This window comes from Myzus persicae, unplaced genomic scaffold (assembly GCF_001856785.1).
Source record: "Myzus persicae strain clone G006 unplaced genomic scaffold, MPER_G0061.0, whole genome shotgun sequence".
Lineage (NCBI taxonomy): Eukaryota > Metazoa > Arthropoda > Insecta > Hemiptera > Aphididae > Myzus > Myzus persicae.
In genome coordinates, this window is record NW_019102834.1 from 1 (window position 1) to 72,089 (window position 72,089).

Sequence of the window (72,089 nt, forward strand, 5' to 3'; positions counted from 1 at the left end):
GACAGCTGCGAGTCAGGTAAGACACAATACATATTAAAATATAAAATATAGTATTGTTGCCTGCCTTATATTAAATTATATGTGCATGCATCTACATCTACATCATAGAAGTGTATTTGATCAAATTCTCGAAAACACGAACTCGAGAACCCTCCGACGATCAGGAGGAAGGTAGTAACGTACATTTAGATCATCTTGAATATTAGTGTCCGCAGGCGTCGTACTAACATTTACGGTGATTTTCTATAATTTATTTTATTCTTTTAATTTATTTTATTCTTTTTATTTTTGCGTTATTACAGCCCTCTCTATATAATAGTCTTTCGTTATCAGTGATTAAGAATAAGGGATTTAATATAGGCAATTCTAATGACATTTTTAAACAATATAGTTATTTGTTCAATCCTGTGTTCTCTACAAAAACAAACTTATACTAAACCAATTATATCAACTACCAACTATTATATTAATCTAGTCATGTAAATGATACTTTTTAAAAGTATTCAAATACAGATACAGAAACTTATTTTGAAAATAATTTAAAATACGCAAGTATTTTAAAACTCTGAAAAGAATATTCGAGTAAAAATACAAATGCTTTGAAAAAGTACTTATTGATACTTTCAAATACCGACCTTCATTAATTTGTTAAATATAAATATTTTTACCTTTTAAATTAACAGATCCGATTTTCATGTTTTACCTTAATTGTATTCATCATTTTACGCAGAATCATTTGGTGGAACCATAAAAATATATTTATTTGATGTTTTTTTCTTGCAGTATTAAAATTTTTGATTAAATATAATCCACCGTAAATAAATTTGTTATTCTTTGTTAAACAAATTAAATTTCGTAAAAAATGATATTTTAGTTTTTTTTGGTGACTGGATGAACTTCAAAGCTTGTTAAAAAAAAATCATTTTTACGTTTCACTATTTTTTTAAAATTTCTTTCATAAATGGGCCTAAATGAGTTGTAGCCGGAAGTTTACTCGCATATCAAAACATAGCAAAATGTTTAGTAGATAAACGGAAACAGTGTATGTTCTATCTTCTTGGTTTATTTAATAAGCATATTTAGTTATATTATGTTATTATTAGTAAATTATTGTTTTTTCAGTATCTTTACAATCAGTGGAGTAACAAGACGGGAAAGGGCCCCGGGACAGTAAATAAATTAGGCCCCTCAATTATATCTATAGGAAAAACCACAATATACATTACATTATTGTTGTTTAAAATATAAATACCTCTATAAAAACATTAATGAAAATAATAAACAGATAATTAATTGATACTCAAAATAAAAAGGAAATCCATTTAATTACTAAAACAAATTTTAAATATTAACATTTTATCATTATTAATTTATTAATTCTATCTAATAAAATAAAATAAAATAAAGTCTATCGAATCATATTTATAATATTTTACGAGCTTTAACATTAGCAAAGTGATCTATTACTTCACTTAAATCCGATTTTGAAGATCCCTTGTTTTCAACTGCAATCAATGATAAATATTTGAGTCGATCTTGTCTAATAATATTTCACTTGACAATAAATATGTGATATGTCTAAGATATTTATATTTTTTTATTGTGTATACCAACACAGTTCTCTTAATTACTTCTTTTGCAAGCTACAAGTGGAAAAGTATGACATACTTGTGGTTGTGGAACTCAGTGAAGAAGTTGTATTGTTTTTAAAAGAAAAAACTGATTTGGTAAAATCGTTGCAAACATATTTGGACTATATATTTTCGAAAAATAACGAACTAAGTGTATATTCACTAATTGCAAGAAACACAAGAAGCCTATGAAGAAGTTCACGACAAAATATTAAAGGTTTTATGAAAAACTTATTTTTTGATAAAAAACAATTGAAATCGAAATTAAAATTGTCTCGAAACATTTAAAACTTGCATAGCTGAAATATGAAACTGATATGAAACTGTTGACGTAATTAGCCAAATTAGTTTCATTTAATTGTGAAGTGTAACGTACCTGATTATGATTTTGTTTATTTATTTCTACTACTTGAAGTTTTCAAAGATGTAGATGAATGAAAGGTAGAGCGCAACCAATAGAAATTGGTTTAAGTTTTTATAAAAAAATGTTGGTAGATAAACATCAACTTCCTGCCAGCTGAGTCTATGTAGAGCACTTTTTTAAATTCTACGTCGCATGTGTCCGCATGTGTTGTTTCTGTCTTTCTAACACATAAATATTGTAATAATTTATCAACATTTACGCCCAAAAGTTCCAATTTTTTGTTGTTTGCTTTAATATTAGAGTGAATTGACTTATTAGCAAATTTAAATATAAGAACATTATCTGTGTTGTTTCCTTGATTTTTACGATATTTTAATTTTTATGTGAGGTAGGAGTGTGTATAAATAATACAATGTGTTACATTGCCAAAAAAATTTGTATAGAATTTCGTAAAATAAAATCAATACATTTGGTTCTCATAAATATTTAGTCAAACATTTTGTTAGTTGAAAGTTTGTCATACGGAAGTTTCACTATAATTATACTAGAAATATGTAATTACTGTGGACATTTATTGTAGACTCTCTATCATATATAACTTACTACACACCTCTTTCTATGCTTAGATATATTGATGTGTCCTATAATAAATCTTGGCTTTTATAGTGGCACGTGTTCAAGATTTTTCATTATTAAAGATAATCGCGAGATTCGTGGTGCTAGCATTAAAATTCAGTGTTGATGCACGAGGATCTCAAATAATACAGTCGTATTCAAGAGTCCATCTTAGCGTCGTACAATTTATTATTAATACGTCTTTACGATATAGGTACCATTATCTACAGTCTACAGCAGTGGTTCTTAACCTTTTTTGAATGACGGAACACTTAACATTTTATAAGATTTTCGCGGAACACAGCCGTAAAATAAAATAGTAATGTACTACATATTTTAGTTTTTTAATATATTAACCTAAAATGATTCTATACACAATACAGTATATTTGTATACACGTCTTATACTTTTGTGTGTTGGAAGTCCATAAAAATCAAAATGAAATTAAACATTTTTTTTTGGCGGAACATTTATACCAAGTCTATGGAACACCTGTGTTCCGCAGAACACTGGTTAAGAACTCCTGGTCTACATCTACAGTAGCCAACCTGCAGCTCGTCTTGGACCACGAGAAAATGCGATGTTTAAAAAAATGTTCGTTTATATTGATCAGGCCTTTTTTTTTTTCGTGTTTGAACCGACGGTGCCGCGGGGACTGCTTTCGCATTACTTCCGCGAAAATATTGATCAGGCCTAGGCGAGCGTAGAATATTCCAGAATGTCTAAATATAGATTATCTACTGACAACTTTCTATAGTGTCATGTGTGAGTTATGAGATACACACTTTGTGTTTGTGAATTTTAGGACAATATCCAACCATAAATATAATATAAACAGTAATACCATAGATACAAACAACAACATTGAATTTTGATTAACACATTTAAAAACTGAAAATATTTAATATTTTTTATTATTTTCAAAATTTACAACAAATTAACACAAATTATTTACCAACACAGCCCGAAAGGAAAAAAAACAAATCATGAATTCTAACAAAAATACCAGCAAAAGAAAGACGTTGATGCCTCGGAATGATAATAAACAATTAGTAAACCAACAAGATAAAACTAAAACCTATTCACTAAAAACGCTTAATAAAGTCGATTCTGTTGAAATTATTGAAAACATTTATAATTATATTTCGAATACTGACTTAATTAATGAAGTAAAACAAAGTTCAACCACAAACAATACAAAAACAATTGTTAAACAAGACTGCCCTAAACGAATTCTGGGATTAAAAGAACAATACCAAAACCCAGAATTGTCAAAAATGAGCAGCATAAACTCAAGATACCAACTAAATTTTAAAAACTATATTCAAGAACTCCATAAAGCATTAATGAAAGAATGCAATAATAATTTATTAGATTATGTCAATACATTAAACACAACATTAGACAGCGAATCTATGACGAGTTTCACTAATCAAACGTTGCAAGCTGTAAAGGTATGGAAGTATAGATTAAAGAATTAACCATTTTAATAACAATAGACAGTAAGAATAATAATTTTTTTTTAAAGTAAGCAAGTGGGTACTCCTTTGTTGTAAATAATGTGTTAAGTGGGTCACTGCGTAATGGATGCATTAAATTTGAATACAATGATATTATACAAAACCATAACTATCGTATACGAAAAACGATTTTTGGCGTAAACCTCTCAAACCTAACCTGTCAGCCTATATTGCTATAATAACTATATTTTATGATATTATTGCTATTAAAGTAATTTATTTTGCTGTTAGTAATACAGTAGGTTGAATAATTTTTTTCCCAAGCATTTGATAATGTCATTATGTGTATAAAATATAATTATGTACTTTAATAGCTACAATTACCCACGAATAATATTTTTTTAATAACAACGAAATAACAGAAATTGTTATTCTTTGTTTAAATAGGTAATTAATTTTATTTAAATTTTAGCTTCAAATATCTATAAAAATAACTGTGTTTATATATTTTTAAATGCTTTGGTTACAATAACAGTATTTACTAGTTATGAGAAACCTTGTCGTAAATTTAGTGTTCAATCCTCAGCTAAAACAATTAAATATTTTACAATTTTTTAACTACAGAATAATTTGAAAATGTTCGTGATTTTTACAAATGTAGTCTAAATTTGAACTTAAAATGCTTATAATAAAAAATTGTGCCTATGTACCTTTAATATTTTTAAACAAGTTAGTAATTACAATTATAATATCTACTAGGTTTTTGACCATGCAAAAAATTATTTATCGACAATAATTGAAAAAAAAAACTAAAAAAATTAATATTTCTTATGCCTAAAATAAATAGCTTAAAAAGAGTTAAAATATTATTACATTTTAATCATGTATAAAAAATGGTCATATAAACGTTTGGAAATTTTTTTAAATACCCACGGTTATTCGTATTTGAGTTCCACCAATGTTCAAAAATAATTTTGAATTTTCAAAACCCATAAGTGTCATCGGTGGGTGGCTTCTTAGCTCATAATTTCATGTTTTTTTATTGTGTCTCAGCTCATACTCTTATTGTGCCGATTGTGTACAGATTGTGTACTACTAATAAAGAAAAAAAAAAAGAAAAAAAAAAAAAAAAATTTTCAAAAACTGGTTTTAAGTAAATACTCCCGTTTTTTCTTAATTTTTCTTTTTTTTTCTCTACGTTTCTGAAAATAACTGATGGAATTTTTTACTTTTGATGCTCTCCAATTAGATTCACTTTTCTACCAGATAAGATTCTAAAGTAAGAAATGTATGCATTTGTACGGCCCCTAAAGATAATGAACAATGACAGACACAAAAAAATAATAAAAATAAAATAGAACACATCTTTTTAAAATCGCTCTGCTAAGAATCTAAAATATATTTTATTAATATGGTACCTATTTGTATAACTTATAAAGTAATATGTCCACTAAATAAAACAGAGGTTCCCAAACTGTGGGTCGCGACCCAAAAGTGGGTCGCGATTATACTTTTGGTGGGTCGCACTATTTTTTTAAATAGTACAAAAATATAATCATCTATTACTTTTCGTTGATGTTCAAAGTTCAAATTCAGTTTTATCGTCAATCCTTATCTGTGAGTATGACAATTACGAGTTTACCAGCGGCCGTGTCAAATACTATATATTATACTTATTATACATTTTTTTCGTAATTACATAAAATGTAATAAAATAGTTTAATTTTCTGTTGTATGGTAAAAAAAAAAAAAGGTCATTCATTGATATTGTGGGTCGCTATATTTTAAAAAAAATTCAAAATGGGTCGCACAATAAGAAGTTTGGGAACCTCTGAAATAAAATATTATTGAAATGCCCATTAGTCATTATAATAATATAATATGCATCATTAAATTATATTATTAACGTACCTACCTATATAGATAATATTATACAATTTAATAGTTGAGATTGTTATTAATTGTTTGCAGGATCAAAAAATATTTTCTGTATTAGGTTATTTCCCAAAAATTACTCTGGAGCTGAAGAACCGTGGTTGGGTGGAAAAACGAGACCCGTGTAAACCGCCGATAAATTATTCGTATTTTGTAAAATCATCACGTAAACATTTTTTTAGAATAGAAATAGAATCCTTCTAATTTTTGTATCGTATATGTACAATTTATGTTTCAAGCATACATGGTTAATTGGATGGAATCTCCTCCGATACTATCGTCAATTGATCAAAATGAAGCTGTCATGGAACGCCGGAAAAATGTGCAATCGTGGAGTATTCTTAAAGATAAAAGATCGGATTTTATTTTCGTCACTAAAAAAAGATTGATTCATTGGTCCACTTTAAGTGAATTGACTTCTGTCAGTCAGATGACGAGACACGTGTTTTGCACCAAAGTAGGTACTTACCTACTTACCTATATACATACCTACTTATTTACCTACCTAAAAGTTATTAAATATCTAGATTAATTGTTGATAAATTATTTTTAGTCACCTCGGTGGCATGGCCTATATGAATATTAAATATTTATACATTTTCAACTTTTAAAACTACCTATACTTGTACTCATTAGATAACACATCATGTAGGGTATGTATCAATGTATATATTTACCTAGATTGTAATTTGTAGGTACATTTTCGATCACTAGTATAACGCAGAATCTAAATATGAGGTAGGTTAGTAACTATTAAAACGTTTCTTTTACTGGCACACACAATGTATTAGGACATATAGATAAATACCAAATGGTGGAAAGTGTAGGAAATAAATAAGTTGAAACTAAAATACTAAATGCAACCGCTTAGAACTCATGATACAGGTGATATAGATATGAATGGAAATTATCTAAATAAATCTTATAAAATAGTATTTCGAAAAATGAAAGTAAGCTTAAACTCAAACTAAAATTTGTAACTCCTGTGTAATGGATTAACCTGGCAAACCTGCAATCCTTTTTTTTATAGCGTGTTTCTTGGGAGCAACGCAAACAATTTAATATTTAATAAATTATATACATTTATTTTTTATTTTTTTTATTGAACTTAAAACCGGCGACTAAGGCCATTAGCAGTTGTAGGGGTAAGGTTGGAATGGTAGGTTTGTTTTTACGATTGTTGCGGTTGTTATGGTAGGTAGCAAACACGTATATGTGTGGCAACGTTTTTAACTGCTATGAACCCGGGTGGTCACCCATCCGGGAGCTAGTAGCTGTGGCTGTTACTTACTCATAGTCGCATTCCGCGACCGGTAGCAGCCAACGCTCCGCGCCAAGCCACATACATTTATTTTATAGGTAATGTTACATGCGATTATTTTATAATTATTAAGATAAGTGAAGTTGTAACTTTAAATAACTTAAAATTACACTACCTACCATTGCCCACAATTAAATATATTGTGTTCCTACTCAAATCAAACTTTTGCCGGTTTTTAAGTACTGTGTAGTTACCTACTTGCGTATTATTATTTTCGTATAAATTAATTCTTTCTCACTATTCATCAACATTATTGTTTGATACAAAGTAGGTACATACGTTGAAGATCTAGGGTTAGTATGATGATGAATATTGATGAGTGTTGTATGTATCACAGACAATTAGATACCTAGTAATATTGATACTTATGTACATTAATCTCATGATATTAGTTGTTTGATGTGGACAATCGGTTGATTTTTTTAGAGTGGACAAATAATTTTATTTCTATTAGTTGTTACAAGCTATTAAAAATTATTTTTTAATAAAATTCATACCAGTAGGTACTATTTTTGTTAAAAAACATAATGAAGATTTTTAGAAAAAATACAAAACTAAAATTTAGTTACGAAAGTTTTTATTGTAACGAATTTTATGAAATAGATGTATATGTAATCTATAAAAATAAAATTTTAAAAATTGAATCAGATAATAATGCAGTTGATTTAAAGTGTTCACATTTTTAAAAAAAAATACATACTATAACAAATATAGTTTGGCGAATGCCTTAACTTTTCTGCAATAGTATGCTAAATAATTAACTATATGGTTAAAATACCTATATCAATGTTTTTTGAAATACAGAATGGTTTGGCAAAATCTTTGGAATCTTACAAAAATTCTGAGACAAATTTGATGTTTCCAAGATGTCATTTTATTCGATCCGAAGAAGACAAGGATGCATTTGTGGAAGATTACATCACAACAGCATTAATAAGCACACTCAGGATTATTGTAAAAGCGATTGAGAATAATAAAAGAATTTTTACTTTAAATGGAAATGTAAGTTTCAATTTATTTATATGTATTATGTTGTAGTGTACAAGCATAGTAACCTGTTTTATTCCTCAGATACCATACAAAATGATTGATTTTGTGAAACGATGTATATCAATATTTTTGAATAAACAAATAACTGGTAGTACAAAAATGGATTTGTGGAATTTTAAAAATAAAAAACAAGAAGTGTGGAACGAATTTATGATACATTACACAAAACTGATCTTAGATAACAATGCTAAATTTGATCACGAGTATACATATGAATTAGAAGTAGGTAAATTGGAAAAGGATTTGTGCAATTGTATGAACATTATTCAATATATTTATGATAAAATAATTGTTAATATAGTGGAGGGGGTGAAAGTTCAATAGACAGGCAAGTGAGTAACACTTTACTGTACATTAGATTTCGAGTGGGTCTGCACTGGCCACTGCAACGTATATAGTGTTAAAAAATGTCATTGTACAAAAAAAAACCAGTGTGTGTGTTACCAGTACGCGCGCGGGAAGTTAAGCTTCTTTTGAACGGTACACGTGAGTGAGTGAAAAAGAAAGAAAGGCATGGATAGACTGGAATAATGAGGATAATAAAGAAAGAAAAGAAACAATGTAAATTATATTTTTTATATTTTTTTTAAAAATTGTTTTCACCGACCAACATTATAATTTATAATACGTAATATTATGTACATGAGGTACTGATACGCTTCGCACCGCCGCCCCGACGACCGTATGAAATTATCCCGGACGATCATTTCGTTTTTATCTAAATAGGTATTTATCTCATTAATATTATTGTTGAGTATTCTTTGTTTAATAACCCAACCAACCTAACTCATAGCCGTTTACAAAAACAGCTTCGACAATCCGCGGCTGCCCACAACCACATGTCCATGTTCGTACGGCCGCCCGTTCGCTTTTTTTCCTCACTACCCTACGTAAAGAAATTTAACTTCAAAATTAAAATTTAATAATTATTTAACAATTATTACAATTTCAAGTACCTAAGTAGCTAGGGATAATACTTTTAAACTAGGTATGATAAAATAACTAAAAAATGTATTCCTAATAACTAATTTTGTTTAAATCTGAGCATAAAATTACCGATGAATATCCAATGACGCCATCGTAAAAAATAGAATTTCAAACATTCGTAAGAAATGTGACTTTTCAGTAAACCTCTTTTTATTTGTCAAACATAGAAAAACTTCCGAGAAATCATGTATTATATTCAAATCTTAGATATAAAAATACAATTTTTATGAATTTCTAACTCAAATTAATACTTAGATTGTATCAAATAAAAGAAATTGATAAACGAACAACTTATGAGAAGTATTTAACGTATTAAATAGGTATTTAAGTTTTTCACCAAACAAAATTTAATTGAAAATATTTTTAAAAATGTATACCAGAAAATATGCCGCTGTAGAAAATTGAAATATTGTTACCTACTTAAAATCTGCCAATAACTGCCCCAATAGGCGATAATAGACACACAAAAAAAATATTTATAAAAAATACACATGATTGTAAAATGAATAAATTAAAAAGGTCCAGTACTTTTTTCATGAGGAAATTAGGGGGAACAAAAATATAATTAGTGAAAACTGGAATTTTCACTTAAAATCGATTTTGTTATTTTGTTGTACCTAATTCAAAAACAAATTATTATAATGTCAGTATTTTCAATTTTCAATTTTTTTTTTAATATCAATTTTCTAACAAACTTTGATTGACACATTTAAGCTCCTTCAAAAAGCTTGAAAATTTCGTATAGATTCTTCATAAGTTTTACTCTCGGAATTTAATAAAAAGATGAGTGTAAATCTAGTATCTACAATATATCATACCCTGTGTAATTAGGTCGTGTAAGAGCAGTTTTTTTGTTGAGTGAAATGGTATTGACAAACAATATATTGGCAGTTTAGTAACGAAGGACTTTATTTGGTTCATGTGTCTTATTTTAAAAGGTGATGGTTGGGTGTCCTGGAGACTATTGGCATTTTACAGTTAATTTAATACTTACGATTACTGTACGCAAATACGTAATTACGAATATAAGTATTTATGATTATTGATGACTAATATAAATTATTGTGTCATTGACTTTAATGAAGTTCGCTACGCCACTATCTATTGGTAGGTATATACACATTTTTGCATCAAAAATCTGAAACCTATTTACTTATATTTGCGATAAGTCGGTATAGACTTATGTGTTAATAACAGTTAATTATGTATTCATAATTAGGTTCTATAGGCTATAAGTAATGTACGTGATAATTTTATATTAAAATTACCCAATCTACTATAAATCATAATACTATATAAACTATTAATAGCGATATAAATTTATTACAATATATCCTTAGAAGACAGACGACAGTCTTCACTCAGTATCATTTTTGGTATGCAATTATGGTGACCGGTCAAAATATCTCCTTAAAAATATCTTTATTTAAAATATATCAGATACTAAATATCTCTAGACGAAAATGTCTTCGATTTAAAATGTCTCCATAACAAAATATTTCCAGTAAAAATATCTCCTGAAAATATTTTAATATGTAGGTATTATATTTTATGTTAATATTAATGTTTTTATAACAATAATAACTAAAAGTTGGTCAAAAATAATATTTGAAAATATGTTATTGTTATCTTAACAATGTATAATAATATGTCACAATAATAAAATAGTAATGTTTGCCTTAAATATATAGAAAAATAATAAAAAAATGTATTTAAAATCTAAGATTGTGGCAATCCCCCTTAAATATTTCAGAGATGTCATTTCGTTGTATTGACCTACCACTTTAAACAATCGTTCATCGTAATCGTTGTACTTTTTTTTTACTCAGTACAACACCAAATTAATTTATTCACACCTTTTTTCTAAAATGTATAAAGGTCCATTATGTAATAATAAATTGTTTCCTTTTTGACTTACAATAAATTGTAGAGGCATTTTAAAACAAAATTCGTTGTGTACATTTTAATAAGAGATATTTTTGTCTCGAGGTATTTAGTATCCGAGATATTTTGTAGGAGATATTTCGACCAGAGATATTTTTGTTGAGATATTTTGACCTAGAACCATGCATCACAACTCATAGGTGCCTATTATCATTGAATTCAAATTGTACAAACCCGTTACAGTGACCTACTAAATATAATAACAATAAGAGTAGTTAAAATTGAATAGGTGATATTCCGAGTATATTTCGAAATTGGATTAACTGTTTATGAATTCCAACATATCTTCATTTTTAAAATAAAACAGCCTACCAGTAAAGTACCTAGATTTATATAAGGAGCGAAGGTATTATACATTCATAAATTGGTTTAGAGTATTATAATCTACTGTTGAAATATTACTTGTTCGTGGATAGGAGGGGGCGGTGCTCCCACACAATATGATTATCATTTACTATTATTAGGTTATTAGTTATTAGTTATTACCTACACACTCACAGACCAGTCTCACAAAAAGTATATTGTAATATTCAATCAGAGTTATTTTATAGCTAGATGTTTATGCGAAATGTAAATATTTACTGGAACACGTGAAAATATATTGTCCCCAACACTATATCGACGGAATAACTAACACATGGATCATAAAACCCACTTCAAGCTGTTCTGGTCACGGCATTATGTTATCTAGAGACTTGTTTACGATAAAACAAAAAATCACTGAAGCAGGTGTCTTGAAAAATAATTATATTCTACAGAAATATATAGGTAAAAATAATCCTTTAAATTTCGAAATTGAAGAATAACACTTCTTATATAATTTATGTTTCTAGAAAGACCCCTTTTGATTAATACATGTAAAATTGATTTACGACAATGGTTTTTAGTGACTAATATGAATCCTATAGTTGTGTGGATGTACAAGTTAGTATGCATAGTTTGAGTACGTAGCTATGCTATGATATGGTGTTTTGACAGTATATATTTATATTATATAGTTGCATAATATATCATATAGAAGGGTTCTATTATAAATAGTCAGAGCATCAATTATCATAAAGAATGTTTAAAAAATAACAACATTTTTTTTACAGAGAAGGTTACGTCCGTTTTTGTGCAAACAGTTTCTCCATGAAAAATATGCATGAATCGATTCATCTCAGCAACGTTAGATTGCAAATGAAATATAGAAAATATAGAAATCCACGAGTGCCCGAAGAGTGCATGTGGGATTACAGAGAACTTCAGAATCATTTGAGGTATAACTGGTATACCGTATACGTCAGTAAGACACCGCACCATATAGGCTTAAGGTATCTCAAGACCATAGTAATTTGAAATTTGAGTTAAAACCTATTCATTCTAATTCAAACAGTACCTACTCTGCAACGCTTAACACAATTGTTATTATGAAAATATATTAAAACTCGCCATAGAACACAATATAGTGAGAATGACGATACCAATATTTTTACTATGAATTGTAATACCTAAATGAGATTTAAAATTATCAAAATTAGTCATCCAAAATAATGTAATCAACTGAAAATAATTTTAAAATTGTGCTGTGATCAAATATTATTTCAGTATGGACATTGAAATAAGCATTGTGACGTAGGTAGGTACAATTAAAATAAGCAAAATTGCCTGATTAAGTGAAAAAAAATTGTATTACATTTTGTGTGGTCACTATTGTTAATAATATATGCATATTCGTGTGCGTAAAATAACGTGTGCAACGTTTCTGCCGCTTGACTAAAGTTCCATTTTCGTCAAAATGAAAAAACTAAAAAGGTTATGTTTTGTTTCCACCAAATAAATTTTTTCCTAAATTATCGTTTGAAAATTACTACTCATAATTCTGATAAAAATCTATCGGATGATGGATAATGTATATTTGTTATTATAACGAAATATAAAAATAACAATACCTATGTTATTATAATAACGAACAGTTTTGTATTGACTTGACGAATACGAATTGCTTCCTTGCCGTTGATCCACTCATTAGTTCACATATTTTCAATAATCATTCAAAACCTATAACTTGGTGCTACCTATCCATAGAAATTAGTTTCATATAGTAGGTAGACTAATCTACTGGACATTTTTTTCTTAAATTTTACATATTTAACAAATTGTATTTATAAGGTATTTAGGGTTGTATAATGTATTGGAGCAAAATCACTTTAGCTACCCAGCATGCATTTTGATTTTATTTTGAAACATATATCTATTTCAACAAGTTAAGAACAATTAGGCAAAAAAAAAAAATATTTATTTTGGAAGTTATAGCCATCCAAAGTTTGAGATTTTACGTTTAAGCGCATGCACGCTGTACGTGCTATATTGTCTCGCGCAAGTCTAAAATGAATTTTTCAATTTTCTTTTCTTTTGAGACTAGGTAAATTAACGTTTTAATACTTACCATAATAATATTAATATGAAAAAACCATTAGTTTTCAAATTATGAGTCGCCAGACCCGATGGCCAGTTAAAGTAATATAAGTATGCATATTGGCTCCCTTCGCCTACCGGCTCTGGTTGCCAAGCTCGAGGTAATCCGGACCTCTCGTTGGATAGGGGCTCGGCTCCAAAATCCCTCGGGGCTAAAATAGCCAACCTGTAGGGGAAGGGAGAGGTGACCTAGTTACTCATAAGTAATCTATACTGGAACCGAAAAATTAATATTAAAATAATAACATATTATACAATAATGTAAGCAAAAATTAAACCAACCCAACATATAAATATATAAATATAATAATATAAAATATTCTGTAGACTGACTAATATGATAAATTATACCTACTTAGGTTGTAACTTGTAATTTTATGACGGGCTGTCTCCGCTCAAATGTTTTTTCGAATCCAATATTCGGTTGATATACTATGGTGTATGACCTGGCATAGGTACAGCACAGCGTAAAATTTTATAATACCTTTACATATTTACTCCTATACTAATAAATAATTTTAAATGTTTATTTACATTCTTATTAATATATAATGATTATTTTCAACACATACATTTTAATGTTTCAGTTTTTTTATATTTGTATACTTACCTTATGGTAATTACCTTAGCATTTACATGCTTGATCTCTGTTTAAAACTAGGTTTTACTAGTTTGGTTAGGATTTACTGGTTGTACCTATACTGAGTAAAAGCTGAAAATCATAATTTAATTCGGGCCCTTGCTAAACTCCTTGTTTGTTACCAGCATGGCTGCATAATTGGATGTAAAAATGAAGGAAGTAAAATCTGATAAATACCCGATAAGTAAAAATGACAACTATAGATTATTGAAGAAAATTATTGATAGTTATCAGTTATTTAAACAACGAGGTCTTGATTAGCTCAACCAATCAATACTGTACATCGCTATGTATTAAATATTAATCAACTTTTATTTAGTTAGTTTGTTTTAGTTAAACAATTCTGTTTTTAAAATACATTATTTTTTATTGAAAAAAAATTATAAAAAAATATTAGTTTGATTCATAGTTGTATTAATAATGTATAACTATTTTTTTTTTATGTGTCATGTATTATTCAGATTTTAATAACTCGATTTGTACATCCAAGACTTAGTAAAAGCCCGAATAGGTAATATTACGATTTTACTGAGTTCAAACAGTAAATCCGAACATTAACTAGAAAACCCTAACTTTACCTAGTGATCAGGCATTAGTGGTAACATATTACACCTATTTGAGAATTTTTCAGTGCAAAAATGATAGTTGTATATTTTAACATTTTTTTTAGCCTATCTAGTCTCTAACGGGTAGAGTCCATAGCCCAATTATTATTTTTATCAATAAATTGTATTGTTTTATAACGATTTTCCTGTGCTCAAAATTAAATAACTTGGGTAAATAAAATAGTATATTATGATTTTGTTTGTATTTTCGTGTAATTGAAGTCTTATGATTTTATGTTATAGAAAAATTGGACAAGAATATGTATGGGATGAATTGATATTTCCCGGAATGAGCGAGAGTGTTTACGCTGTGTTGCAGTCCTCTAAGGACTCTTCGTTGTACCGCAACAAAACTTTTCAGTTGTTCGGAGCTGATTTCTTGATCACGGACAACTTTATCCCGTATTTGATCGAAATCAATTCTATTCCAGGACTGAACCCGTCGACGAGCGTTATCGCCAACTTAGCGCCTATGCTCCTTGGTGATATCGTAAAAGGTATATTATAATTGTTGAACTTTGCATCTAGTGGTGTATTTATGGCTTGGGAGAGGGGGTAGGGCTAATGGTACTAGAATATGTGGCGGGTGTGGCTTCCTCTTAAGCATTAGTACTACAGTTCAATTCATTTTCGCCAAAAATTTCATTCTGTATAAAATATACTCTAAAAGTTTCAATTAGATAAGTACCCATAAATACTATTTTTAAATAACAACAAAATAACTTTTTTATTTTTAGATTTTTTAGTTACAAAATTAAGTACATTACATCAAATTTGTTTTAATTTTACGACACTTAGCTATACAAGTTAAATATTTTACAAATTAAATTAAATATTTTATAAATATTTAACAACAAAATAATGTAAAAAATAAAATAAAATTGTATTAACATTTATAGAAAAAAAACCTACAAAATTGAAAATTGAAAATGTCCGTAAAAAGCTCAAAACGAGACAAAATATTTTGAAAATGTTATCAAGTATATGAACTGATAAAATAAACATGCGGCGTAAATTTCAAATATCTAAAGTTATTCGTTTTTTAATTACAATAAAATAAGAAGATCGCTACATGAGTAATCGAATATTCAATTTGTAAAAATGTCATCCTCAAACGCTCATAACAATTTTATTTGATTAACCTGTGGAATTTTTTTTTGGTAAAGGTAGACAAATTTCTAAGGAATCTTGTATTTAATTTTAAAATCTTAAATATAAAAATAAAAAATTTCCGGGGAGATAATTCCCAATCCTAAGGCTGATGAAAAAACGTATGTCCTTATTCGTCCAGACGTCGGGCACATCGTATAGTGCAGATCGATAAAAGAAAAACGTACGTTACATTAGATTTTATTTATTTTGAATATTTTGAATATGTTTAGTAAACACTAAATATCAATGGTTATTGTAGTCACGTCGTTGTAAAGCCTTCGTTTCAATTACCTTTACTTTATTAGATAAAGTAAATAGTCGATTCTCAATCTTATCATTCATTATTTTAATTTTTATATTACGTTCGTACGTTTTGTATCCAAAAATGGTAAAATCCAGTGGAGACCTTAAGGCATTTTCAATGCGTTTTAGGGGTGTTATCGTTGAGTAACATTTGCAACAATTGTGCGCTACATGGTTTTAGTATAAGTGGCATGGGACAATAATTTCCACATGAACAAGATGTCTGTATTAAATATTAACATAATGGCTAAACGATAGAGCTCGGCACCACTGGATCGTACAGTGAATTTAGGTCCCGTTGGACCAGGGTCGTATGCATGGATGTACCTTGGTTTGTCAGTTTCTATGTCGTCGGCGGCGGCAATTGTCGACGGCGACAGATCACTGGATATCACGATCACCGTATAAGTTCCTGTTACAAATATTCTGATACTAAACCTGATTTTATTTTATACAGTTTTTCCATTCCTTCCATTCCACTTTACCTTTCCACTTTAAAATGTATAAAAGAATGCATTGCAAATTGTCATTTGTAAATCATTGTATACCGAATAAAGATTCTGAGCGAAGACGACCTGTCTATAATATTAAATAGTAATACACTATGTTGTTGAATGATATAATTGTGATTATAGTAATTTATTTTACCATTAGGGCATTAAAAATTGGTACTTAGGTAGGTTTAATTTATTTTTTTCAAAAAAATATATTTGAAAAATCATAATGTGTGTAAAATATAATAATATACTCTAAAAGTTTCAAGTAGATACCCCCGAATAACATTTCTAAATTACAACAAATTAACTCAATAGTATCAGTATTTTTCAAACACACATTGTAAAATTAATACGTTTATCGCTTAACTCAGAATCTAAAAGGATAACTAAAGATATTGAAATCATAATTTGATATTATATAATAATACAGAGTATAGATAATGTTTATACAAAGACGTTAAGTAAAACAAATTTGACGATAAATAAATAACAATTTTCTAATACCAATAAAATGATGGAATTAAAAAAAATTGTTGGACCCTCCCCCCTCTTTGAGTTAGTACCTAACACCTTTATTGAAGCATAGGAACTTATTTTTTTGTAAGCATGGTATACTTTATTTAATACGTTCATATTTACATTTAATATTTTAAATACCATTTAATGGTATTAACAGGGGCGCAATTTCAATAAAAAAGTGGGGGTGCTGAAGCCCCTTTTTTCATATTATCTTATGGTTGTGGATGCCTGCATAATGACTATTAAAATAAAAATAAATATGAAAAATATTGAGGGTGCTAATTTCAAAATTGGGGGCGCTAAGCACCTTCAAGCATCCCCCTCCCCAATTGCGCCTATGGGCCATCAATTTCAAAAAGTTATATTTATAATGAATAATATTTAGTAAAGATATTTATTGTTGATTAGAGAGACCTAAAATTGTGTTGTGTTTAATTTTTTACTAAACCTATTTACCACTTATGTACAAATAAATATAAAATATTGAATTTTATTTTATGCAATACCAAAAAATGTTTATGTAACGCTCCCTTATAGAGGCTCTTCAAGTTTGACCTATCTATAAATATTGAAAAATTATATCATCTATACCTGCGGTTTCGTTTTTCTGAGGTACCTAGTATTAGGATTACTATATCAGGTTTTTTATTTAATTGCTATAATAATTGCATAGCTGTTATGTGTAACATAATTATTGTATAATGAAAAATTGGTAGATATCTTACCAGTTACCATGTTATCAACCTCATCCTATAAACAAATGTCAAAAGTTCAAATCTTTTAGGTATATATATCGGAGTCTAAATGATTTAAAGTTAGGAACACTAAAAAAATACTGTAATATTAACATCGTACCTACTTTTGTCGCCTAAACAACGTTCGTAACAGTGACGGTGGACTTTGAGGAAAACCCGAACGCCGACACTGGGCTGTTTGTCAAGGTTGTTCCGGAAGAGTGTAAACCAACGGCGGTAGTCGTAATGGATAAGCCACTGAACTCGTTGGCGGAGGTGACTGAGGCCGCAGATCCAACAACGTTTGACTCCGGCACGTTCACTACCGGTTACCATCGCCAGTGGATGAAAAACATCAATAAAAAATTGGCCGCACTTCGGATTCGGGTGAACACCCAACAGACACGCAGTTATTTGAATAGTAAACATCAGAATACTTGATAATATGAAATTATCATAAGATATTAGATAGGTATATCTAACGTATAATAATTGTTTTACATGTAAAATAAATACAACTTTATTTTTTAATACCTTCATTATGTTACAGTAATTGACTTGTTTTGAGAAAAAAATAATATATAAGTAATACCTACCTAATTTACTAAAATTTCAACTATACTCAACCAATAATTATGGGTAGTTAAGTCCTACGTACCTAAGTAATTTAAGATGCCTTTACGCAGGCTCGGATCCAGTCGAGGGAGGTATTGGCGACAGACCCCCCCCCCCCCGTTGGCCTTTTTATTTAAATTTAATATTTTGTATTACCCTATGTAAATGCAATGTAACATTATTCAGTCACAAATCGTCGTATTTTATTTTATTAAAACCCATTTATAAATTGTTGATGACAATATTATGACCGATTGAGGGTAAATAATTCAATAAAAGCATTCAATTCAGCTTAAGAAAAAAAATATTCATTATATTTAATAAGCAATTATTGCATATTTATAATGTATATGCATATAAATATATACTCGTATTTACCAGTAGGTAAATAGTAAATATATTTAGATATTTATAATCCGCCCCTCCCGTTAATGTAGGCTGGATCCGCGCCTGCCTTTAAGTGATATATTATGCTCAATGCGGCCTTTTTTTTTAGCCTTCATAAAAAATGTTAGCTCAACAATTAAGTACACAATATGGCTTTATATCATGTATAAATATATTCTATCACGAATAAACACCATAATATAAGAATATAAGTTTACAATCAAACTTCTTCGAATCCAGTAGAATCCTTGTAACTGTTTTTTTTAAATTTCAATATAATTAACACCTTGTAGCTTTAGTTATAGAAATTGTACGTATTATTATTAAAAAATAAAAACACATAATATACGTCATTCACTATTTAAATTAAATTAATATTTTGTAGCTTTGAAAACATTGAGCACAATTGTGGATTGGGATCCATTTTGCCTACTATTATAAAAAAATTAGGCCCTATCCTTTTACAACCTTAATGTTCTTATGTTAGACAGATTATTCCACTTTAAATTTTAATTTATAGATTCGCTCCACCCTCTTGATAATTGTCTAAGCCTCTAAGGACTCCAACAACCCCCTCACAAATGTTAGGGCTAGTTGCGTCATCACATATATGATAAATGGTCGAACAAAATTTTTCGATTTACCTCTTACGCTTAACTTCAAAAAATGCGGGTAAGTTCTGCTGTATATTAGGTGTCTAGAGCGTCGCTATAATTAATGGTATTAAATTTGCATTCAATGATATATATATATATATATATATCATTGTATACGAAAAACGATTATGAGCGGAGACGGTATGTCAGTCTAGGATATTTTACATTGTCAATACTTATTATTAAAACGGACGTAGTCTAGCCGGTAAGTAAAATTAATATTATTCTTAAATTATCAGTGATGCTGTAAAAATGTTGTATATACTTATGTAAAATTGTGTTGTTTTATAACCAAATTACAACAAAATGATTAAAATTGTTATTGTTTTGTGTTAATACCCATGTAATTTCGTATAGATTTGAACTTGAAATAACTATATAATATGTGTTTCTGTTTATTTTTAGATTTTTTGGTTGCAAAATTAACTACTTACATAGAACCTTGTTTTAAATTTTCAATACTTAGCTTTAAAAGTTGAACATTTAATAAATTTGTAACCACAAAATCATTTTTAAATTTACTATTTGAGAAAATGATTATAAAACAAAAAAGTGAATATGTATTTTAATATTTTTCAACCGATATTATAAAATATAACAGGAGCCTTGCGTTAAATTTTCACGCTTTTTGGTCCATCAAATACAATTTTATTGACATGTACACACAAAAGTAAAGAAAATTGAAAATGTCCTAAAACAGCTCGAAACGAATCAAAATATTTTGAAATTTGTATAAAAGTATGTGAATTAATAAAATAAACATTTGGTGTAAATTTCAAGTATCTACAAGTCTTCGTTTTTGAATTACAAAAAAATCAAAAAATCGCGACATGAGAAATCTAATGAATATCCGAAGTTCTAAAAATTTCAACTTAGCGCTCATAAAAATGTAATTTGAGTTTCCGGTAGACATCTTTTGATACAGGTAGACAAACTTATGAGGATTCTTGTATTACATTTTAATACTTTGATATTAAAAGGAACATTTTTATGAATTTATAACTCAAAATAATTTGCTAATTCTGGTGATTTTAAACTTAAATTTGAAATTCAGTCGGTTATAAAAAAAATATGGTCCACTCTTTTTTTAATTTCCACGAACAATAACTTATAAGGAACTTTTTATTATATTTTCAAGTGTATTGACAGGGTTAACATTTTTTTTATAGACATTAGTTGAAAAAAAACTAATGATAAACGAAATTTTCATATGCCTATTAGTATTTCGACAAGAGTCAAAATATTATGAAAATTGTATGGTGTAGAAAATACTAACACTAACTTTCAGTGAACATTTCATGTATCTATGGTCATATTTTTAGAGTTGTACAAAAACCAAAATCGATTTTTTCAAAAACTGGTTTTACTCGAAAATTTACGTTTTTCCTTAATTGTTCCTTGCTTCTCCAGTTGCTTTTGAAAACCTTTTTGAATTTTAAATTTTGACTTTCCGAATGCACAAACTAGATTTACTTTCCTTCCAGAAAAGTTGCTGATGAAGAAAACGAATCACTTTTACTGCCACAAACCGTGATGATAGACACAGAAATAAAAAAACACACATCATTGTAAAATCAATACATTCATCGCTCCGCTCAAAATCTATTACATATAGGTAATGTATAAAAATTAGTAAATGTTAAGAAAATCAGATGGTAAATAAACATTACATAAAAATATAATAATATATCCCGAAAATGATAAATTCGCAGATGCTCCCGTAATAGTATTTATGTGTGTACATATAAAAAATAATTCAATATTCTTCCCCTTTGGGGAAATAATTTACGTATATTTATGTAATTTAGTATGTACGTTCTGTAGAGAAATTACGTATATTTACGTCATTGTTGAGTTATGGTCTTATGGACTTCTGGTGTCATAGTACGGTCAGCGAAAAGTGGGCCGCGATACCAATGCTCCGGGTGGCCGAATTCATCAGGTCTTCCCGATTACCTATATGCGATTACGCTTAAATACACTACTATAGGAGCGTAACGCTCGCGGCTCACTTTTCGACGGAAGTACTATAATCGAATTTTAGTGATTGTAATTATGTTTGTATAGATTTTGAACATATAATGAAATATGTGCGGCCATCACCCATCTGTCAATGATTTTTTGCAACGTATGTGAATTACGTATTGTAATGATATGCTCACACATCATTGTAACAATTATTTAAAATATAAAAAATAAATAAATAACGGCCAGACTGTCACACGTAGAAATCGGAAATCTCCAGACCCCAATAAATCATCGTCTCAGACAAAATAGTCTAATTATATTATTCGATCAGGGATTAAGAAAATCGACAAGTACCTATGTTTGCAACTGTAGAGCGTAGGGCATGTGGCTTTCTTACACGCCGCCGGAGAAAAGGTATGGTAAAAAAGGTCCTTGTCACAGAAGAGAAATCGGATGTACAAAACAACCTTTTGATGAAGCCGCCCATCACTCTCTGGTCGGCACAACCGCATCGTCCCTTCGGCAGTGCGTGAGCACCTCTCCAATTCAACAACTTCTCACGAGTGCAGGCGCACCACCAAACAGATTAACAACCTCTCTATACCGAATTCTACAAGCGACAACTGGACTCCTTTTGACGAGCAATATTCAGTGTGTCTCTTTATTTTTATTCGAGTATTTTAAATAATTAATTTGTGTCACCTAAAACTCCTACTGCATAACCCAGAGACAGATGCGAGTCAGGTAAGACATAATATAATATAAAATATGGTATTATTGACTGCATTATATTAAGTTATATGCGTATACCATTTACATTTATATCGTACAGTGTATTTGATCAAATTCTCGAATACACGACCTCGAGAGACGAGAGCCCTCCGACGATCAGGAGGAAGGTATAATAGCGTAAATTTAGATCATTTTAAATATTAGTGTCAGCAGGCGTCGTACTAATATTTACGATGATTCTCCATATTATTTTATTCTTTAATAATTTTACTTTTATTCTATTTTTTGCGTTATTACAGTATTACGTAAATATACGTCATTATTACTTTTCAAAAATTGTAAATTAATTATTATATTATATTATTCATTCTGTGGGTGATAATGGTATAATAATAATTCACACTTCAAAGGGTTAAAATAATATAATGTAATCATATGAGCACAGATTAATGATTATTAATTAATGATTACAATATTAATGTGTACTAATTAAAAATTAATATGTACATACATAACACATGTCACATAGGATGGTAATTAATAATTATATAAATAAAATGAATGATAAAAATAATATGGTAACCGGTAAGTACCTTTATGCCTTTATGAGCAAATGTGACCGTAATAACTGCAACATGACATACGATCTTGCAGGGTGTATAAATGCATATTTTCGGTAACTTATGATTTTATATAGAGAACACTACACGAACATTTATTGTCTTCGTATTTGTGTATAATAAAAACTCACACTCAGACTATCACGTTCAGCTTTATTAGTTTAAAAATTAGAGTGAATCGACTTATTCTGAAACTTGTTGGTAAGAACATTATCTGTGTTTGTATGTGGGTTTTTACGATAAATCATTTTTTATGTTACTACCTTTTGTAAAAAGACTCTCAAACAAACACAGAAAATGTTCTTACCATCAATTTTAATAACCAGTTAGGTTAGTCTAATTTTTAAACGAACGAAGTTAAACGTGATCTGCTGAGCGTAAATTTGCTACCCATGTTATATTGTTATGCACTTGTAAGACGGAGACAACGAATGCCCGTGTAGCGTCCTCTGAGGACGTCATACTCACACATGTTGTCTCCGTCCAAAATGTACGTCAAGCAGTTCCAAATTTGTGTTTATAAGTTAATATTTTATATACTCATAAATTATTCGTAATTCTACTTAAAAATTCAAACATCGTAAGAAACCAACTAGGTATATAACACAGATAATGTTAATTAAATTTCAATGATATATCAATTATTCACTCTAAGCTAACGACACAAAATTAGAATTGCTCGATTTACATTTTGATATACCTATTGTTAAGCGTTAGTCAGATGGAGACAACGCATACCTACCTATATGTGGGATTATAGTACACTACAGCTTAATCCTTCATTAGTATAAGAATTTATTACAGTTAATACAAATGGACATGGCGTAAAACAACGGTCTATAAATTACACAATACATATAATCAATGGATACATGAACACATCAGTTATGGTTATAGCTTTAAAGTAATGTAAATCTTAATCACGGACAAACAAATATTGTAAAAGAACTATGATTTTAGACATACCTATATCAACTAGGTAGGTACTTATTTATATTTCTAAATTTGAAGGGAGTTTTTTTTCTGGTTCATAGTAGTATTGTATAAGTGAGCACATTATCTATATTCTGTAGCCTACACAGTTGATTGTAGATAATTAATATATGTTTCAATGTTTCATGATGTTAAGTTTAAAATTAAGAATAATTTAGACCATACCTTTTGGTTTTAACGGCATAGACAGTGTACTCTCGAATATCCGCCGTCTTCCGCGGAATCATCTACATACCTAATATGTATACAAAAATATATACCTACATGGCTACATACATTCATGATACATAGATTTATGCACATTATAAATCATTATCTGTTTAATTGGGTGATAATTTGTGATAGCCGATTACTCGTTAAAGACGTAAAATACAATACGCTCGTTTAATTTTATACCTTTTTTATGTACATTGTATTATGTTCCTTTAATACTATAGAGTATAGACCCTCGAATGTACATAATATATGTATCATATTTATCGGTTTAATTGGGTTGCGATAGTCGATTACGCGATAACGTATATTACATTGCATTACTTTGAGGATTGTCCGCGGAATTCGGTTATCCGTGGATGTCCTGAGCCTGACACCATATTCCGCGGATAATCGAGAGTACAATGTACCAGCAGGTACAATATCAGTACATTTATGTAACTATATGCACATGCAGTATGCACAAATTTTTTTAGTACACAACCGATTTCTTAATGTTTTCAGTTACCAATAGTATAATTAAAATGTATTTATTTATTAAAAGACAACATGGTTGATGATAATATGGTTACAATGTAAGTAATTATTTTTACAATAATCATAAATCATCGTTTGTACGTAATTATTATTATTTTATTTAAAAAAGAGCGGGATTTTTGAAAAAGTAACGCACCAACGTCTGTAGTACACCGCATTTTCACTGTAAGCGCTAGTAATTTTCATGTTTTGATTAGTACGCAACAAGCCGCTAGTTTTCGAGGGTGCACACACTGCACACCTACCTGATGCACACAAACATCGTGACAACGTATTATTGGCGCCATTGTCGACCATCCTAAAATTCTAACCTGTAGCTGTGTTTCTTTGCTCTTGCTTCGTTAATGTTTTTTTCTCTCAACGCTCGTGTAGTGAAACCGATGCCGGCTTTTTAACGTCGTTCGCATTGTGCTCTTAACGTACCTGTGTTATGAAATAAAATTTCTGCTGTGATTTTCTCGTATGTCGATAATTGTTTGATTCTAGATAGGTATCTACGAATTTTTTTTCGGGAATTTAGTTATTTACGCCCGTTGTGAAACGCCGCTCCGCTGTGCTTAGCGACATAACCAACAACCACCATGTCCGACAATCTCCCGTCCACCAAACTTGTGGAGCAAGACACTATGAATTTGGTAAATGTCCACTTTTGTTTGTAGCGACAAACGCCTTATTAATAATTTACTTCATTTCTTTCTAGAATATTTCTGATCCAACATGTTCATTTGAAGTAATTGGTCCTCAGACTACAATAAACGATGGTAAGGCATAACAACTTCTCATATTTATGTGTCATCATTTCGAGTAATTAATATATATTTTTATTATTATTAATAATATACGGCCTTGATAGACATTGTGTATCAATAAGAGTCCCCACACACTGCAGCAGTAAAATGAGTCCAGACACAATTTACCGCCACCACTGCGGCATCGTTAAGACAACAATTTTACGTTCGCCGCTCCAGTGTGTGTGAACCTTAACACAATTGTATCAATTATCCATGTTTCTATTCAGGGGCTTCTACTTAATATCTTACTCAAAAGCTTATTATTTAAATTAGTACATTATCGACAAGGGCTGATTGGTAATTTATGTTGGGTCAGAATATATGATTCAAACCATTTCATTGGCTACAAATGTAGCTTTTTCTTACCCTCCAAACAAAGTATTATTTTCCTTTTAATCTTATACAATGAATAGAATATTTAATTAATGTTCTCAGCATTGCTACACAAAAAAATTTATAAAAAAATTAGAATGAATCATTATTTGGTTTATTTGATTTAATAATAATATAATTAATCATTTTACTTGCCTGCGCGGGTATTTCATTTTATTTTTATACATGTAATTTTGTCATGGGCTTGTAGTTTCTAAGAAAATAAAATCTAGTAGTAAAAAAACTTTTAAAGTAAATAAGTATATTATATTATCTAATAGACACAATGACATTTTCAAATGCAATGTTTTTGACAACAATTAATTCAATTCACTGTCTTACTAATAGTAAAATAAATTACTTTAATAGCAATAATATAAATCCCCCAATATAGGTTGACAAATTGTCTGTGCTCAAAATGGTTTTTTTTACCCAATGATTTTATATCAGTGCCCAAATAGATACCATCTGTATAGTAGAGTGGTACTAACTTGCCTACCTTTTTCTGATTACTTATAGCATTGACTTTATATTATATAGTTAAGTTATCCTACCTATATATTAATGCTTATGTGTTTATTTTTTGTAATTTTTGTATTTTTGCGTACTGCTATTTAAATAAGTTTAAAAAAATATATAAACTATAAGGTTTAAAAGGAACTATACTTTGTGGTTTTTAAAAACCTTACCACTAGGCCCACTAGAATTTTGTTACAACTTACTTTTTCATAAGGGTGCAATCTATAAAATTATGATGAAATGTTGAAAAATTCTTTCATAACATAAGGTACTATCAAAAATAATCATGATGGCAGCTGATCACTTTCCCCGGTACGCATTTAACTGGAAAAACTACACAACAGATTTTTCTGAATTTATGTTCAGTTATTCCTGATTATCTTTTGAAGGTTTCTGTACTGATTTTAGCTTTCTATTTCCCCTTTAGCACTCTTCCTAAACATTCTAAACAAGTATTTAGGCAAAAAAAAAAAAATTTTAATAGTTGACATTGGTTACAGATAACCATATATATTATTTCTGGTATAAACATCCCTTTTTCTCAACATATACTGCACAATGTTTAATAATCTGCACACAAATCAATGCATTATTATTTCCGTTCAGATATTACTCAACCACTTAGCTTTAAAATATCCTAGTTCATTAAATATTACATTTAAATGAAACAAAAATTCACCATTGGTCAATATCTCTTATGGATACACATATAACAAACACATTTCTACGAATAGAACAACTGAAAACAACTACAGGACCTAGAAAATAATCCCTAATTCAAACAAATTTTCTTTATTGTTCACAGTACTACGCACGGCCAAATGGTAAAAATGTGATTAAACAAATTATGATTGCATACAATTGTCTGCATTGTATTTATACCTATTTTGTCATTTAGGCTAATAAAGCTATTCTATATAAATGTAAAATTGAGTAACAGCTACTAACCAATAAATATTAGAGGCAAAGTGTATGATTGAGGTTTATATCAAGATTTCAATAAAAGAACTTAATAATTGATCGATTTTGACAAAAAAAAATTGAAAATATTTCAACTGAAGCAAAACACAAAAGGTTAATGGATAGATTATGATGGTAGTTGGCTATAGAACAGATTTTTTTTTGGTGGCCTATATAGAAATAAACAAATGTTGACCAATTGGCATCAAAATGTGCACTCATATTATTTGTAATTCCGGATGTGATATTAGAGTATTAGAATAGAAGCCACAGTAACAACTTTTATATTTTGATTATCCAGACATACTTAACCTCTTTTTCTTAAAGTCCACTTTTTCAAATTTTTGAGATTTGTTGTACTACTTTTAGAATATTCTGTAGCAATACAAACTTTTGTGTTTTGAATAAGAGCACCCCTTTTTAATGTAAATTATTTATTGGATAATTTTTCTGAACATTATTTTGACTTATCCAGATTAATATTAATGTGTTTAGTTTTATTGCTAAAATTTGTTTATTAAGGATTATTGGTCTATGATGACTGGTTTGCAAAATATTATAGAGGTTATGGTGATTTAAAAATGTTTCAGTGATTAAAATTAATATATCAACATTAATCATTTGTAAAAATGGCCCAAGTATTATAAATACAGGAATAAATACTATATCTAATATTACATATTTTAGTTTATATTTTTGTAGAACCATTGTTCAGGACTTTTATTTTTAGTATGAACATTTTTTTAATAACTGAGTAACTATAAGATCAAATTTTGAATTATGTAAATCAACATTTTCAAAAAGTGGTCCACTAAGTAATTTTTCAGCAACAAAGGGAAGGTTCTCATTTGAAAAACAAAAGTTTGTTTTGCCACAGAACTCTTTAAGTAGGCAGTTCAAAATTTAAAAAAAAAAGTCTGATGCTATTTAAAAATTCCAAAAATCACAATTCAATAAATTCCATTAATTTTATTATTTCAAAATAAATAAACAATAACAAATACCTAAAACAACAATTTATTGAAAAATAAGAATTAATGCAAATTTTAATCACAATTTATGATAAAAAAAATAAACATTTACGGCATGGCTATGTGGAGAATATTGACCACTAGTACTTTATGGACTACTTTGTGATATATCAACGACACTACAACTATGCATTGTATAATTATTATTTTATTATGTTTCTTGTCTTGTATAGTTATTTATAAATTATCTTTACAGAATAAAAACACAATTTGATCCATGATCATTACCAGGGCTCGTAAGTTCATGCCCTAAATAAACGCCTAAATAAGCATGCCTTTATGCACTCAAAATTTGCAAAATATGCATTGAAATATCCCTTAAAAAGTCGCATTTGTATGCACTAAATATCTAAAACTATGCACATAAAAAATGCTGACTTATAAAAATTTTAAAGTATTTTAATTATAAAATGTAATTATAAAGTAATCATGAAGTTTTTACTACTGTATAGCTATTTAATTTAATAATTTTATGTTGCGACCGAATTCCCAAAAGATATATATAATATTATAATGAGAAATTATAAACTATGGTTTTTTTTTTCTGTTTAATGTTGATTCTTCAATAGTATTTCCATAAAAAAATGCAAATCGATATAAATATATAATAATATGAATAGACTTTTCAAAATCATGTATAAAATGCCTGATAAAATAGAAATATGCATAATTATGCCAAATAGGCCAAGAACCTCCAAATATGCAAAATAAGACTTCACATATTTAACTGTGGTATCTTGAAATTAATTTATATGACCTCTAGCATTGCAAATGTATATGCAAATGCATGAACTTCAGAGCCCTGATCATTGTCCTTATTATATAAGCTAAAAATTCCCAAATTGCGAGTCGCAACCCAAAAGTGGCTCACAATTATATTTTTGATGGGTCACATAAAGTTTTGAAATACTTATGTATTATATATATTTTATAATATAAAATATTAGATAAATTATTATAAAATATATTATACAATATACATAAACAGAAAAGATATATTTTGTGTATAAAAATGATAAAATTATTCTTAAGTATTTTCTGTGTAGCTATATTGTACATATTTTATTACTTTTTGTTAACATTAGAATTTGAATGGTCCTTTAAATGTAATTTGTTGAGTTTTTCTAGCATTTTACATAATTATTTAAATTGTATCTAAAATATAATATTAATAAATAACAAGAAATAGATTGGCAATTATGACATATTCTGTGTGAAAACTAAAGTTTAAAGTGTAATATTAAACATCTAAAGCACCTAAGTCGCGATTCCTTTTTTTATATACCAACTTGACATATTTCAAATGGTTACGGCTAACCTTCACTTGTGCGATAATGTAAATTTATTCTTGAATCTAATTTTTCATATTTTGAAGATTCAAAGAATAAATTAAATTATTCTTGCTACCTAATATTTTCATTGTTTTTTTAGTGAATTTTGTACCACTGTATCACAGTTCACAGCCAGTAATAGAAATTGGATTTTCTTAAAAATTAAAAATTTAGCATAACTTATAAATTATATACATAATTATAACAAGGATTTTTATACTGTAGTTTGTTGCTTGCATGATGTTAATTATCATTCTGGATTGTTTTTAAAATTTAAAGTGACAGTTTTTTTTATATTTACTTTGTTACAGACTCCAACTATGATAATATCCAGAATAGTGCATGTAGTAAAACGATGGCAGTGAAGACAGGTAACCAAAAATCAGAATGTGATATCATTTCATCCAAAAATAAAAATATCAGATGTAGTGAAGAAAATCTAAACCATAATGATAGCACAATGAGAGAAGTCTTATTTAGTGATGGCAACAGTTTGGAAATGAATGACATATTAAGTGATGACAATGACAGCGATTGGGAAGATATTGATGACAATGATGGTGACAATAATGACAATGTTTTATTATGTGATGACAAGGGTTTAGAAAATATGCATTACAACAATGATCCTAACTTTTTAATTGACGACAGCGATTGGGAAGATATTGATGACGATCATGATTCTGTCTTTTTAAGTGATGTCAACAGTTTGAAAAATAATGATGACCATAATGATGCTGCCATATTAAGTGATGACAATGACAGCGATTGGGAAGATATAGATGACAGCGATTGGGAAGATATAGATGACAGCGATTGTGCTGATGATAACATTGTTTCAATAAGTAATGGCAGCCGTTCGGAAAATATTGAAGCATCATCAAATAATACACAAAATGATTCGCCAATAGACCCTATACTGTCAACATTGAATTTTGAACAAGCAAAAGTATATAATTATATGAATTCAAACCCCAAAATACAAAGTTTGATATATGAACGTTCTTGTGATGATACTATTGTGATGTATAATAGCGATGAAATTCTTGAAATTCTTGAAGCTAGACGAGTTTTAGGTGGTAAATCGTTTTTTTTAGTCAAGTGGAAAAATTGGTCAGTAGGATTTAATACATGGGAATGTTATGCAGCTCTACATAAATCGCAACAACACATTATTGATTGTTTTGATAAAAAACGAGTTTTTAAAACACCCATAAATATAATGCATCTAATGTTAAATAGACACATTATTACAGAATTGTTTGAAGCATTCAGAACTCCGACTGGATTATCTTTCCCATCATATTCTCTTGATTGTGTTTCTCATTTATTGAATACTCTTGAATACCCTGAACATGATGAAACATTGCGAAAAAAGTTCATAAGATCATATTTGTCAACAATATCTTTAGACTTTTTTAGACAACTGCAATTTCAAAGTCTCAGACAGTGGGAAATAGATATAAATGTAATTTCAATAAATTTCAATGGTCAAAATATTAAAGTAGAAAATAACATGGACCTTGAAGAACCACCGAATTCATTTGTGTACATACCTAATTGTACTACTGAAGCCAAAATTATCGTCCCAGGAAATCCTCCATCAGGTTGTCTTTGTAAAAAAGCCTGTCAATCTTCTACTGATTATTGCAACAAGATCTCTCATGCTTATGATATGTACAAGAAATTAATAGTATTCTCTGATTGTCCAATATTTGAATGTAATAAGGAATGTAAATGTATGTCATCTTGTATTAATAGAGTAGTTCAACATGGTAGCAATGTGAAAGTTTGTATTTATAAATCTAGGTTCCCTGGCTGGGCATTAAAGTCTTATGAAACCATTGAAAAGGGTCAGTTTGTAGGCATATATGCTGGTGAAATTATTACAGTTAAAGAATATAATCAACGTTTACAAAATTCTTCATCTTCTATCGATTACACATGGGAAATTGACTTCAACGATACAAATAATTTTAAATGTGTTGTTGATAGTACACATTATGGCAATTTCACAAGATTCATTAATCATTCATGTGAGGCAAACTTGAGTATGCACACTGTGTGGATTGATTGCTTGGGTTCATATTTTCCACAATTGGCCTTATTTGCTAAAAGAAATATTTTTGCTGGGGAACAACTTACTATTGATTACTTTATCAGGAGAAGTAAAGATTCTTTGAAAGAGAGTGGTATTAAATGTCAATGTGAGATGAAAAACTGTAAAGGCTATTATTTTTAATGAATAATTTTAGTTTTAAGAATTAAATATACGTGTAGTTATGAATAATGATATTTTATTTTCATAGAAAACAGTGCCTTTTTTATACTAATTTATATTATTATTTCATTAATTGATCAGACTTAATAAATAAAATTTTTTTCTTATAAATTTAAATTTAAAAAAAAAGATTGATATTTTATTTTGTTAGAAAATGATTATACTAATATGTTATACTTGAACATTTTAATGTTTGAAAAAGTATTGTTAAAAGTAGTAATTAAATGTGAAACGAATATTTTTTTATCAATCTTATTAGTTTAAGAAGTAAGATTAAGTAACTATTTTTTTTTTGTACTTAAGTATAATAGATCGTGGTTTATAACTAAAATATTTTTTGATATTATACTAAACTTAAAAAGAAGTAGAATTGATATTGTATTTCGTTAGAATAGTGGTATACTCTTAATATGTAACCTTTTTTCTGATACAATATTGAAATATATTAGAATGTAAATTGAAATTAAAATTAAACAATTGATATTTTATTTTATTTTATCATTCTTAATTTATAAACAGTTGAGTAGAAACATAAAAAAAGTATTTTTGAATGAAATATTATAAAATTAATTATTTAGACATAATATTGTGGTATTGCCTGTTCAAGAGTGACACATAATAAAGGCTACCTCTGTGCCTTACCTCCAAATTAGAATGACTACTAGGGCCTCAGATACCGCAGCGCTATTCGATTTAAGTAAATCACCTTTGGTATTTTATATATTAACAATCATTATCATATCTCACCCCGTGTTTTGTAATATTATATTACAATTATAAAGGACGTGTAATTCCGCCCGCAGGTTATGTGCTATTACTATATTCCATTTTTGAATCTCGGAAAATCTCATTCATGTTACACATGTATACACTTGATTAAGTTTTGTTTTAAGTATGTAGTATTATTGTTATGCTTACAAAAATTAATGAGCTAATACATATCAGCTATATACATACGACGCAGTCCATCCTGCTTGATGCCCTCAAAAGTATGTAGGATGAACGCAACATTATATTAATGAATAATACATAAATTAAATACTAAGTATAATACAGTTAATAGGTAGGTATTAAAATTTGTTTTATTTTCAGATAATGAATCTAAATTATAAAATAATGAATCTTATGTTTTGTAACAAAAGGCAGTTTTTAATACAGTTCATAAATATAAATTTATTTATACATTAGTTTTAATTATTTGTAATAAACTTCTTACATTCAATTAAGCTCTTAAAGAATTATTATGAATATTAATAATAAATGTGATGCTATGATAAAAATGGTATAAAATAAATTTAATAGAACTATAATTAGAATGATATTGTATAATATGATGTTACTTATTATATTACTTTGAAGATACAAAGATAAACAATTTTAATGGTTTATGGAAAATACAAATTACAACATAATATTTGGTTAATACTATTAAAGCAAATTAAATTCTTCATTAACACAATACCAGATGTCATAGTATAGATTTAAAACAATTATCATAAAGCAACCTTTAATATTGTAATAACAATTAAATCAATCATTATCTAAAATTAAAGTTTAAATAGTTAAAAGAAATTTCTCTAGAAAATTGTAGTTATTACTTAATTAGTATTAGCTCAATTATGAGCTGTTATATTGCTTGAAAATAGCTGTATTATTCAAAATAAGCACTCTTAAAAAAACAAATATACAAATTTAGCGTTTTAGAAAATTAAAACTATTTCATTATTTCTGATAAGCAATGATGTTAAAAGAACCCTTAATTTAGAATCAATGAGCAGTAATTTGGTATTAAATGACATTTTTTAAATATTTTTAATTGTTCAGGAGCAAAAAATGAAATCATTAAAAATTTGGTAGCTTAGTTTATATGCATACAAATTAACTATTACAAATTATTAATGTCGCTTATGACAAACAGCTGTTAAAATTTGGAGAAACATCAGTGTTAGTTGAACAGATACAGAATGCTGGTCTATATTACAAAGAATAACAAAATATGTCATTTATGACCTTTTGCCTATCCACCATCGAAAAGTCAATGTATCTAGTTTCTACGATAAATTAAAATAAACTATAAAAATATCAACCAAATATAAATCTTAAATAATTAGATACAAGATGAATAAAAGAATGGTGTTCATCTCTTACAGCGATAAATCTTATAACTGTAGCACAGGGTGTCATTAAAACTACATATTTTAACAATGCAAGAATAAAGTTACATTAAATTAAGGCTTGCTTAAAAGTAAAAATTAAATGTATACAAAATAATATCTTAAAATGATAATACTTTTTTATTTTTCAGTTACTTAATACAGATGTGAATCATTCAAATATTAAAACTAAATAAAGTGTAAATTCTTCAAAATGATTATTATTTCAATAATACTAGTTTTAAATGGACGGAGTCAGTTACTTAATACAGTCAAAATTGTATTTACTCACATTTTACCATACTAAGATTTAAATGATTTAAAATAGATAAAAGAGTTCATTAAAACAAAATGAGATTATTAGTTTCATAAAAAATAACTGCTGCTAGGTACTAGATTTTGGAAATGGTAGAATTTAATATTTGTCTGACTGAAAGTTACAATCAACAACATATCCTAATGGTCAAAATTGAAAATATTTTTTATTAAAAATGAAAAATAAATTTTAGGTTATCCTTTGAACTCTATATCAAATTTAGTTTGTGATTCTTTCAAATATTTTCTTTTTTTCACTTGTATGTTTGTTTCTACCAAATAAAATGCTCCAGCTCCAAGTAAAGTAAAAAAACTTGCAATAGCCACACCAAATGCCCAACCAAAGAAGTTGTTGTCGTGGCCAGGCATCCAACCTGGACGGTTGGCAAACAAAGCAAATATTAACACTGATATTGCGGCACATACACCTAAAATAAAATAAAATATGTATATAGAGTAACAAATTATGAATATTTATAACAATATATAATAAACATTGAATTTACCAGATATAATCAATGTTACTCCCAATGCAAAAGTTATTTGTACAAAATGTTTTTCTTCGGGTGTACAACATAAAAGAAACATTGATGAACCAACAGCTGATACTAATGTTCCTAGGAATGTAATTGTGTAAAAGAACTGAGTTGCCACAATGTAAACTACAAAAACAAATTAAAGAATTTAAAATGTTGAGAAACTGAACAATATTAATTTACTTACATGGCAACAAAAATCCTTTGATTTCATCATATCCTTTGGTGAAAGGGTCAAATATCCAGTGGCATCCAACAAAATATCTTCGCTCTGCTGGGTCATTAGGATCAGCTAATGAGCGAAAACAATGAGTCCACAAACCAAATCTTTCTAATTTTGCACCTAAAAAAAGTTAAAAAAATATGACAAAATTAAAAATTAAAAAAATAGGTTGAAAAAAAATATATTTACCTGTGATTCTCTCATCGCTGACTAACCAACTGGCCGAAAAAAATGAAACGAGCACAAACACTAAAGCCAAAACGTATAAGCCAAGTGCTATGTTACCAGCCATGCTACGCTTTTTCATTCTATAAAAACAAATATATATTTTTCTAAGTCAAGACAGTATAAAAAAAAATTAACAATTTCCTAAAGGTATTTTATGACAATATTATGAATTAAAACATATTGAATTAGGTACAACATTTATGCTTATGTTTATAATTATAAAGGTAAGTAATAATATTATTATTATCAAACATATATTTATAATAGCCACATATTTAAAAAGCTATGTTGATTAGATTAAAAATTCTATTCAACATTTAAATTTGTTTTTAATTCTATATTTCATTTGAAGTTTTATCGGTATTAATAAAAACATCATGCTAAATTAAATTAATCATTTTAATTTTTAAGTAACCTATAATTCATTTTTAAGTTATTAGTTATTGGTTATTGCTAAGGAACAGATCTTATTGTAAATACGTATTTTTATTGGAATGAGATATTTTTAATCTGATAACAAATGTATACCATTTAGATTAGAATAATTGAAATAAATGCAATTTTTTTACATATTTGGTAAAGATTTTAGTAATTTTTGATTTCTTCGTGGATTTTTAATAACAACAAACATTATCTGCTTTATTTGATTGGCATCCGTGTATTGATATGCTGCTATTAAATACAACATCAATCAGTTAAATAGGAAAGAAAGCTTAACATTTCTTAAAATTACAAGATGAGTAATTTTTAATGATAATTTCAAAACTAATAACTACCACCGCTATCAATAAAGTAAACAATTTGATGAAAAATGTTATTTAAAAATAATTTAACATATATTGCAGCCAATTTTGGTTTTTTGATATGTACATTAAAACAGGAAACCCAGACTATGCTTTTGTGAAAGTTTACACATTGTCGAAGAGGTGCAAAATAAATTAGAAAGAGCATAAGGACATAGGAAATTTAGTTACAGAAACTTTGCATATGTATCCAGGATAATTAGACATACATACAGGACCAAACCATACAGAATCATAAAACGTTTAATTCACATCATTTTATGTAGCTAATATGAAGTCTGTTCTCATTACACCAGTCGATATTAAATATTTGTTCAGAGAGTATGAAATAGTCTCCAAATTTTGTAACATATTTAACATTTCTTTTTTCATATTTTGATAAAAATAAGCATATATTTAGGTATGTACATAATTTGATTTTTTTTTTAATAAAGTCAGTTCTCTGGTTATGAATCATTAAAACTGCCTATATTTTACCTGTATTTTTATTGTTAGAAATTATTTTTATATGGTATTGTATTATTGTACACAATTACAATGTTATGTTTTTTTTTAACAAATACATGCAATAAGCTATTACTATAAGTGACTGTTCGCTTTTCATGTTTGAAAAAACCAAGTTCTTTCTATAGACAGCAAGATTTGGCAAGTTTCTTATAAAAAGAATTTGTTCCATTCCTTGTCCCTTAAAAAAATTTTTTTCCTTTGTCGTTCTTTGGAAAATGAACGAGCTCTTTTTTTTAGTTCCAAATAAAATAAAAATTCTTATTTAATCATAAATGTTATTTTTTCATATCTTTTATTTATATTTATTATTTTTTAAACAGTAAAAATTAATATTATATTATACTATATTAACTTTGATACTCAATAACGATCACTAATTAGCAATATACACACTAAGAAAAATAAAATTTAAATTTAAATTATTTACATATCTGTGTAAATTGGAACTCGAAAGGAACAAAAATATTTGTTATTTTTCCTTGAAAAAAAATAACTTTAATTTTCTCATTCTTTTTTATAAAAAAGAATTTGTTAGATGTGTCCTTTTTAAAAAAGGAATTTGTCCCAGAAGTCACTTCCTTTTAGAACTCGTTCCTTCCAAACACTGATAGACAGTATACATAGGTACCCAATAATACTATGGATTTTTGTTGAAAAATAATATAAATTAAAATTACATTTCAAGTAACCAAAAAAAGATATACTTATTACTTGCAAACAGCAGAGTTCTAGACTTCTAGTAAGTAATATTCCATGAAATAATATGTAGAGAATAACAAATTGATTTATACAACGATTTATTTATGTTTTACTAATGATTAAATTAACACTAAATCATAAGCTACATATGATACATCAGTGATAAGTTGCATAAGTGTGCATTGGCTACATAATAGCATTTGTTATTGGAGCAGTTGAAAACGTGATATTAATAATTTAACAATTATGTTATAAGTGTACCTCAGGTCATTGTTTTTTGTTGATCCTGACATCGTGCTGGTAAGCCACGTATGATACAAATAAATCAAAAACAGTCAATGGCATGCCACACACAAAACACAAGACAAACCTAAATTAGTGCAAAAAGCAATGTTAACATTTTTTTCTATTTAGTACTTAGAGTCAACCTTAAGATACATAAATATTGAATACAGATTAAAGGTATCAATTATTACTGTGTTAGATTAAATAAAAACGAAGTTCTATGGTTACCTGCGTGAGCAATCGGGACAGCGTTTGCAGTAGGAACCAGAAATATCCGAATAAATTACTGATACGATAAAGAAAAACCTGCCTCGTCGTGAAGAAATATGAGTAGTTACTTTCTCACATCAATCGGATAGACAAACTAACGCGCTCGCAAACACGACTACCTACGTGATTGCAAAAACAGTTGACACAGATCGCGAGATGATCAGAAAGAAGAAAAAACGATAAGAACTGAGTAGTTAAAACAAAAAATGACCGGCGGACGGCAGTTGAACACTGACACTACAGCCCGTTGGTTGCTCGGAATTTGGAGTTCACGTTTACGGTGGTTTAAGGTCGTTTGTAATTGTCGTGTTATATTATCTAGAAAACGATCGACAGAGATCACCGGACCACGTCTGGAGAAAGGCTAAAACACAACGGCGCCAAAAGTTCTTATCAAGTAAATAATAATTATAAAGTACACACGTCGTACATGGCAATCGAAAACGACACGGAAAAAAGCGTCGGGTCACCGTAGTGGGGACTAACCGTCGAAAAGGAAAACTGGTCGCCGCCCGGTACTGATCTCGCTTTGAACAGAGTGTAGTTCACAGTGTACACATACGAAAATAGGTCGCGACATACCACAATCGATCTCTAGCCGGTTAGCAGTAGACAGTACTATAGTGGTTAGAGGAGAGCGTCGCTAGGACGCTACTTTTTGTCAGATTTGATAAGAACATTCGCTCAAAGCGCACTCTGATCCAACGTTCGTAAGCCGTCGTCACTGGTCATAAATATTACAGTCGTTGACAGATGCGGCTGCGCTTTTCAGTCGGTGTATACCAAACTAGTCTCGGCTTCGAGCCTCATCAAGTCGTTCGTAAATTATTGTATTAAATTAACGACCTCAGCTGACAATGACAATATTAATAGATTAATGTGATTTGGAAACTATGGAATATACTAATCCAGTTGGATATTTATTAATTTAAGCCACAATTCGTTGTCATGCGGTACATATATCAAATACTATATATATGCATAATATGTACGATATGCCGTATTATGATATAGTAATTCCTTGCGTCTAAATACGAAGAACCCCTGGTTTTTCGTTATTCCGCCGCCGCTGCCGTTGCCCGGCGCCGCTGACGTGTCATTCCGCCTGGCGAGAACCGTAAACATGTTATGGACTCGACATTGTCTATCTACACCGAGCGCAGAGCTTGAAACCAACATGGCGGACAGAGAAACGACGCTCCTCTCTCGAGCCTCTCTCGCACACGAATTTCACGATTTTGGATCGACGCGGCGTCCAACAGCTGTTTAACACCATTGGGCCTATGAACTCAAAATTCGTACTGGTTATCAGCTATAATTTCTTATCATGGATCCGGTGTACTGGAATTTGTTGTAAATAAAAGACGTAACATCAGCGTTCAGCGTTTTCCATACGACTGATGCGTTTAAAATTTAAATTATGTCTCATAAAATGTGGAATATCATTTCACAACTAGACGTGCGGACAGTGCGGTGTTTTATGTGTTACATGCGTGCACTCCATAGACTTTTTACTACACAGTATCATAGTGGTCTAGACAAGAACCGAATAAAGGCGAAACACATTTTGTCCACCCGATAATGGGCTACATGGGTAGCCTACTTAAAACATTTTACGGCGTTGAATATAATATTACGCCGAGTACCTATATTTTAGCTTCTGATCAAACATGTATACAAAATAGATTATCAACCAATACCGAAGTTCCGGAGGTTGTCAAATTGTCTAAACGTAATAGCAAAAACCTATAAATTGATGTCTGTATTTCTTGGTAGTTTAATATTATTAAATATTTTTGAACACTGGTTTGTTTAAATGCCAAATATGGGTATTATTATATGCTTATTATTCTGAACAGTTGTCAGTTACTGACTATTTGTGTAATTTATTTCTTGTGTTTCCTTACTTGTTATTTTTTATAATATGTATTTGATAATTACTAATTAGTATCGGAATGCATTCTTTATTATCAGTGTAGGTATAATAATATTACGAGAGGTTCCCTAAATGTACCTATTAGAACATGTTATTTTTAAAAATGTTTACTAGGTAGTTGTAAATGATAAATGAATTAATGTAAGAACCGAACAGTAATTAATGCTTTTCATGCATTTGGATTACAAAAAATTAGAAAAAATTTTAGAATTTACTCCAAACTTGCGGATTCAGGTCGTGTGGTAGGGACTGCCACCCCTTCATTGTTATTGTTTAAAATTTTGTTGTATATTAAATTTGCAATATTTTTTGTTATCCCATTTTAATCAATTATAATAACTTGTAATATTCAAAGTCATAAATCTTCGTATTACCTTCGACACTTGGAAGTCGACAACTGTGGGAACACACTATAATTAATTTAAAATATGAATTATAGGTAAGTTATGTTCTACTATAAAGTTTGTATTAAAATGGATATTAATAAAAAAAACAATCATCTATTTCTTGCATAATGTCCATACGCCGAAACGGCTATGGCGAATTGTCCTCTCGGCGAAATGGCCACGGCTACTGACCTATTTCGTCAGATTGTAACTCTTGCAGGGATCCGAGATTTCTTTTAAGGGGCCTCGTCACCACATATTTTTTTTTGTCAAAAACTACTGTTTCTAATTCCAACGATACGTGTCGACAATTATCACGATTTTTATTCTGTAAAAATTTTTAGATTCTCCACAATATGTACGAGGGAATGACCTAGCTATATTTTTAAGTTTTTTAATTTTAATTACAATAAATATTGTAAAAAATAAAATACTGCAAATCTTCAAGCTTAAATATTTAACTAACCAAGTCCAATTTTAAAAATGTGCCTCGGTGGATCCCTTGTACATGTTGTGAAAAAAAAGAATATTCTGTCAGAATGCAAATCAAGGTAACCATTGAGACGCATTGTTAGAATTAGAATCGTATGTTAGAGTGAAAAAAAAAACAATTTTTTGTGATGATAATATACGTATTGACATGTGAGTGCGAGTGCGTGCGTTGATGGTGCGGAAGGAAGCGGTACCCGCATTGAACCACACGCACACTAATATTCACTTACGACTAACACATAGATCCCGGGCGGCGACGAAAAGATTGGAAATTGCCTAAATGTTGCTCCTTAAATATATGGTATAGCGAGGCCCCTTAAATACGGAACATTTTACTTCAATCCTTTATGTACTTGCAATTTATATGCATTTTAGTATTGATGGACGGATGTGACGGATGTCATTCAAAAGTTTTAAGCCGACCATATAAAAGTTAATATTTAATTTTTAAATAGGTATTAAGTTTTTCGCACCTAAAAAAATATTAAAATATTAGATATTGAGACCTATGTTAATAATTATCATGCTACAAAACTAAATATTATGTGATTTTTCTTATATAAATTCTTAGTAAACAATTGGTAACTAAAATTACTACTAAAATTACATTTTACCTAGATGTAACATTTCTTTTTCATATCATTTTAAAATAAATAATAAGGATTTGTGATTTAGATCAGGGGTTCCCAACCTTTTTGTATCCGAGTACCTGCCACTTACACACTTTGAAAATTTTTCCACACAACCACTTTAAAACCTTTTTTTTTTTCTTATCATCCAATAGAATGACAGTTCTATATATACATATATATATATATATATATTACATTTATAAAGCCTTTTTTATAATTTATTTTATTTATTTAAGCTACAGAACTACATACCTAAGCATTCTAATGCACAACCAGTAACATAATGCTAAATATTATTATATATTATAGGAATATATAGACTATCATTATCTAAATTGCTCTGCGGTATTTTCGTTATGGCTCAGTCGATTTATAGACGGTAATGCAATGACGGTCCTTTGCAGGTCATATTATATTTAGCTACTATTTTTATTAAAATCTTGTTTTTTTAATCAAAAAATGCCTCTGTGTACCACCCACGAGTTGTCCGCGTACCACAGGTTGTGAACAGCAGATTTAGATATTATTATCATTTGTCAATTATCATACATTTTAAAAAACTAAATGATAAGAAAACATCACATTTTTTAATTAATTTTTTTTTTAAATAAGGTAGGTTCATACAGGATGGATTCAAAATACTGGACAAAGGTGTTACTTTGGACCTTTTGTCGGGACACCGAGACATTTCATACAAATACGGGACGATTATATCTTTTGAGTTTTTGAGTTCTCTCAAGAACTATCAACAACAGTTTTTTAAGTCAAAAACTTATAAATCAGACACTAGTGTGTTAGTGTGTTTCTAGCATTGTGTTTATAGACTTATAGTAATTATTGGCAAATACTATTTAATACTCTCCTCTCGAGTGGCTGCAAAGGGCAAAGTCTATGGCAATACGCTCAGCAGTGGGCTTAACTGCTCAAGTGATAAGAGAAGACAACGCGTTCTAGACCACAATCACAGATATATAAACATACTAGATAGCGGACGACCATATACTAGATGTTATTAAACGTGTGTCTGGAGCAGCCATTTGTGAAGACGGCTATGTTTACATTATGCAGAATTGATAACGAATGAGTAATCCAATAATCATAAATCGTAATGACTACAGACCACAACAATTATTAAACATACATAAAAACATACTTCATAGCTCATAGAAAAATATATTATATCAAATAGGACATAACTACATGAGAATTTAAATATTAGATTCTATATCTGTGGCCACAAGCGATCGATTCGGTCAAGCCCGGGAAAGCCACATAGTGGCGACAGGCCTGTTGTAGCGCTAGCTACAGAGTAGTTGATAACATTTTATTTAGCAATGATAGTCGATAACAGGCTCTTCCTCTCTTATCGATCTTGTGAAGTAGTGACGGAGTGACGGGCTAATTTTTCCTAACTCGGATAAATATACGTGTATTACGCTGTTGTTCTTGTTAAATAACCTTAGTATATTATAATGTATTGTGAAGGATCTCGACTTTGGTCATTATTATTATTGTTTGACTGACGATCTTAGATATTATGACGTTTTGGTGTTGATTCAATTACGCTGTATGAAAAGGAACACCAGTTGCGGTTGAGCAAACCAAATACATAACATTCTATTTCATCAATTTTATCATGGCTAATAGCTAGGGGTTTTAATACTTAAATTACCATTATGACATTTCTGTTCTATATTAATTCCTAAATTTTTGTTGATAAATCAATACAATAATTTATTATTAGTACTAAAACATAAAATTAATTAACTATTTTGGTATCGGAAATCGTCGTGAGATGGATAGAACTCTATATGAAGTATGTATATCCATATACATTGTTAAAATTACATCTTTATTGTATAAAATAAATGTTATCAATTTTCGTTTTTACATAGAAAAGACTTCTAAGGGAATTGAAATTATTCGTGAAAGAACCTCCTCAAGGAATGTTTGTAAATGCTGATCAAGCTGAAGAAAATCTCAAAATGTTAGTAAAAAAATAATCATTGCTTATGTGTTAAATCAATATTTATTTGGTAATGTATATTACATTTATGTAATCTGTGTTCTGCGAGAATATTAATAAAGTTACCAGTTTTCATAGATGCTTAGGTAGGTAATTATTTTATTTTTAAAATTAATTGATTCTAATTGTAATACTCTTTATCAAATTATAATTTACAATTTTGTGTAGATCATATGGCTATTATGCAGATTTAGATAATATGTAATATTAATATATTTATTACTTGTTCTGTAACAGAAATACTCTACAATTCTAAACATTTAAATTATCCAAATTATTTAGTAAAGTTCATAATATAATATTATAAGGGTTAATACCTTTATCTTATCAATATGCAGATTAGTGCCGGACATGATAAATATATTATATTCCAACAAATTAAAGTTATTTTACCAAATAAAAAGTTTTATAGAAGAAACTTTTAATTTTAATTATTTAAAAAATTAAAACTTGGATTTTCTTATTATGTTACTATCATTAATTGAGTATTGACATTTTCATAAGTAAAACAACTTAGTGCGAGTATGCTTTTTTCAAATTCAATTAGCTTGACAGTTTGACTGAAAAAAATATTCATGTACATTAATTTAATAATTTGTACATAGAATATCAAAAATATTGTATTGTTATCTCATATTTAATTTTACTTTTTAGTTGGATTGTAAACATGAAAGGTGTTGAAGGTACTTTGTATGACGGAGAACAGTTCCAGCTACAGTTCAAATTTGATACCAATTATCCTTTTGAATCGCCCGAAGTAATAGTATATAATTTACAATATATTATAATACTTAATACATTTACATATTTTTTTTTCAAGGTTACATTTATAGGCCAAAACATTCCAGTTCATCCACATGTGTACAGTAATGGGCATATATGTTTATCTATTCTTAATACTGATTGGTCACCAGCATTAACTGCTCAGTCTGTCTGTCTTTCAATTATGTCTATGTTAAGCAGCTGCAAAGAAAAGGTGATTTCACAAACATTTCATAAATATTAAGATATTCTGCAAAGTTTAACTAATTTTAAATAGTGACATAATATAGATAGTATTTTTATAAACTGTTACATTTATTTGTTTTTTTCAGAATTTATGTAATACATTTTTATGAAAAATCATATTTTTCCAAAAAAGAATATTTATGCATATAAAAGATTATTTTGATGAAATTATAAACTATTAAGCATGAAAACATTTTATTTTTAAAATGTTAAGCCCACACAAATCCAGTCTCTACTAATAACCATAGAAACTTTAAACTTTCATCTCATTTTTATATGACCTATTTATTTGGACTATTTTCTCATACGGTTCATACGGTAACCAAAAAATATGAAATATCCATAAATACGATTTCTCTCCGACATTTAAGTTCAAATTTTGACGTAGTCAGATATTTAATCAATTAATAACAATTTTAGATATTTTGTTGTAACATAAAAATATTATTCTCGGATGCTTGATACTTATAAATTATAATAACTTTAATTGAATTCGATTTTATGACATCTAGTACAGTCGTGCAGACGTACAGTGACCCACTATACAACTAAATGTATAGCAGAGCAGTACCCACTTGTTCACTTTATTTTTATAATATGTACTTGAAAAGTATCAGAATGTATTCTTTATTTATCAGTTTATGTATAATAATATTACTAGAGGTTACCTAAATGTATTTGAGCATGTTATTTTTAAAATGATGACTAGCTAGTTGTGAATTATGGATTAATTAAAGTGAGAACCAAACAGTAATTAATGGGTTTCATACATTTAGATCACACAAAATAAGAAAAATTTTTAGAATTTACTCCAAACTTGATGATCCTGGTCGAGTGGTAGGGACTACCCCGTCCTCCATTGTTATTGTTTAGTATTTTGTTATATATTAAATTGCAATATTTTGGGTTATCTTATGTTAATGAATTATTGCAACTTACAATATTCAAAGTCATAAATCTTTGTCTTTTATTTCATAACACTACGTGTTATTATTGTATTGATAACAACAATATTATTACCTATTGTGAGTATATTCTTTAGACATACTATTATGTTTATGATTGTGACTTGTGACTTTGTGAGCGGCGATGACTGCCGGAAGATTTCTCACAAGGTCTTGTCCTCAAAATTGTATCAGATTCTATTATAATTTTGTTTTCAAACATTTAAATCCTTCATTCTGGATATTATTTATATTTATTACATTGTTACCTCTATAATAGTAAAATATTGTTTTGTTGAGTGTAGTTAACTGTAGACAGTTTGACACTCGACAGACTATAATTGTGAGTATACACTACACATAGTGCAGTAACAACCAAATATTGGGGCCTGGCTAAACTTCAAAATGTGCCCTTACGTAAATTATTATAAAAATAAAACTTTGATTTATGACTAAATATCAAGTTCTTTCGTACCCTTGGAAAAAAATTGAGCTTAGAGAAAAATGACCTTTTTAAAGTACCAACTAGATGAAATATGTATTAATTGTAAAATTGTATTATGTTTAACAGAAAAAACCTGTAGCTGATCATTTATACGTACAACTTGGCAAAAGAAGTCCAAAAGAAACAATGTGGTTTTATCATGGTAAGCGAATAGAGTCCCATACTTAAATGAAGCATGACCATTAAAATTGTTTATGATGATTTTGTATTTGATTATAGTTTAATTTGTTTTTTCTTTTTAGATGATGGAGTGTGAAGTACTGAATATAATTATATATATTTTCACAGTATAGTCTCATTTAGTGAAAATTGGGACCATAATTTTATTGCAGTTACTCACTTTAACTTATTCTTTAAGAATTAAGTCACATAGAATTGTGCTCAGATCTTTTTAAGTGTAGATTTGTTAACCATAAATCCCTAAATATAATTATTACCTTTTGATTACTATGCATGCTAATTAATATAACATTATGTAAACAATTTTCAAGTTGACTAGGATACAACAGTGTTTCTCAACTGGGAAGGTCACCAACTAAACATAGGAATCCCTATACTAAATAAATTTATTATCATGTTATATTAAATTCAATAACTATGATAATTGATCTAACAAATTCTATTCACCCAATGTCCAAAGATAGACAGTATCATTTCAGATTATCTACTACAACAAAAGTTTACAAAACCATAACGAATTAGTTTAAGAATAATTATTAATATTTAAAGATTTTTTACATATATATTTATTGTAAAAGAAATAAACAGTTTTTACACTGGTGCAAAGTAATACTAGGTTATCTTAAAAAGTAACCTAAACCCATGCTGTTATTAAAATGTGCTAAAAAACAATAAATTATATCAAGTTTATTTTGAAAACCATTTATTGAAACTTACATTAAAATATTAAATTGTAGATCAAAGCTAAAATAAGTATACAATTGTCAACCAAATTCATTGAGCAGGCATTCATTAAACAAAATAAAACTTTTAAGTATTTAACTAACTTACTTGGGTTTTTTGATTTAATTTATTGTTAAAGATATTTTATTACATATCTGTTGAATGAAATACATAAATAAAAATTAAACATTCATACAAAATATTTATAGTATATTAACATAGGACACGTGGACACATGGACAGTACTTACAACTATACACCAACTACACAAATCTTTTGTTCTAAAAATAATACATTTACCAATTATTACTAAAGACTAAGACCGGACTGAAAAGAACCAGTTAATAAATCCAAAACCTTCTGTAAATTATTGAAAGTAAAATAAATGTAATCTGTATTTAACATTTACCCAAAGCCCATTTAGAAGGATAAAAAAATTTTCAAATTTGTGTCAAGTGTGGAAAAAATTGTAAAATATTATTTTGTTTGTAGGAACTAGAACTAGAATTATATTTTATATTTAGTATGTAATGTTAATTTTCTGTCGCTTTGCTGATAACTGTAATATGTTGATGTATTTAAAATTTATATGATTTTAGATTGCATTTTATATTCTAAATGGTACGATGTAGCATAGATTAAATATACATACTATTGTACATTCTTTATAGTTTATTTAATCTGTGGTTGTAAAGTATATTATGTAAACTTTAGTGAAGGTATATTATTTGGCTGCTGCTTGAGAGTTGAGATTTGACCTTGCATTTGTAATAAAATGTGTATCAATAATTCATACTCCAAATTAAAAATTCTATAAAAACTAGTCATTTAAATGCCAAAATAGTTGAGACTCAAGGAAATATAATAGCTCTACTGATACTCTTATAATACATATAATATGATATATAACATTCTAATAAAGTTGCCTTCTCTCATGAGATACTCTCTTTATCTCCCTGCGTATGAACAAGATATATTTAAGTGACACCTAGCTTTTTATTAAAAAATATTATTAATATAAAAATCAATTACTGTAGATTTTTAATTAATTTACATTAATTTTATAGATAGGCAATACATTTATACACACAAATAAGATATCTATCATTGTATGGACGTAATATACCTACTATGTAATTTTTACGTATTAAAAATAATAAAAATTTCTGTTTTTCTTAATTTTTTGATTGTTCTTCCCTGCGCTTTTAAAAATTTTTGGGAATTTTAAATGTAGACCTCTTGAATGTACCAACTAGAATCCCTTTCCCACCTTTAAAGATACTGAAGATGACAATCAATGCATTATTTTGACTACTTATCGTGTACACAGACACAAATAAAAAGAAAAACACTCATCATAAATTATCTGATTTATATGCATTTTAAATTTTAAAATATTCATGCAAACATGCACCAAAAAAAAAATCAAAATATGCAAGAAAAAGATGCAAAACATGAAAAATAAAATTTCATTTTTATTATATTTTATTTTAATTTTGCAGTGATAATTATTTATTAGTTTTATTAAAATTTTCATAAACAAAAAGTAAGATGTATAATATAACAAATATGTAATACAATAATGTAATTTGTTAAATTGTAACTTAATTTTTAATCATTGATACATTGTAAAAAATATTTTATTAAAATTAAAATATAGTAGATACATTGGTGATAAACTGATATAAATAGGAAAAAAGTGTGAACAATTTAATGTAGTATGTTAATTGGAGAAACAATAACCTTACCTATTTTTAGCGTCCGAATATTTTTTGAGATGTAAAACATTTGATATTAATATTATATAAACGTACCTATAATCTGTTTTTTTTTTTGCTCGACAACTTTTTAGATCGTTAGGTGTATATTTTTACATTTTTTTGATCGAGATATCGACGATCGACATAATGTCTTATACTTATTTAAGTATCCCAAAGGCTAGATGTTCTATTACTCTCAGATAGTGATTTTCAAAAAGAACAAATAGAAGGCCGGGGAACGGTTTGGCTCTGTTGCTACAATGCGTTTTAAGCGGTATTATTCCGCTAAAAATAAGAATATAGTAACAGGAACACATGCTGTGGTTGGTGGCTGATGGCCGACGGCTGTTGAATAAATACGGCTCGTCGACAGCGCCTGGAATAGCGTCGGCTTCGAAACAAAAACCTTGTTAGTTGTTAGTCATTAGATAAATGTTTATAACGTTTACATTTTTTAGTTCAATATTTGGGTATTATTTAATATTGTATTAGATTTATTTAATTGGATATTATTCATAAAATTATTTCTTTTTATAAGTAAGATTTGAAAATGTATAACGAGATTCTCCACAATTTTTTCTAAATCAAACAAAAATATCTGGTATGACTTTTTTCTATATTTAAAATTTTGTCATAATTCATAAAAATCATAAAAATGTGAAATTATTTTTTAGTTCAAAATTGCTTAGAATAGAAATATTACACTAAGGTTTCTCATAAGTATTTGTTTTTCAATAGATTTTAATAGTTTTTAAGTTCAAATTTGGAAAAATTTAGATATTTACGGAAAATAATGATTTCAGTTAATTTTTTATAATTTAAAAGTGGGCCTGTTATTCATAGCCTCGCATAACAATGAATATGGAATTTCGTGGGTTTCTTGTAATTAAAATTCGAAATTCAAATCTAAAATATGTAAAATGGATATTTTAAATAGAAAAAGAAGGTGCTAAAAAACAAATTTAAAAAAACAAAACAATTAAATAAATATTGTGAAAACAATATAAAAAACATAAAATCAATTCATTTTGATTTAAAACCCTATACTATGTTTCAATATCAATGTAGTTAACAGTGTAACATCAGAATTACGAATATTTCTAATTTTTATAGCTGAAATGCCTCACAGATCTATTATTATTATCAACTACTTAATATATAACACCCATGGTGTTAAATAATAAGAAAGTTGGTCTCAATAACTTTGATTTTACATAATATATTGTACATTTTAGAATTTTAGATAGCTTCTTTCTCGAGCTCTTTATTACTGTCATTTAACTCCAAACCACAATATTGAAAAAACAGAACAATTCTTTAAGACAATTTTTTTGAATTTGCTGAATATTGACTACACAATAATATTGCTTACAATATTTTACATGAAATATTATTTAGTGTCTTAAAAATCTAAGCTAAATCTAAAGTGAATAAGTAGGTAAGTAGGTATACATAGAAAAATATAGGGCACTAAAAATTTCAAATTTTGACATGTATTTTTGTTGACAGTTTAGAATAGGTAGATATAAATGTATAACAATATTGAAACTTAGGACTGAACCATTGAGGTTAAATATACATTTTTATAATCGGATTTTAGCCACAATGAACTGTGTATGAATAGTGACTGTAATTTTTATGACATTTCAAGAAAAGCGTTTAAAATATAAAACCTGAAAATGTAAAAATTAACCCAAAAATGATAAACGTTGACAAATGCAAATAAATTCAAAACAAAAACTTCACGGTTATGACAGCTTAAAGAAGACTTTATGGTAGAAAAATTATCGAACAAAAGATTAAAAAAAAACAAAAAATCAAATAAACGCCATACACACCCATGACTAATCCTCAGTGGTAACATATTATTATACATTACCTACGTGTACTTAGGTGCCTAAATATTAGCTAGAACCGAATCGAATAGAAGATTTTTCGACCATAGCTGTAGATTAGAGTGGGAAAATTAAAACATTTGTAAATTATTTCGCTTTATGATTCAGTTTAACGTAGACGCCTACCTTCAACAACAGGCATAATAGATACCTAACAATAATATAATATATTATACACTATACAAGTATCACTATGTACATTAAGTAGTCTAACTGAATGGAAATTCGGGGCAAGCCACGAATTTGTAAAATTGTATTATTTTTATCGTAGCGGAGTAACAGGCGAATCATACCCCTGGTAATCATACCCCCCGAAGGTATGATTTTCCTAGGATACCTATACCTCCTAAAATGTCTTACCGGGGTTAAGAATATCCAAGGAATTTTAGAGTGTACGTAAACTGAGCCCAAATGACCTTTTTTGTAAACTTCACCCCGTAATCTATGCTAAAAAGGCATAATATAAGCTGTGCCCGTTTGTAAGTTATAAAACACTTTTAACTTATTAAAGCAGAATCTTTATGATTGTATACTTTTTCAATAAAATTTTATTTTGTACAAAACCATAATGTTTATTAAATAACTAATACGTTAGTGAATAACTATTTCGGTATACGTCAACTGATGGCTATCATTACATCCGACAGAAAAAATGACACAGATATATTTTCCAATTATTTGGTAGATATGTATATTATATAAGCGAAGAAGCTAAGTGTCCACATGAAGTATGGGCTTACGCATGAGTAGAGCAAACTTTAACCATTAATGCCAAAAACAGCTTATAATGCACATTTCAACATTTGATTAAATGATGGAACTATTGAACCAATTTGTACAAATCACGAAAATTTGCAAATTATTTTGAGTTAAAAATTCATAAAAATATTTTTATATCTAAGATTGTGAAATGTAATACCAGATTCCTTATAAGATTGTCCACCTTCATCAATAAAAAATTGTACTGGAAAGTCAAATTAAATTTGTATGAACGTTTGAAGTTAAAATTCTTACAACATTAGATACCTATTCACTCCATTTCTCGTATAGCGATTTTCTTATTTTGTTTTAATTCAAATACGAATAACTGCAGGTACTTGAAATTTACACCTTATGTTTATTTTATTAATTTATATAATTGATAAATATGAATATATTGATTAAAGTATACCATATTTACAGAAAAAATAAGTGCTTATACTTCGATAAAGGCGCATGTACCACCTCCAACAGCTTATGAATTACCAGTGACGTATTTTCAAATTTTTTCTATGGGGGTTTCAACAATATTTTTTAATCCTAACATTTAATTGATATTAGAAAATTGCTATTTATTTAATGTTTTACTTAACATCTTTGTATTTACATTATCCACTTTGTATTATAATATAATACCAAATTAAAATTTCAATGTCTTTTGTTAGGTATCCTTTTAGATTCTAAGCAAAGCGATAAATGTATCAATTTTACAATAATGAGTAAAGACCGGAATTTGCATAAAACGCATGTTGCTATTTTCAACATCATATACATGCAGTCAATGAGTGTCTACAAATCATTACTTGCGATTGAAATATCAAAATTGTATTGTGCATTAGGTACGTTTATATAATATTAATATCAAATGTTTTACATCTCAAAAAATATTCGGACGCTAAAAATAGGTAAGGTTATTGTTTCTCCAATTAACATACTACATTAAATTGTTCACACTTTTTTCCTATTTATATCAGTTTATCACCAATGTATCTACTATTTAATTTCAATAAAATATTTTTTACAATGTATTAATGATTAAAAATTAAGTTACAATTTAACAAATTACATTATTGTATTACATATTTGTTATATTATACATCTTACTTTTTGTTTATGAAAATTTTAATAAAACTAATAAATAATTATCACTGAAAAATTAAAAGCAAATAAAAAATGTTATAAAAATGAAATTTTATTTTTCATGTTTTGCATCTTTTTCTTGCATATTTTGACTTTTTTTGGTTTGCATGAATATTTTAAAATTTAAAATGCATATAAATCTTGTCTTTAGTTGTAACCATTAATTAAAGTTATACTTATCATCGTTATACAGGCATTAGATACCTATTAGAAAATTATAAATTTGAGCATAAATAGCCAAATAGGTAATTCAAATAAAAATACACAAACGCTATTACGCTAAAAGTATTATACATTTAATCTAACCTCTAGTTTCAACCTTGAACCATTCTTCGGGTAATATAAATAAATTATTAAATAATATACCTACATCTAGTGCTTATGTCACAATAAACAAATAAACACCTAATCAATTTAAAATTTAAATACAACAAATGTATAAAAATTGAATAAAATATAAAAAAATGTGACCTATGACTATACTTTATGTATTTGCTGTATCTATGTTAATGGGTAGGTGTTGATTTATTAGTGTTTATTATCTGCATATTACATAATTTATTTTTATGTATGCCCAAAGGCTATAACTAACTGACCAAGGCTAAAACTAGTAGTTAGATTAGGTACATTTTATATTACTTTTGGCGTTTGTCCTTTTGTGTATTGTTATTCAAATTATTTATAGTCTTTTATTATTTTATTATTATAAATTGTTACGTAAAATATAAAATGATAAAATACTATACGGCTTACGGGTTTTGAGAAGAATAAAACAAACAATTAGGGATTAACGGAGATAATGTAATAATATATAAACGCTCACCAGTCACCACTATAAAATAATTATGCGTGTTAGCTGGTTTATCCTACTGGCCGTGTAATATTTGAACATGATGTTAATTCTCACTAAATTCTCAAAAAATCCAAAATAAACTCACGATGTTTTACTTTAAATTAAAAACTATTGTAAACTCAAAATTGAAGTATAGGATCGACACTCTTTCAGCTAAGACTATAGGTATTTTATTTTATAATCAACTTGTACGTACGACTGTATTACTGTAAGTCTGTCTTTTATATATTTTTAATACGTTTTTTTTTGTGTTGGTTGAGTTGTAACACGTGTATGTGTATGTGTGGCAAGGATATGTTGATACAAATCCCGGGTGGTCACCCATCCGGGAACTAGCAACACCAGCCGGTACGTACACTCAGAGCGTTTCCACAGATGCGAGTACGACCGCGCCACACCAATCCATATATTATATTAGGCGTGCGCACTGGGGATCGACAGGAATCTTTTAAGGGGCATGATATAGTTTCAAATTTATGTAGGTATATATAAATATTTAATTATAACAATATTATGTTCGAGGAGATCATGACAATTTGATGATTTTATTTGTCGTAATAGTGAAATAAAATTAAAAATATTTGTGTACCACTAAATCGATTTTATTGATTTATTCATTTAACAAAAACGTTGTGTAAAGTAATATTTTGTGCTCTGGTCTATGACTATGGACATTATAATAATAGGTTGGTTATACATAATATATCGTTTTATTTTTATAAACATTGCGTTTATTTAATATTAAGATATGACGATTTGCACCAGAAGGCTCGTGGAAAAATCCATACGTTTAATTACGATAAGTTGCCTTCAAATAAAAGATATATTATTGGCTCTGCAATAATCTAATCCATTGACGATTGAAGATTCACTATTTAATATTTATAGTTTTCAGTTTGTCACTTGTTTGCCGTCTGGTCAGTATTTTGTGACTGTTAGGTGTTTACTATGTTATTGCAGTGTTAACTGTTTGGTATTATTTATATTATAGTGCCGTTAAATTATAATACCTATGAGATATTGTTATAATCTATCATTTATTTTATTCTTCACAATATTGGGCATTTCATAAATGTTTGTTTAAAAATGTCAAGTCAACGAAGTGGTTATGAAAATAGGTATTGTATTTTCTTCTTTTTATACATAATATTGTATTTATATCATTAAATTTTAAAAATATATGTCAAGAAATTAGCTCATTAATGTTGAGTGCACCTACAACTTGATTTTATTTACTAAGTTTTTAATTTACAATTATAATATAAATTAATGTGTTTAAAAAAATATATATAGGCGGGGCACTGTCCAAGTATTGGGGCATTAATTGTTGGTTAGGCTAGACCGGAAATTGAAGTCTGCGCACGGCTATATATATATATATGTGTGTTATTATTCGAAGAGGATGTTACACATGCGTTTGTTGTCTCTTTCTTACAAACTTACGACATAGCAAAATTTTCGTTCACTAGTTCAAATAGTGTGCTGATAGTTTTGATATTAAAGTTAATAGACCTAATATCAAACTTTTAGGTAAGAACATTATCTATGTTCTCTCGATCGTTTTTACGATATTTAAATTTTTAAGTGAGCTATATGACGTTTATGTGAATTATTAATATTTGATAATGTTAATAATATAATTAAAAATTAAAAAACATCGTAAAAAACGAGGGAATACAGATAATGTTGTTACCTAAAAGTTTGACAATAGATACATTTTTTCAGCACTCTAATAACAAAACTAACAGCACACTATTACACTGTTGAAACTGCAGTTCAGCGAAAATTTGACTATAGTCCGCGTCACGAAATGTGGCGGGTGCCCGCTGCGATCCAAGCGGACTATTTGCTTAAGTGGTTATCAAACAACAATATAATTTACCGCGCTTTTTCAAATACGCCTCTATATTAACCTTAAAATGAACTTACTATTTTACCTCCAAATTGTATTTAAGTGATAATACGTATCGTAAATTATAATCACAACACTACGTATCAACGTATTTTACCATTGATTATTTACTATAAAAAATATATTCCAATACAATTTGAATGAAGGTTTCATCAGTTATCTTATTATATTTTTTATAAATTGATAATAAAAACAAAACAAACATAACACATACATTATGATAGCAGAATAAAAAAATAAATACACAAGTAAAAATATAATTATAAAATGTTATTGCGAATTTTATTCCGAATTTCCTTCTTCGTCACTGGACTCCCCCCAATCGCTGTCATCAGGTAACAAAGTCAATATGATTGGCTCCAACATACTGTCTCTCATAATTTCTTTTTCGTTGTCTTCATCTTGCAATGTCTCTGCATGTCTCACGCACTTCTCCCAATCATGTTGAGTTACCGAATCCAATGCTTCGTGAGTCAACTTTTCTATATCGACCATTTTGCATGTTTTATTTTTTGTCGCCACTTGATTTTTTACCTGGGCCCATATCAGCTCAATTGGATTGTATTGGCAATGGTACGGTGGAAGTCGAATAACTTCGTGGCCCATTTCCAATGCCAATACATCCAATTCATATTTTTTTTCAAATGGTATTAACGCTTTAACTTTCTGTCTAAGTTCAGCTAAATTTTCTAATGGTGAAAAATCGACATTTTTTTTGGTCAACCAAGCCTGCACATCTGCTTTTCGCGTATTACTTTTGGGAAAGTTATCGATGAGGGTTGAATGATAAGATGCATTATCCATAACTATCACGGACGGTTCTTCAAGGCTGTTCAGCATTTGGGTGAACCAAGATTTGAATACTTCAGAATTCATTTGGCTGTGGTAATCCGTAGAATTGCCAGTATTACTGCGGAAAACTAATTTTGAATTCTGAATGAACCCATATTTGGCACATCCTGCATGAACAACAATAAGGCGTCCACCTTTTCCAATAGGGATTTTCGGACCCACCATACTATCATGTTGCCATGCAATGGTCCGCGAATGATTTTGATTGACCCAGGTTTCATCAAGATATACAATTGGTCGTGTATCTTTATTTTGGCGGATTGTACAAATTTGTCTCAAAAATTTACATCTAAGCGCAACAATATCGTTACGCTCCATCAAAAATTTACGACCATCGCTACATTTTTTATAAGAAAATTTTAAATTCCTAAGGAGTCTTTGAATTGAACTTAAACTTCCCGAGTAATTAATTTTGCTCTTGACGGCATTAAGTATTAATTCTGATGTAGGATACTCACTTCTGTCGTAAAATTCATGAACTGTCCTCCTAACAACATCACTGTTGAAATCATCCAACTCTGAGACATATTTTGCCCGCTTGTATGATTTACGTGGAGATGAAAAAGAAGGGCCCGTCTCAGGTAATTGATCATTTTTCTTCACTTCGGAGCAAATACGTTGAATGGAGCGTTTCGATACTCCGCAAGCCTCGGCAGTAATGTCTTGCGTTTTTATAAAAAATTTGGCGTCAATTTCTTCTGATTCCGATAGTTTTTTAAAAAATAAATATACACTATAAACTATTTTTTTACTTTGGCTATGTAGATCTTTATCTTTAAATGACATTTTAATGTTAAATAAAAATAATAAATATACAAAACACTAGGTTTTTAAAAAAACAAATATATTTGTAACGTATTACTACGACAGCAAACCGACGTGTGCAAAGCAACAGTGAATATACTATAATGCAAAGAAAACATGCCACAAGCAGATACGAATACAATTAAACATACCATACATGTCCCACCATCCATAATAACCATCTGTCCCTCTATAGGGTCTCTAACAGGTTTTAAAACATATAAAGAAGGAATGTGGTCTATAGGGATGTCTAATGTTTGAAAATGAACAATAGCGCCGTTAATATTCGTGCTGCGCCGCCGCCGTACCGAATCGCAACAATAGAATGAGAACCACTGTCTACGCGGTGGGTGAGGTTCGGGGTACTGCGGCGGCCACCCGCCACATTTCGTGACGCGGACTATAGTGCCTAGCTACGTGTGTAAGGCGAGTACGACGTGCTCTTTTTGTAAATCTCATAATCTCGAACAAAATAATAAGCTAGAAAAACGTTGATAGATGGCGCCTGGTATTACCATAATATACAAAATATTCACAGAATCATCAAGGCAGTTTTGTATGTATCGACCTACGAAATTCAGGAGACATGTTTTTGACTATTAATTATTATAATATACAACATTGATATAGGCGTCTGTCTGTACTTACAATGAAAATAATATTCACGCCTTTGTTGTATCTTTACCTACTGGTTGACCTCTATCGTATGTACTTACCAATAATTTTGTTTCATTTTTCGCGCCAATTTTCGGAGGAATATTTTTAATATAATTCTTATTCCGTCTTACCGAGGTCGTTAGAAATGTGGTGATCCGCACTCAGGCAGAATTGTAAAACTGTAGGATTTATTATTAATACGTAAGGCATACCAAGTAGGCAGTAGCATAATATGAGATCATTGTAATTTTTATTTTTTACTGGCAAATTATACTTTAATCCTGACAAGATAATAATATTATGTGACACCAAAAACATCAATTATCGCAATCGTAAAACATCATAAATTCTTGACGTTTGGACCAAGAACATAGATCGTAAAAATTACAAGAAGATTTAATTTAGAGTGAGGAACTCATAATAATCTTTAAGTGTTAATATGTTAATTCAAGACTCAACTAATAACGAACAATTAAGCATAAGTGAACCATCTATTTGAGATACGACGTAAGTCCATAAAAGGTAATTCTGAAAGAAAAAGAAAAAACTATTTTTACGCTACCAGTGATACATAGTTATTTCTCTTTCATACTGACTATTTACAGTGGTAAAATTATATATATTTTTTTGCCAATGTTCCCAAATGATTGTCTATCATTTGAAACACATTCCACTCAATATGTCAATTTGTAAAATGTTGTGACTTACGTCGTTTCTCAAATAGATGGTTCAAGTTCAAACTAATCACATTTTTTTACATTGTTTTTACTACCTACCTACTAATTCTCACTATTGACTTAATTGTACATTTTTGTACCTGTATAAAATACCATAACGAGTAACAATAGTTGCGAATTGAATCTTATAGTTTCTTTTACTGATTTATGTAGACACCTGCAAAAAAACTTGTCAGCTGAAAGCACTTGGAAAAATCAATTAAAGTTGATGCGCTAATTTTTTTTTTAACATACTTATCTTTCAATTCTATCACCTTAAATTGTTTTATTAAAAACACACATATATATATATATATATTTATAATTATTAATTTATGAATAAAAAGGTAGGGTAGTGATTTTTAAGATATAATTGTAACAAAATTTTTTTTTATGATGGCAAATTTTTAAATAGAAAAACATTATGATGACATTTATTAATGCATTGCAATAATTTTCTGAGTAATAAAATCTATTTTTATATGCATTATTCAAATCATTTAATTAATCTATACCTACTACTTACGGCAACATTTTTTATGATCCAATTCTATGAATATTTATTTTTAGTGATATATGATCTAATACTAAAACACTCGATATTTTTCTTTATCTGAAATATTAAGTTTTAAATTATAAAGCAGATGATAATATTAAATTATTATTACTTACTGTTTGTCTACTATGCCAGTAAACAACCAAACTCATGAGAGAGGTGGTCTTCGCCCAATACCCATAATAGTAATATTCTTTGTTATTTAATAAGTGCAAAACGGTCATTACTTATTAGTTATTACAGATTTTATATAGTTATTAGAAATATTATATTATCTGAAATAATTTGTAGGAAGGGAGGTGGGAAATCAAAACCGGATTACTTAAGTGTTATAAACTAATAAAATAATAACATTTGAATACAATTCAGAAAAACGAACCATCCCGAAAATCATTTTATATTTATTTGAGCGGGCCATTGTGTGTATTGTTATACAATAATGATTTTTTTTGAGTCTGTGCAAATGAGTGAAAATAAAGTGAAAAAAATGCTTTGATTTTCAACTTAAGGGCTGATTTCTGGTAGAAAATTGAATTTAGTTGGTAAATTTTAAAGGTCATAATTTAAAATTTAAAATTCCCTGTAATCCCTATAATATTACCTAATTTTTCATTGTATCAGTTTTCCACAAAATCGATTTCGTTTTTGTATACTGTTAAATAATCATTGATACTTTGAATTTTTACCAAATATGATTATATGAACATTTTTCATGCAATATAATATTTTCAAAATATTTTGATTCTTTTTGAGACAGTTTATAGACACTGCAGTATTCAATTTTTGTTTTCTCTTTATTTTTTTGATTGGTAAAACAGTTTGAATATGTAATGCCATGTTCCTCAGAACTTGTTAATTTCCAAACTAACAAATATCGAAAATACATATACAATATTTTTTTATAAGCGTTTAAAGTTGGAATTTTTACAAAATTCGTCAAAATCACAAACTTTAACAAATTGTTTAGTACTTCATTAAAAAATTATACAATTTTTAATTTTTTATAGCTAATCATTGAAAATTTAAAACAAAGATTGTAATATGAAGTTCATACTGAAAAATCTAAAAAAATATATAAAAACTAACTTTTTAATATAAATTTTAAGTTGCAATTTGGATGAAATTAGATATTCAAACAAAGAATAACGATTTTAATTATTTTGTTCTAATTTTAAAATACAGTTCTCAGGTACTTGAAACTTTTAGAGCAAATACAATAATGTATAGTTTATATTAAACTATATTATTATATTTTATACACACAATGATGTATTTTCAAATGCAATATTTTTGACAAAAATGTATTCAATGTAGCCAATATAGGTATAACTGTATAACTAATACATAAATTAGGTACCTATATTTTAATAGCAATAATATCATAAAATATACTTACAGTAATTTATATAGGTCTGTTGCCTGTACTCTGTCTCTGCTCATATTCGTTTTTCGTAATCTACAATTATTTTATATAAATGAATTCAAATTTAACACATTCATTACAGTGACCCACTCGACACTTATACTGTACAGCAGATCAGTAGATACCCACCCACTTGGCCACCTTTTTTATTTTGTATTAGCATGACCATTATTTTAACGCTATTACCACGAACAAGAATAGGTGTATAACACTTATGATATTTATATTTTATACAAATATAATATGTCGATGTAACTTATAACACTTGTACAGTAAATCGCTGTTGTAGGTATTTATTATACATTTATACATTTAAATTATATTATATAGGATACACGCATGCCGTTACACACAACACACGCCTATCCGTCGTAATTATATATGCAATTGTGTTGAGTTCCTTAATTTCTTGTAATGTGAAAATTATTCTCACTATATATCCACGAATGTAAAATGGTCTATGCTGAGTGCGATATGTTTCACGGTGAAACTTTCAATATTAGTAAATTAAGTGTTATGAGATTTGAGAGGGCTGAAGATTTTGATGTAGAGATAAGAATTTTTCATGTATTCTAATGTGCCGTGTGATGTAAAGTCTCCAGATCTTTTGTGGGGCTCAGCCCCACAACCCCCTCTACTTGTGCATTTGTTAAGTATTCAAGTTTAAAGTGTTTTAAACAAATCCATTAAAGTTTTGCTAGGTGATTAGTTGTTAGGTATAATATAATGAACTACTATGAACATAGTTAAATCATTTTCGCGAGATGGGCTGCAGGTTTATTGGTTTCTACCGATTACCACTATGTGTGACGTGTGTTTCTGTTCATACTTGAAGAATTAATGTTCTCAATATTTTAATGTTGCAAGGAAAAATCACAAATATATCACCGTTGACTTTGACAATAGTAATTTATATTTCATATTTCAAACAATAATTAAATATTTTGTATTACTTATATACATTGCATTATTGAAGAAATAGTACATTTTGTAATTCAAAACAATTTACGTATTTATCGGTTTTTTCTGATAAAATATTTCCTATCTAAGGGATTGTAGATTAAGGTGAAATCTAGGTATCTACCAATGTTTGTGCGCGTGACGTGCATGACGCACAGATCGGCGACGTTTTGATCTGTACCTACCTATATAGGAATACACGTTCGTTTTTATTTGTTTACTTTTTTTGCAGTTCACGTACGATAGTTGTGTATCATGGTTCGTGCGCGTCTCTGCCCTAAGCTCTTCCAAACTCGAAAATCGTAATATAATATTATACTGCCGCGACACACGTCCACACGTCTGCCAAACTGGCGCAGAAAAACAAATAAATAAAAAAAACACAACACATTTGGAACTGAGAGAAATAACAAAAAGAAAACAGAATATGTGCGTTCTTCTGTGCAGTATTGTTGAATATCTCCACACAATATGATATAGAATGTGCAATGTGTACGTATTATTATAAACACACTCACATGTAAAGTTATTGGGTGGCGCAATATATGTTTAATATATCATTGTTTGTATTCGTATAACTATCGCACGACTTACGAGGAAAATATCGTTCGTTTCAACCAAATGGGTTTTTCCACAACTCGAGAAATTGAGGAAATTCGCTAGTCAATCGAATATATTTTTATTATGTCATCATAATATACAGTAATATCATATATAGCGCAAACATACACGTGGCTATTGAATTTGAATTTTGCAATGAATTCAATTTTCGCAACTTTAATATGCGTATAAAGTACCGATAACTATTAGCGTAAACAGAGTTTAATACCATACAATGCACAAAACTGGGAAAATATATAACACAAATAGTTATTTTTATTTTTATGGAAATTGGCATTGCACATAATATTATATAGGTAGTAGATTATCATCGGCACATCATTAGGTATAAGACGTTTAAATAAATTTATATCCACTAACTTATTACTATTAATTATCAATTTAAAAAGAAAAATATCGGAAGGTACCTACTACTGAGTACCTTTCCACTCTGTAATTACTAATTTCCCGTTATTTTAAACTGTTATAAAAATGTACCTATTGTACTAACATTAGTGTATAGACTGTATAGTTATGCCTTTTTAATAATAATACTAATAATAAAAAATATTCGTCGTCAAGTTATGAAAATTTAAAATAATTATTTTGATAACTATAACAGTATGTATTATATATTATCGTGTTAGCTATCACCTATCGACTGTCATAATATATCCTTTTTGGTTATTGACTAATGTAATATTGTTGTGTAATAATCCCCATTTATGAAAAACTCTAAATATTCAAATTTAATGTAATAAATCCCAATTTGAAACAAAGTTTTAGAATAAATTCAGATACCTAAGTGCTAGGAAAGGGTGGAAAGTCCATACCATAAACATATATAGGTGCATTAAATTTAAATTACTAACCTGTTGTATTTTGGTCAATAGTTCCAAATTCAAATAAAGAATTTCCTAAAAAAATATTTGCCTTCGCATCAATTTAAATTCTAATCGAAATAATGAATTTACCTAATAGTTTTACTAATAATTATTTTTTAATTTGAATTTACCTGGGCCGATATACTTCCGCAGTTCACCTCTGTATACATAAATGAATAAACCACTAAACAATAGGTAGGTATCGTCATTCGTCATACATTTTTGTATTTTAATATCATAAACCTAAAAATTACTTTTTAAAATGAATAAAAAACTACTCAGTTAAGTTACCTATCAAAACAAATAATGTAAAGTGATATAGCTAAATTTATATTTTACCATCCGTGTGCAAAAATGGTGTTCATACAATCACATGCTTAAATGCGTTTCCCACTCGAAACTTAATGCTCAGTAAAATATTAAGGGTTATAGACGTTCTCCATATTATTACATACATTTTACTAAAAATTGTACTCAATTATTATATTTTATTTAAATTTAATAAATATAATATGCAAAACATACGTGTAAATTGGTATTATACTGCCGTCCAACATGTTGTGCTTACATATTATATAGTTTAATAATAAATAATATCAATATAGGTCAATATCACGCGATTCGCGAACGATTTCCATACCTACCTATACGGAATATTATTTTACAAACGCGTTTGGACGATTTCTCGCCGTGTCAGGAATATAAAGCACAACATAATAAATAATAATTTAATATTACATATCTTAGACGTTGGAATTCGTAATCAAATTCGGGTGATATTTAAAATTGTAATAACTTATGATATAGGTAGGTACGCATACATTATGTACATATTATACTTCGTAGTATGTGTGCGTAATTGTATAAGGTTTGAAAGTTTAAAAATCATTTTTAGAAAACAAACATGTTACAAGAAAACGAAGAAAATGGAATGAAAACATATTAAAGCGACAAGGCAGTGCAGATGCCTTGGGTATGTGCTAGAGTGTGACGAGACTTCGAGAGTGTGGAGTCTATTATTGGCTCTTCGGAGGGGTTTGAGGAACTATCGACTATCGACATTATGACTATCATACAAAGAGCATATTATCAGGGCGGTGATAATATCCAGACAATTATTTTTGTATCTTGGACCCTCCTTCATTGATTCATGTAATAAACTGTATGCCTCTTGGTTTATAAATACTTGTTTTAATTTTTTTTAATTGATATTTTTTCACAAAATATTTCTACAAATTGTACAACGTACATTTTATTCACTTATAACAATAATATTATTATTATTCTCAATTTATGATATGATAAAATATATATTATATCATGTGTCTTTATCGACAATGCTCTCGCTGTGCACAATACAGATGGCAGATAGCCTAATAACCACAACACTACTGAACTAATAGAGATATACTAATAAAGACATGTAAGTATCTATGTAACTATATAATTACGTAACATTGCCTAAACACCTATGGACGGTCAATGTCAATGAAATGTAGTTGTTATTTACAATCCTAACATAGAATCGGCATTCCGTCAATGTTAATAAATTATAAAGTTTTCAACATTACCCGATGGTTTTTATCTACAATGTCGGTAAATAGATAATCGCTTCATCGTTGACGTTATGGCATATACGAAATTATAATTTCATTCTCAATTTTTCAAAACCCAGTACCCATCTCAAAACCACTGTTCCCTTTCGGTGTCACACCATCAGGGTCCAATACATCCGCAGTTCTACCCGCTTTATAATAAACGTTATGAACATTATTGTTATTACGATTCTCAGTTCTCACGATTTTCCGGGTTCGGTCGCGCGAAGAAATGTTACGCAGTGCACGCGGCACCGACGATGACGGTCGTGCCAAAAGTGAAGGGCAGACGCGCCGCCGGAGAGAGTTTTTTTTCATCTTTTCTTTCTTTCATTCTTTCATTCTTTCTTTCTTTCTTTCTTTATTATTATTGTTATTTTGCTCTCGCGAGAAAGCAATGTCAATGTCCTACATCGCGGCGGTGTTCGAGTAATACAAGCACTCGCGCAATTTCACGAGGCTGATAACCTCGACCGTGGCGCAATAGCCAATAATAATATAATAATATAACACACACACACACACACACACAAGCGCATTATACGAGTTATAACAATATTACTCGGACGTCCGCGGGCAGAACGCATATTACTTGCGGGCGGAGTTTTTTCTTACCTACTACCTCTCTCACACTTTTTCCGCCTCTCTTGCAGTGTTCCATATACGTTCGCTCGGCAAGCGTACGACATTATTATTATTATTATATCGTCATCGTAGTCGTTGTTATTACTATATACGAACACACACACACACACACATACATTTGCACGTGAAAGTGCGTCATCCGGCACAGCCGTAATAGTAGGTACGAGTCTTCTCCATTCGCCGCCGTAATAAATAATAATATAACAAAGCTAACGTTCAAGAGCAACTAAAAATAATTCCGATCCAAATGTTCATGAACTCGGCCTCACCACAATGCCTTTAAACCAGAGTCGGTAGCAGTTGGTAGGTGGTTATGTATACTTGACACCACACTTAACGAAAAGAACGAACACGGCCGTCATGCGACAAGCCAGTTGCGTAACATCGATGGTGAATATTATGGTTATTCGCCTTAGTATCGGGTCCCCGGGTTTAAAGGGGGCACCCTATTACCACGGTGTTTGATAATGAGAATAATCAGGTATTTAGGTTTTTAATAGTTAACAGTTATTCGGAAGTTTAGAGTTAAGATTCCGAGCGGAGTGATTTTACAATGATGTGTGTTTTTTATTTTATTTTTGTTTTTGCGTCTGTCGTCACGGTTTGGGTCAGTAAAAGTTGCTGTTGAAGAAAATCGAAGCACTTTTACTGCCCCAAACCGTGATGACAGACATAAAAAAACCAAAAATAAAAAACCACACATCACTATAAAATCAAAATAATTAGGTAAGATAAGTATAACAGTTTCATATTATTTAACCATAGTACCTCAGATTTATCATGTCTTTAGTTAAATCTACAAAATCGTAGTGGTTGAATTGACAGCGAGTAGGTACATTTGGTTTTCGTTTAGACCTGACATGGATATGAGCATACATAGGTATACTCCAGAAAATGATATTAGTATAGGTTTTTTTGATTTTGCTGGAAGTCGGTAAAAATTATTCATGGGGAAAATTTTAAAAAAACAACACTTTTTGGTAATGAAAACGAAAACTCTAGGTGTTTTACCAAAGAATAAATAATATTAGTGTGATATAAAAATATATTATGTGGTAAAAACAATAACTTATGGTTATAAAACCGAACGGACTTATTATGGAATATTTATTATATTTTATTTTAAGACGAACCATAGTATTATTAAGCTTAAGTGCGGGACATTTTTTATTAAGATTTTTGGTACTTATTTTTATTTTTCAATTCATAATACACTAGATACTTATAACTTATAACGATAGCAACAGCATAATAAAAATATAATACCATTGTGTGTTGGTCCCATCGTTTTTACAACTTTGTATTACCTACACTTGAATTTATTTTTTTAACAATACAAAGCTTATTAAATACACTGTATACTTGATATATTTTTTATAAAATTCAGAGAGTTCTTGTTTCGTAAACTTCATTTTGAAATGAAAAATCGGCAACAATAATCCAATGTACCAATATATATTTTATTAACATAGCTGCATATTTCATTATATTTGTAACCTTTTAAACCGGGGATATGTCCACAGCAAATTGTTCGATCGTACTTTTAATCATGATCATTACTAATCTTTTTCCATTCAAACAAGTCGATTTTAACATTGAAGTCAACGGCTATAACGGAATCGTATATGCAATTATCGAAATAATTGCCACATATGAAAACTGCTAAATGATGGGCGGTGAAAACCACAATAATACACAAATAGGTAGGTCCAAGACGCAAACACGTAGACGCAATACACAAAAGATCTTTTATAATTCATTGTTATATTATTTTAAAAATTGTAAAGCTTTTACAATAATTTAAACACATATACATTACAAAATTGAAAATGTTTATTTAATATTCATTATTAAATGCGATTCGAGATTTTCTTTTACGAAGCAATAACGTCTGAATAAATAAATAATTCATACATTTCACATTCACATACATAGGTATATTGAAAAAGACAATTCAAAATCTACTGAAGTCGTTGGAGTATACTGAAAACAACTTATAATACCATTAATCACTGTATTTTGGTAAATTTCATCGAACCCGAAACTTAATATTGATAATATTAATACCGAAAACGTGCAAGCTTTTGTTTTAAGAAAATTAATTTCCGTATAAATGTGTTATAACTTATAACTCATGAGTGTTGACTCTAATAGTCTAATAGTCCAGAAATCATATTACATTTTTCTTATTACTAATATAGCTATCATAAGAGGCATATTTTGAATTAATATAATTTATAATTTACATTTATAATACTACGTCCATCGTATTCATCCTTCGATTACGAAATTTAATATCATAACTGCGTATGATAATTATACAGCGATTCCAATATTATATAATAATATATTAATGAAATGTAGGTATATATGGTGGCTAATGCGTAGTCGCAGCAACGTCACAGAATTTCCAAACGGCTGATGTAAACATGTTATACACCGATAACTTTGGTCCATATCTATTGACTGTCTGCAATAAAATCGATCGAAATTGTGAAAGTACGCGCTACTCCTATACTAGTAAACCTACTATTATTATGAATATAATATTGTATTGACTACCGCTTTTCTTTTTACTCGACGATTTTGACACAATACGTCACACTTTGTAATAAAGCATAATAATATAGACATTTTTCATATGCATGAATTCCCCGGTATATATTTAGGTACGAGGCACTGACACCGTCACTGTCGACCGAAATTACTGGTCGAACACTATAATATATAGGTAGGTACTATATGAACTGATCCACCGAAATCGTCTCAAAAAGGATGTCGAAAAACAACAATGCATTTTTAACCCAGTTATATCAATATAGCGTATAATAACAATAATAATATTTTTGTACAATGTTCGCGACGAGTACAGAATATAACGCTCGTGTGATAATGCAAATACGACGTTATTAGTAATTGAGTGGTTGGCTTACAATCGTGGAACATAAAGGTAACCATTAAGTATAATTCGCACAGCATAGTGAGTACATTATCGCGGTTAGAGAAGAGGCAATTGAGGAATTTGTAAAAGAAAATAAACACAAAACAATAATATTGTGTTGTACAGTTTTTGTAATTCAATTACCATAACTCGCGAACGATGCAAATCGTAAAGCGATTTGTCACATTGTATCCGATTTTTGATTCACACTCGATATTATTTGTTAGTTTGACACTAATTGGTTAAAAAGTTAGAATACAACTGTTACATTTATTGGTATAGGTGCTAGATAACTAATTCTAACAAAATTGGTAATTTTATATAATTTAAGTAACTTAAAGAATTTTCAACAAATAATATTAATAATCACACAAACTCTGCCCAGTCTCTAGCACTTATATAATATTCAAGTTTATTTGTAAATATTAAATAGGTAAGTAGCTAAGTATTATTATATTATTGGGTTTATACTTTATATACATAAATTATTGACACTGGCATATTGTCATTCTTTTGACGAGCTAAAAGCATAACACATCATATTATCAAAACAATTAACAACTTAACGTTTGAAATACTAAAAACAAAAACTAAAATCTAACTACTCAAAAAACTTTTGAAAACAATTTCACTTTGAAAGGCATTAGGTTTTATGTAAAATAAAACAATATAATAAAATTACACACGAATATTTATAACTTTTAAATAATAATAAATAAATGCATTGGGATCTAAATGATACTCCTTCAAATTAATTTTTTTCAATGTTATTTTTACATGTTAATTTCAGGAAGAAAATGTGTTTATAAATCAATAAATCAATTGGTTACTTTTATTTCAATCGACCAAAATTCGACTTACGATTTAGTATTAACTAATTTTGTCTGGCCTTGATTATTATCATTTATTATATTATCGGTGTAGTAATGTTTATTTATTTAAAATGACGTATCCATCAAATTACGTAATACTAAAGCTATACCTACGTTTCCATTATAACGGAAATACAGTACCGAGGACGCGTCTGTCGTGGGAAAATATTATTTTATGTGCTTATTTATTATCAGATTTATTATACACCTGAATATTCATGCAGTTAAAATTAAAATTCTCAAAAATTACCGAAACTGTTCGTATATTTTTGATGGCGGGGGACACCTATACAAATTAAATAAAAAATACTTAAAAATAATTGCGTGAAGAATCGCACTGGTATATGGTAAGGCATGTGTTGTAATCATATACTATACAGCTAATACGCGTATATATAGATTATAGAGGTATAACAAATTAAAGAAATCAAATTAAATATTAATACACTAACATTATGTTATTTTTGTGCTCACATGTATTTATAGTTGTATAACATCAGTCATCATCGTCGTTGTAAATTACTGAAATTTTGAATTCCAAATCGCACCGCAGTTATAGGACATATTGGCAACACGTACAAGTTATGACAAATGTGCATTTAACGATATTGAGAAAAAAACAAATAAATCAATCGATCAATTAAACGCAACACAACCTGTAGAACGCGTCGTACCATAATATAATATATCCCAAATGTTCGAAACAATACTTATTATAATCATTATTATTTTTCATCACCGTTGTAATATTATTTATTATCCATAATATTATACGTATTGTTTCCTCCCCCTCCACCCGGCTCACGACACATATATGTATTTACACATCGACCCATGTCTGTACGGCTATTATATTACACCTATACCTAACTATCTACCCACCCACCCGCCAAAGGACTGTGGTACTATTATCTCTTGAATGTATCTCATTCATCATCGCGCACCGGCCGCCGCGGCACGACCAATCTTATAAAATATAATATTATGTAAGTAACGGTAGTGTTGAGCATAACGTTAAGAGGCGAAATTATGTATACCTACACGGCTACACACACACACACACACACATACACACACACACAAACACGGACGAATAACCGTTTTTGTATTTTTGCGAATACGCTCAGATATGCGGCTCGCCCGCGACCGTTCTGAACACGACGGAGGTTGTCCGTTCTTCTAGGTATATTATAGATGTTATTATGAATACCTGCCTACCTAGCTATATATGAATAGAATCTGTTGTGGACTGTCGTTTCGCCCACGGCGGACAAAAAAAAAAAGACAAAACAAAACAAAAGAAACAATGGGATGTGCGAAACCGGCAAAACGGTTTGTAGTTATTATTATCGTCGCTAAATGAAAAGCAGTTAACCGGATAATACGATACAATATGATATATACAAATAATATTATTCTAGTACCTACATAGGTGTATTATACATTTTTATATTTGGCATTGTATTTATTATCACTGATATTTAATATTATTTATGTTGAAATACCTTTTCAAAACTTTAAATCTGTACATATCTGTAAACGCGGATAGCCTAGGCTAGAAAAATCTTGTCGTAAAAAAAAAAAACAAAATATTCGACATTATAATATTTACATAAGGTGATGTAAGGATAACGTTTCAGCTATTCGGTTTTGCACATTACCGGTGAATGCGAATAATATATCCGAGTATTGTGGACTATGTGAGGCAGGTACTAATACATAAATATGGCGATACAGGTAATGTGCACATTAACCACTACGTCTATTAATATGTACATTGTACAACAACTAAGGTTTTCCTGGTACCCGGTTTAGGTTACGAATTCCGAATTTTCGGTTACGAATGGTTACTAATCGGTTACTAACGCATGGAACCAATTTTGAAGAATTTGGTTTAGGTTGTGGTGCTAGTGTAACGTTCCTCAACAACTATGCTATTGATAAAGTAATTTAATCAGTAATTTGATCAGTCAAGTAATTATTATGTATATTGAAATTTTTCTTTCAAACTAACGGCCTCGGATACAATTTATATTGATGTTTCTGTAAATGGTGATGTATCTAAATCAAAGTTCTAAGGAATGATTCTTAAGTTATTAAAATGTTTATACTAAGGATAATAATCCTTAAAAATGGTTTTATAAAAATAAAAACTATATTATATAACGTATTATTATAGTATTTATTTTACTGGGATTATTTTAACAAATTATTTATATAAACAAATCGACAGTAAATTCTAACTTTTTCAAAGTGTTTTTAATAATTTTCTGAATAATTACTGAGTGCTTTAAAAAATGATTAAATATAACTTAAAACAAATAAATTAAAATTTTAATAAGCAAAAGTATAGAAATGTTATTAATATATGACTATAATATATTAGTACCGTGTATAGTTTGATGATTACACGTCATATAATATTATGGTTATCCGGGCGAACTCCCGAAAACTAGCTTGTTGTACTACTGTGTGACACTTACATAATATGCGTTTAGGAAAATCGTCTGTGTCGATTTCTCCGCGAAAGGTAAACTTTTTTCAAAATTGTATTTTAGGTACCTAATATAAATCTGTTTTGTTTATACAAATGATATGATACCTATTTAACATTATGTCCTTTATTATGTTATTATATAGGCTGGAGTCGAAAATTAAATTTCTAAATGCTCTATTTAATTAGCAAATTTTAGTTTACCTAGATGACTTTTCCAAAGGGGTCATACAAAATACAGAGATCTAGGTCTCTAATTTTTAGAAAAACAATTTTTTCGTATGTATAAATAATAAATACATTTTATAGATCTTAGTGTCACAATAAATCGATTATACCAACTGACTAAACCCAGATACATATAGGCACAATCATAAATGTTTTTTTTTATGTTTATTTTTTGAGGTTTATAATTTTACGGCCGACAAACACTATAAACTGAAACTTGACAAACATGTACGCAATATTATATCATAATATGGCTACCATAATGGTGCTATATAAGCTATAAAGTAATTTGAACATTGAATTAAACGTTTTACACACCAACGTTTTACAAAGTGTGTTGAAAAGTGTTACAGCAATCGTCGAAATAATAATATGAAACTAGTTTCGATAAAAATCTGAATTTTCGTGTTAGACACACCATGTTTTCGTAATTGTTTAACTACTTTTTAGTTATAGTTATTGTACCGGGTAA

At 28.8% G+C, this 72,089-nt stretch overlaps 5 protein-coding genes across 6 annotated transcripts; 3 read left to right on the top strand and 2 right to left on the bottom strand.

Moving 5' to 3' along the window:
* Window positions 1–3,596: 3,596 nt before the first annotated feature.
* Window positions 3,597–18,655, top strand: LOC111033210 (tubulin glycylase 3A-like). The gene is made up of 10 exons (XM_022313851.1): window positions 3,597–4,064; window positions 6,042–6,171; window positions 6,245–6,462; window positions 8,131–8,328; window positions 8,398–8,598; window positions 11,859–12,075; window positions 12,141–12,231; window positions 12,402–12,566; window positions 15,253–15,506; window positions 18,369–18,655. The coding sequence occupies exons 1-10, from the start codon at window positions 3,597–3,599 to the stop codon at window positions 18,653–18,655; spliced, it is 2,229 nt and encodes a 742-aa protein (XP_022169543.1).
* Window positions 18,656–25,171: 6,516 nt separating this feature from the next.
* LOC111033215 (histone-lysine N-methyltransferase SUV39H2-like) lies at window positions 25,172–32,254 on the top strand. The gene is made up of 3 exons (XM_022313855.1): window positions 25,172–25,570; window positions 25,636–25,696; window positions 30,251–32,254. Exons 1-3 carry the CDS (start codon window positions 25,517–25,519, stop codon window positions 32,179–32,181), a joined length of 2,046 nt encoding a protein of 681 aa, XP_022169547.1. The 5' UTR covers window positions 25,172–25,516; the 3' UTR covers window positions 32,182–32,254.
* Window positions 32,255–34,534: 2,280 nt separating this feature from the next.
* LOC111033217 lies at window positions 34,535–38,977 on the bottom strand. Of its 2 annotated transcripts, XM_022313859.1 has the most exons (6): window positions 38,198–38,977; window positions 37,946–38,054; window positions 35,637–35,755; window positions 35,412–35,567; window positions 35,195–35,350; window positions 34,535–35,116 (listed from the first exon to the last, which is right to left on the bottom strand). In XM_022313859.1, exons 2-6 carry the CDS (start codon window positions 37,975–37,977, stop codon window positions 34,884–34,886), a joined length of 696 nt encoding a protein of 231 aa, XP_022169551.1. In that variant the 5' UTR covers window positions 37,978–38,054; window positions 38,198–38,977; the 3' UTR covers window positions 34,535–34,883. The 2 variants fall into 2 exon arrangements, with proteins under 2 accessions (XP_022169551.1, XP_022169552.1); XM_022313860.1 differs by lacking the exon at window positions 37,946–38,054 and having other exon boundaries at window positions 38,198–38,975.
* A 4,043-nt stretch (window positions 38,978–43,020) lies between these two features.
* Window positions 43,021–46,792, top strand: LOC111033216 (ubiquitin-conjugating enzyme E2 W-like). Its single transcript, XM_022313858.1, has 6 exons — window positions 43,021–43,501; window positions 43,581–43,672; window positions 44,366–44,468; window positions 44,532–44,687; window positions 46,235–46,310; window positions 46,411–46,792. Exons 1-6 carry the CDS (start codon window positions 43,481–43,483, stop codon window positions 46,422–46,424), a joined length of 462 nt encoding a protein of 153 aa, XP_022169550.1. The 5' UTR covers window positions 43,021–43,480; the 3' UTR covers window positions 46,425–46,792.
* An 8,880-nt stretch (window positions 46,793–55,672) lies between these two features.
* LOC111033211 lies at window positions 55,673–57,028 on the bottom strand. Its single transcript, XM_022313852.1, has 2 exons — window positions 56,995–57,028; window positions 55,673–56,940 (listed from the first exon to the last, which is right to left on the bottom strand). Exons 1-2 carry the CDS (start codon window positions 57,026–57,028, stop codon window positions 55,673–55,675), a joined length of 1,302 nt encoding a protein of 433 aa, XP_022169544.1.
* Window positions 57,029–72,089: the final 15,061 nt, after the last annotated feature.

Excerpts from the sequence above, each read along its gene's own strand:
- LOC111033210 (XM_022313851.1), top strand. The coding sequence starts at position 3,597 with ATGAATTCTAACAAAAATACCAGCAAAAGAAAGACGTTGATGCCTCGG. Across the intron at positions 8,599-11,858 it reads AGTATACATATGAATTAGAA|CTAGATGTTTATGCGAAATG; the intron begins GTAGGTAAATTG and ends GTTATTTTATAG. Across the intron at positions 15,507-18,368 it reads CCTTGGTGATATCGTAAAAG|TGACGGTGGACTTTGAGGAA; the intron begins GTATATTATAAT and ends CGTTCGTAACAG.
- LOC111033217 (XM_022313859.1), bottom strand. The coding sequence starts at position 37,977 with ATGTCAGGATCAACAAAAAACAATGACCTGAG. Across the intron at positions 35,756-37,945 it reads ACAAAAAACAATGACCTGAG|AATGAAAAAGCGTAGCATGG; the intron begins GTACACTTATAA and ends TTGTTTTTATAG. Across the intron at positions 35,568-35,636 it reads CAGCGATGAGAGAATCACAG|GTGCAAAATTAGAAAGATTT; the intron begins GTAAATATATTT and ends AACTTTTTTTAG.
- LOC111033211 (XM_022313852.1), bottom strand. The coding sequence starts at position 57,028 with ATGTCATTTAAAGATAAAGATCTACATAGCCAAA. Across the intron at positions 56,941-56,994 it reads TAAAGATCTACATAGCCAAA|AAGAAATTGACGCCAAATTT; the intron begins GTAAAAAAATAG and ends TATCGGAATCAG.
- LOC111033215 (XM_022313855.1), top strand. The coding sequence starts at position 25,517 with ATGTCCGACAATCTCCCGTCCACCAAACTTGTGGAGCAAGACACTATG. Across the intron at positions 25,571-25,635 it reads AGCAAGACACTATGAATTTG|AATATTTCTGATCCAACATG; the intron begins GTAAATGTCCAC and ends ATTTCTTTCTAG. Across the intron at positions 25,697-30,250 it reads TCAGACTACAATAAACGATG|ACTCCAACTATGATAATATC; the intron begins GTAAGGCATAAC and ends ACTTTGTTACAG.
- LOC111033216 (XM_022313858.1), top strand. The coding sequence starts at position 43,481 with ATGGATAGAACTCTATATGAA. Across the intron at positions 43,502-43,580 it reads TGGATAGAACTCTATATGAA|AAAAGACTTCTAAGGGAATT; the intron begins GTATGTATATCC and ends GTTTTTACATAG. Across the intron at positions 44,688-46,234 it reads TAAGCAGCTGCAAAGAAAAG|AAAAAACCTGTAGCTGATCA; the intron begins GTGATTTCACAA and ends TATGTTTAACAG.